This window comes from Macrotis lagotis, chromosome X (assembly GCF_037893015.1).
Source record: "Macrotis lagotis isolate mMagLag1 chromosome X, bilby.v1.9.chrom.fasta, whole genome shotgun sequence".
In the NCBI taxonomy this organism is placed as follows: Eukaryota; Metazoa; Chordata; class Mammalia; order Peramelemorphia; family Peramelidae; genus Macrotis; species Macrotis lagotis.
In genome coordinates, this window is record NC_133666.1 from 56982402 (window position 1) to 57054490 (window position 72089).

Consider the following 72089-nt stretch of genomic DNA (forward strand, 5'->3'; position numbering starts at 1 on the left):
ATTCTATCAGTCTGCTGATTGAGTTTCCCTCCTCAAATCTTTTTCCATATGAGTTCATCTTTCTTCCAGCTATCAAAGAACAATTTGATCACGCCACTATTTTTTGACAAATTTCAGTGACTCATTATTACCTGCAGGATCAAATATGGAAATATGCTTTTTGGATTTTCAGGTCCTTTTAAATATGACTCCTTCCTGCCTTTTACAGTCTTGTGTCTTTCTCCCCTGTTCTACAGTCTTGTAACATTGGACTGTTCTTATTACAATACTTTCCCTTCTCTGTGCATTTTCACTGACTCTCATCATCTCCACCCTGTGACTTTCTTCAAATTTCAGTTAAAATCCCACCATTTGAAAGAAACCTTTCCTGGTCCTAATATCTAAGACAGTCTGCAGTTTATTCTGTGTATATCTTGTTTGCACATAGAAACTTGGAATGCTTCCTGCCATTTCATTGTAATTCTTTTCCTCCCTCTCTGTATTGCCTTTTTTGAATCTTTGTATCTTTCTGTCTCCATAGCATATGGCCTGTCACACAGTAAGTGGCCAATAAATGGTCAGCAACTTGACTTAATATTCATCATGTGATATTGGATGACCATGAGTCATGGAACTGTACTCCTGTTGGTAAATTAAGGTTGTGGATCACTATAATAGCAATTAAGAGTAATACATACCAAACACAAGATTGAAGGATGGGTAATTTTAAAGGATGTCATAACATAAATGGATGATTGGAAAAGGAGAGGAAAGGAGGCTGATTTGCTAGGATAAAATGGAGTTATAGGAAGGACTGTCCCTTGCTCCATTAGCATACAAATTCGAGTTATGTTTGAAATGTTAAAAAAAAAAAACTCAAAGGAAGGCTCCCAGGATCATGGGAACCTTTTGATGTGAAGTTATGAGTGGGCATAGACAAGGGTTGTGAAAGGTGGACAGGCTTGAATCAGTTATGATGTGAATCATTCAAGGGAATAATTAACTGGTGAGATCACAGATCCATTGGTATATGGGGGCAATATTTTTTTTCTTTCATAGCTTAATCACATTGGTTTTCTTAAACAGTTGATTGTTCCATGCCACAGGGAGGTGATGTGAGACTATAGGATTCGCCTCTCCTAAAGAATAACATTGGAGACTCAAGATCAGTTTATATTCATGAGAGAAGGAAGAGGGAAAAAAAGGAACAGAAAAAGAAACCTTGCCCTTTGTTAGTTACAAGGTTTTGTTTGAGATGAGAAGAGGGAGAAAGAGTTGCTAAGCAGGGGGGAGGAAAAATGAAATAGGGAGAAAATGTATATCCTTCTTAATCCCATGTTGGCTCATGTGAACATGATTCTCAATAGTTTTGACCATTTTATAATGACACCTTTCCCATTCCAAGTCCTAAACAGAGATCCTACCTATTACCTGAGATAAAAGGAAAGGACTGAAATCTAACTCTGTGAAATATGATTGTGGATTCTTTCTATATCCCATAGGAGGAGGTACTCAAAGACTTGCTGAATCAAATTGATCAGATTAGATAATGAGCTATTTCGACCCCTGAAGGAATAAGACAGGATTCATACAGTATTCATACATGTTTTTGTGTCCTGGGAGAGGTGAGAAATCTGGTCAGTCTGGCATAACTAGGGAGTGGATGGGAACTCGGAAAGCAAAAGAGTCGGGTACCTTATTACTGAGACAAGAGAGGAAGACAGGAAAAAAAGATAGAAAGGTGCTGCAGGTCCATTTTCTGTTCTTCACAGTTTTGCCAGGGAACCTCCAATTTGGAGGCCCAGAAAAACATGCATATGTACATGAATTGTGATATAATCTAGACTGACTTTTCTAAAATACACAAGGTACACTGGGGTTTAATCAGTGAATTATGGGAAATTTGTAATATTATTTTACAGTGACCCCACCTTTATTCATTGTCTAATTACCAGATAAACAATATTCCAATGCTTTTATTTTGATTTCTTGATAATTTTGGTGCCTTATCTGCTGCAACCAGGATTTTCTTTTAGAGTGATTACTGAAACCACAGATGAAATCCTAGATAGGAGTACAAAATAAATATGAGTGAACCAGGCAATGGATTGTCCACATTAATAGAAGAGCATTATGAGAATGAAGATTATTATCTTTACTTTCCACATGTTAAAATTCTATATACAACATCAAAATTGTATACAAAATGTCATTGCAAATTAAAACACAATTTTATATTACACCTAATGTAATGTAATGCCAAATCCTAAATGACATATTCAAATCCTGATCATATAGGATGATATCTATTTTCTCCACCCTTTGTCCTTCACCTTTATCACAACTAGATTATCTTCTTTTGATCTAGTCAGCAAGGTAAGGTTATTTGGGGGGCATTCACTGGGGAGACTAGAAGTTGCTTTTTCTATGTAGCTATTTATGTGTGTGTGTGTGTGTGTGTGTGTGTGTGTGTGTAAAACAGTTTTTTTCATCCATTTTAAGAGCAAATCATTTCCTCCTTCTCAAACATGAACCAAATATTGCCCCTTAAATAGAAACATCTTATAATAGGTGATTAGCTTGATGGAATTAGGGAGATCATTTTATTCTTCCCATGATGACCATTAGGTGCACCATGAACATATAATGGACAGACCCATTTAGAAACAAAATTTGTGTTTAAAGCAGTAATGACTCGGTCCTTAAGTCTGGATGGTGGAAATAGAAAGCCTTCCTCTCGATTTGTGTGACCAATAACCTCCTTTTTATATCCAGACTAAAATACGTCAATTCCTCTCCTTGGAGCTAAAAGACAGCATTGGGGCCAAGTACAGTATAAAGACATGTATTTACTTAAGAATGTAAGGAAAATTGTTCCCTATTTGCTTCTGACTGCAATTCAAGATATTAAAGGTAATCTTTAAAACCCTAGAGGATTGTGGCTGGGATAGCCTTATTGATTATTTCTCCCAAAAGGCACTTCACTACAGGAAATGTGTGGCAAGTACTTCTGACTAATGATTCCCAAAATGGAAATGCAGTGGGCGGCAGGATGCTAGGTCATTCACATTTATCTTCATGAGGTCATTCCTGATTGAGAGTTCTTGTATTTTTTTTACCTTCTTGTTTCTATTGTCTAACTGTCAAGTCTGTATGACCTTGACAAGCTAAAGCAAAAGGTACTGACTTGACCTATGCCCCAATTTGGGCCACTATTTTGATTCAAATAATTCCAAATCTAGCCAATTCTATTTTGACAAAGAATTTTATTCACAAATTTTATCAATAATATACTTTGAGTCTTTTAAAAATACTTGAATAGTATGAGACTTTTAAATGTCTCTATGGCATCCATTCATTCGCAAAATAATGTCAACCGTGTGCAAGCTATCATGTGGAATGGTTGGTTCTTGTCCTTCATTACTGAAGAAGAATAAAATGACACCACTATGTTCAAGATAAATTACAGTGGGTACAACTATGATTGATCAAAATGCTCTACCACAGGTCTGGCACAAATAGGACATATGGATGCCTGGGGTGGTTACCCTAAACTTGTGTATCTCTTGTTTCCAATTATGTGGAATAGAAATTATACATATATGTATTATGTTAATGTGTGAATACACACAGAGCAAGAGTAATCAGTTAGGTGATACTGCAGTGGGTAGAGTGCTAAGCCTGGAGTGAAGATTCATTTTTCTGAGTTTGAATGTAGCCTCAGCAACTTGCTAACTCTGTGACCTAGTCAATTCACTTAGCTCTGTCTGCCTCAATTTCCTGGAGAAGAGAATGGCAAACCATTCCCGTTTCCTAGTCAAGAAACCCCAAATGGGCTCATGAAGACCTGGACACAACTGAAAAACAACATTTATAAAATGTTTCATATAAAGATAGAGTTTGAAAAACACTTTCTACACAGTAGGAGACTCGAGAAATCCAATGCATGCCTTATGATTTCAAATCCAGGGCATTTTCAAGACACAAGACTGAATCTAATACTAGAAGATTCTTCTGAAACTAGTGGGGAACCACCAAGGGAAGTTTCAGTTGTCTGTATTTTTAAGGCCAAATAGACACATAGCATTTTTCCCCACTTAGTCAAGGGTCAGTATTCTAGTGGAGCTTGCAGTGATGGATCCACATGACAGAAATCAGCCTGGTCTATGAACAATGCACCTAGAGACTTTCTTAGTCTTAGATATGTGCTACATTCTGAGTCAGCTTCTGAAACCAATCCACAACTGCTATAAAACTCAATAATAGCTGAAATAATTGCTGTATATCTGAACTCTTCTTTCTTTTCCTTAAATCTCCCATTACATGTGGCTAGCCACATTCCCATAATGCCCACATAACATGGTATGGCATAGTACAACTAAAGCCCATGTCCTGGCTCTGTCCTTAGCCTTGGCTAGGTAATTGAGTCGGAGAGATCTCAACCACCACTGACATAAATGAAAGCTGTAGTGCCTCCTAAATCCTCCATAGGAAGACTTCTATATTGTTCCCTAACTAGGGAAAGGGAATGAATGTCATCTTTTAAGTTCCATATAGAGTCTCTGGGCAGCTAAGGGCTACAGTGGGTAGAGCACAAATCCAATTTGCTTGTATTCTATGGCATTACCTCCCTGATGTCATGGTCCTCAAGAATGAAGGACAAATATCATCACACTTTCCTAGATAAATCAAATAAAACCATTGCCCCTAGTGTTGTAGACAACCAGAGATATTTCCTTCCTCATACTTGGCTCTTGAACCCACCCACAAATGAGCATCTTATTTTCCATTTACTATGGGAACTCAGGGGAACACACTGGCTTGATATATAACATAGAATAAATGAGATGTATTTTCCAGCTGGTAATAATCTTAGTTTATATTTTAATGGATTTGGTTGTGGAGTAATGGTGAAGAGTCTTTGATATCTGTCATCTAAAGCTCAAGAAGCACATGTGTATGTTCAAACTGGACTTTTCTGAGTTGTATAAATGGGTTGCTTGATCTCTCTTGGCCTCCAAGTTGTCTATCATGCCTACCATAATACCTTCTGGATGTTTCAATTAATCAATGAATTGTTAGTTGATGGTGGTGAAATGTGGACTCTTATCCAAAGCAATTTGTATGAAATTTGTGTATGTGAGTAAAAACACACACAGGCTAATGGGGGCCGGGGATGGAAGTTTGCTGAGTGGACCCAGATGGTATACCCGGATGGCAGTAGTTCAATCTCAAGGCCATTATCATGCAGAATGTGCTTCAGCAATGATCAATAGGATGCTTACTGGCCTGAGTCCCAACGAAGAAGCCCTCAATTTTGTCCGAGGGGAGATACTCAGCACTATGAAGCACATCAAAGGTGTGCCATTATAGATAGTGAGCTGGCCTTACAATTAGGAAGGTTTCTTTCAAGTTCCACTGGGCACTGTTAAGTGTGTGCCTTGGAGCAAATCTCTCTACTCTTTGGGAGTTCTGAAGCCTGTATTATTGCTGATCAGATGCTGACCCTCTTTGGTATAGGTAGTTTTTTCATTAATTATTTCTTATGGCAGTGAAATCACAGGTTGGGGGCCCCTACCAAAATATATCAAGCATGTGTTTTACTTGGAATGCTCATAAAGTAGTATAAACAAACATATGTATCAAAAAATGACTCCTCTACAGCAAAAATAAAATTCTTAACAATAATCCTAAAGATTCCACACAAACATTTCTGAAAGAAGAATGGTAATATATATTTCTCCTGGGCCAGGAAACTGGGCCATGCAGAATACAGAACTCTTGGCAGAGAAAAATCAATATTGTGTGTCTTTCATGAGAGTCAGTGTTCTGTGATAGATGGGACGCCAGATTTGGAGTCAGGAAGATCTGAGTTCAGTCCACAACCTTTGACATTTACTTGGTATATGACCTTAGGCAAGCTTCATAGCGTTTCTGTGAATTAGTTTCCTCATCTGCCAAAAACAAGAGGGTTGAATTTGGCTAGTAAGGTTCCATCCATATTTAAATCTATGGTCCTCTAAGCCTTTGACACACATGAAGTGACAGGTCCAGACAAAAACTTGCGTATGGAGAATAAGTAGAACTTGTGTTTTATTGTCCACGTCATCAATTGAGCATCCATAAGGCAACAGAAAATCATTGAGAGCCTAGAGCAGAGCTAAAAGGAACCCTAGAGGAGGTGAACTTAAATCAAAACTAATTTAAAAATTCTGCCCTGGCCTTGAAATCTTTTACTACCTCTCTCCCACCTTCAGGAGCAGTATATATGTTCTCCCAAAGGTCTCCTCATCAAATTTCAATTGGTTTCCAGGATAGTTATTCTAGGATAGTGACTTTTTGATAATTGTACACTCAGTGCAGTCTGTGAGGCTGAGATGAAACAAAGGATGGATCGATTCTCTACACTCTACAACTTGTGCTCATTTTGACCTAATGAACACCAAGAAAACCCAGGTGCTCCATCAGCCTGCACCACACCATCCATATATGGAACAAATGGAGAAGTTTTGAGTATTGTGGATAAGTTCACTTACTTTGGCATTGTCCTTTCCAGGGAGGTTCACATTGACAAGGAAGTTGACACACACACATTTCTGGAATTCATTCAATGTTTGGGAGACTCCAAAAAATTGTAGAAGAGAAGAGATACTAGACTGGCTACCAAAATTAAGGTCTTCAGAGCTATCGTACTAATCTCATTGTCATATGCCTGTGAAGCCTGGACAATCTACCAGCACCATACCAGGAAACTGAATCACTTCCATTTAAAATGTCTTAGGAAGAAAAATCATCTGGAAGAAGAAGATAGCAAACACTGAGGTCCTTTCTCAGCTAAACTGTCAAGTATTCAAACTTTACTGAATCATGGGAGACTGGCAGGGTCCACCCAACATGCCATGCCCACATCATCCACATCATAGAAGATGCTGAATCTAAATAGCTCAAAAGAAACATGAAATGCACAAATTCAGACATCTGTGTTCTAAATGTTTCGATGAACTATTTGTGTCCATTCTGTGGATTCTAAGTTCATATTTTATCCGAAAAGACATGATTGGACATGCTGTACCTTGATCCTGTTGTAGTGATGTCATTTTGGTCCTCTTTGAGAACAATGGAGAGCAACCAACAATGGACAGCAGCCAAGTGCAATGTTAGGCCTTGCAAAGGGTTTCATTAGAGTGAAGGTGTTTGCAAAATATACGTGAAAAGAAGGGTATGGGGGGTGTGGGTAACTTGTTATCCCTTACTCCTAAGTTGGTTGTCCAGGTTTAAAGTAAGATTTGGCAGGAGATAATGTGGAATTTTCTCCTGGAATCTAGCACAATTTTTCAACTTCTTTCTGTCCAAGAAGCCTTAATAATAGCATTGCCTCAAATGCTTGGAAAAGTCTATGACGCATGTTGACTATGACCAGATTCATTTGATGACAGATTTATATACATATACGTATATATATGTATGTATATACCATCAAGATTCATTCAAAATTCAGTTATTCCATATTTCCAAACAGTTATCCTGGAATTGAAGGTTTCTTCCAAGTTTATCCCGAAATTCTTTACCAATTTCAGGCCATCTGGTGACACTATCAAGTCAAATCTATATGGAACTCAACATTTGTGCAAGCTGAGTGATATTTTTTCTAAGCAATAGGGTAAGGTAAATATTTGCAAATTATATGGAATGGAGGAGGAAGAGAAATACAAAATATTTCAATTTCAGGCTTATTTATGGTGACTGTTAGTCCACTGAGTCTGTATACAGCCTCTCATTCTGCTACATTGAATACATTTTTTTTCCATGATAATTTTATTTTCTTCTCGTTCCAAAGAACATTATAAGGCAACTTATTTTCCCCCAGTGTAGATATTTTGTTATAGATTTGGAGATTATTTGAAAATGTTTCCTTTTCTTTGAAACAGTCAAATAAAACCTCACTAAATTTGAGGAGTTTCAGGTTGTTGATTTGTGGCTTGTTATTTCACATACTGTATATGTTAACAGAATTTGATTGGGGGAGATAGACAGGAGTGATGTGACATAAAGGAAGCAGGGAATTTCTTAAACGCTTTATGATATGATTCTTAAAAAGACACCCACAAGCCTCATTTATTTGACCAATTTAAGATTTAGAATCATTAGGATGAAAACAACAAATCAAAGAGTAAGAAATTTTCTGTGTCAGTGACAGATGGTATTCTCCATCACAGATCCCCTAAAACTGTCCGATTGTTGCACTGATGGAGTGTGTGAGTCCATCAAGGTAAATCATCGCCCCCATGTTGCTGTTAGGGTGTACAGTGTTTTTCTGGTTCTGCTAATCTCACTCAGCATTGGTTTATGCAAATCCCTCCAGGCTTCCCTGAATCTCAGCGCTTCTTGACCTTGTCTTTCCCTAAGTCCTCCACAAATGATCCACTTGATCCCCTGGGGCTCTTCTGATTATTTTAATGTATTAAATATATTACTTATTTATGATTTTATGTCAGAAATTATTCCATATTAAAATATCCCCCTCTCTGGCTTTTCATCTGTTATAACCCTTTCTTCCTATAGGACTGGTCTAATTTCTTTTCTAGGTATGTATGTTAGAAGTCAACAAGTCTAATCCTCTCACTTTGCAGGTCATAAACTGATGGGCCAAAGAATTCACAGAAGTAGTAAGTTTCACAGTTGAGCTCCAATTCCAGGACTTCTTACACTTAATAATGCCAGTTCCTTTAAAGCTTTTTACTCCACTCATCATTATTAACATGCTGCAGTTTATTTATACCCCTACAATGTGGCATTTATTGGATCTTTGAATTACTTGTAATTTTAATTCTTTGAGATCTTGATATTCAATGATAAGTGGCAACATAGCATCTTCAGGAGATCAATGATGGTTAAAAATAAAAAGACTTGTGAAAGTGAGCAATTTTGGATAATTGAATTCATTTTCCACTTGCAATCCAGTCAATATTCCATCATGTGATCATTATCCTTTTGTCCAGGTTAGAATTTCTATTGTGCTAACTTAATTGTCTACCCATTGAATAGCATGCCATTGTCTGGGCAATATCTCTATTTCTGTCCACCTTGGTTTTGAGTATGGATAAATTAAATTATCATTTTATGCATTAATGTAGACATCAGGATTCCATAAACTATCCTAGAGAATGATACTGTAAGTGCAGTATTGTCTGCTAATTGGGATATCTGGAGAAGCTTCCAACCAATAGTAGATGTTCCTTTGTTTGAACTCTGAACAGGAGATCTTTAAAAAAAATGCCAATCTTCATTTTTATCTTTCGCTTCATATCATTATTTAATGGAATTTTGTAAATGAATTACTGGGACTAAAAATGATCTAATTTCTAAATTCTTTTCCATCTTGGAGTCTACATTCTTCACACTACAGCTATCATAAATCTTGGCCTTTCATATATGATTCTGACTCCCTTTTTAAAAAAAATTATTGAACTTTTGCTTTTACATCTTTTAAGTTTTTCTCAGCATCCCTGTCCATATCCTATAACAAAGAATGTTTTCTAAAAGAAAAAAAAAGAAAAAGAAGAGGAAAAAACCTGCAAAACAATCAAAATATAAAAAACCCTGAAAATATATGCAATATTTCACATCTGAGAATATCTCATTTCTGAAATTCCTTTCTCGTTACAATTGTGCTTCTTCTTTATAATTCTGCGGCATTCATTTTTTGTTTATTTTTGCTTGTTCTTTCAATTTACATTGTTTTAGTCACTGTGTGCATCGTTTTCCTGGTTCTGCTTATTTCACTGTGTATCAGTCCATGTAGGTCTTTTTATGCTTCTCTGTTTTCTTACAACATAGTAAAACTCCATCACATTCAAAAAACCATGGTTTGTTCTGACACTGCTCAATCAATGGGCATCTACTTTGGTTCTTGTTCTTTGTGACTACAAAAAGCATTGCTATAAATATTTTGGCATTATGGAGATTTTCTTATTACAAGTAATCTCCTAGAGCATATGTGCTTAATAGAATCTCTGGGTCATAGAGTGTGAACATTTTAATCACTTTCTGTGCTTAATTACAACCTGCTTTACAGAATGTTGTACTAATTTAAAATTCTACCAGCAAGGGACGGTGATGTGTCTTTCCCACAATCCTTCCAAAATTGACTCTTTCCATATTTTATCTTCACAAGTTTGACAATTTTTTTATAACTGTTGACATATTTAAAATAAAATTTATTCTAATGACTGCCAACTCAGTATATACTTCATGGAACACAAGAAATCAAAGAACTAGACTTTACTTATCTGCTTAAGATATGTCCTCCTTTCTGTGTTTTTTTAGTGGTTTTCTTTTAGCGTTTTAAGAAACAGCATCTTGATCCTCAGAAAGTATATTTCTAAAAAGTCAAGTCCAGATCAGTTTATCTGAAGCTTCATTTTTCCTTATGTATTTACCCCCATTTTGATGTAATCATTATGAGGCTACACAATAGATGTGTATTGTCATTATAAGGAATTGCTGCTGTCCAGAGAGATCACAATCTATGACCTGGCAAATAAATCCTAGGAAGGGAATAGCCCACAGCATCAAGAATTTAAGTGACTTAGCATGTTATCTACCATCACTGTCAGAGGTAGAATTGGAACTTGGGTTTCGTAGACAACAAAGTCCAGTGCTTTCTCCTATAAACCTTGATGCCTCCATAGATAGTTATTAAGAAAGAATGATTTTTAATTTATCCCAAATTTAGTAACACTCCTTGCTTCACATAAAAGTGTAGGATATGGTATGAGGAAGAAAATGGACTCCTATCTGAGGACAAGATTTTTTTTTTTTCTGGTAAGAGTTTTTTTAATTTTAGCATAAATATTTTTCTAAAGGAAATATTTGCAATTTGAATAATCTTTTTATTTAGGCTAATCTCATAATTATTAAATTGTAGAAGATTAAAATACTTTTTCCCCAAGACTGACTTAACCTGAAATTGAAGAATTATGTTCTAAGTATTTTTAAAACTGAGGTTCAAACATAATTCTGAGAAATGCCTCAGTGATTCTCATTCTTGCTTAACTGTCCACTTATTATTTAGTTCTGGGAAAGATTTTGTTGTCATATCTTTTTTTTAGTGCACAAGATGCTTGACTTTAGTTAATCATAACAAAATAAGCAAGAATGAGGACACGATTTGAGCCATAGCAAAGACTGATCAGTATTAGGCTTAATTCCAAATTAAACTTATTATTTAAGGGTATATAAATTATAGATCAAATATGGCTTATAGATCAAACTCAATTTGTCCTAACTCAGTGTAAATACATACATACATATAGACATTTAAATATATGCACACATAAAAAAATACATATCCTAATAGACATTCTTCCCCAGCAATGTACCAGCAGATGTGTGTGTGTGTTTGTTTTTTACAAGTGTTCTAACTGCACAGCAGAAAATAAAAGACAACCTATAGGGAAGGAAAGATGGACAATTTTGAGTCCATTTTGTAGAAATTGTGTGGAAATTTGTTTCATATTTTTAATCTTCTCTTATAGTCTGCTGTGCACATAGCATGTTTTTCTCTTATTTCGTATTTGATTTTAAAATAAAAAAGAATTATTACAAATAATAAAAAAGAAATAAATAAGAAATTTCAGTGTTCTGGTATCACTAATTTAGGAGTATACAAGTATACATATTAAATGTATGGGCTAATATATATTATACATATGTATATGTATTGTATATAAACATTCACACATATACAAACACACACATCTATTTTATAAATGCATATATATCTTCCCTCTGAGAGAAACTCCATTCTCATCATGGCACTGAGTCTGGAGGAAGAGAAGGGATATTGTTTTGTATGATTGTAGACTATTGTAACTCTTTTATATGGTTTCTATATTTTGTTGCAGTCTTATATGAATCGTCTGCCCTTTTGTTCAAAACAATTTTTGAGGACTAAAATAAAGGTCATATGTGCTTGATATTTGTATTATTTCCTTTAGTTCTTTTTTTTGGTTTGCTTTGAAAGGCAATGAGGTTAAGTCACTTGCCCAAGGCCACACAGCTAGGTAATTATTAAGTGTCTGAAGTCAGATTTGAACTCCAGTCTTCCTGACTCCAGGGCCGGTGCTCTATGCTCTATCCACTCTGTTCTTTAGGTCTTCTATGGGATTTATGGGACCTTTTTCCCTATGTCTGAGGGAGACTTAGACATGAGTTTTATTATATTCTAAGAATAAACTCTGGATGGGGATGTGATTTTTTAAAGTGCTATTTTAATTTATTATTATTATCATTACTATTTTAGTATTTTATTATTATTATTTTGGTAAAGCAAATCAGGGTCACTCAGCTAGAAAGTGTCAAGTGTCTGAGGTGGGATTGGAACTTGGCTCCTCCTGACTGCAAGGCTGGTGCTTTATTCACTGTGCCATTTAATTGTTCCTTTATTGCCATTTTAACGCCTGAACTTGGAGTTTTAAAAATTAGAGTTCAGGAATTTAGGGCCACGGGTTATACCTAGATATCTATATATATCTATATATCAGGAAAGTAACTTTGAATAATGGATGGAACCCTGGATTGGGTTAAAATATGGTCTCAAATATTTCTTGACTTTGTAGCTCTGGGCTAGTTGCTTGACCTCTCTGCCTTCCTCAGTTTTCTTATCTGTAATAAGGCAATAATAATAGCATCTCCCTCACAGGAATGTCGTGGGGATCATACTGTATGTAGAACATTTTGTAAATCTGAAAACACTATAGAAATGTGTTACCTGTTACAATCCATTATAGGAAGGTAATCATTAAACATTTATTTTTAAAATGTTTTGATACTTTTTTTTGTTTTTATATTTACCTACATTTCTTATTGCCTAACTCCAACCTCCTCTTAGAAGAGGCTGCAATTTGAAAATATGTAAATAAATTGATTGAAATTTCCCTTATAGCAAGGAAGGAAAATTTCCCTTATAGCAAGGAAGGAAATAAGTTCCCCCAAGTTAATCTACATGTTGAAAAAGTGGGATGTCAAACACTGTGTTTTGTAACCACAGTTTCCTACTTAGGCAAAGAAGCACAAGGTGTTCCGTGCTTTCTTATATCTCTTTTTAGAGGTCAAAATTATGCAGTCCACAATCAGTTGTTTGTTGTTTCTGTCCATTTACATGGCATAGGTATTTGTGTAAATTGGTTTTTCAGTGCTATTTATTTTACATTGTATCAATTGACAGAGGTCATTGTATGATTCTCAGAATTCATCCTGTTCATCACTTCTTACCATATATCAATCTTCCTTTACATTTATGGATCATAACTTGTTTAACAATTCCTAAATTAATAGGTTTTGTTTCTGGTTCCCCTGCTATCACTATTTTCTTGTATATAGAGCCTGTAGTCTTTGTTATTGACATTCTCTGTACATACCTATCAAAAGGATCTCTGCCAGGTCAAAGGCTATGGATATCTTTGTCCCTATACTTGCAAATTCTACATTGCTTTCCAGAATAGTTGAAAGAATTCATAGCTTCATCAGTAGCATCTTCATGTGGCTACAACATTAACTATTTTCATATTTTGCTATCTAAGAATTTACTGCTTGTGAAGTGAAATCTCAGCCTTGTGATTTGTATTTCTGTCATTTTTCCAATTGGGCAAGTAGATAAAACTCCTCTTTGGGAGTTCAAATGAAGCTTCAGGCATTTGTCAACTTTGTGAACGTGGACAAGTCACTTAACTCTCTTTGCCTCAGTTTCTTCAATCACTCTAGTATCTTTGCCAAGAAAATCTCAAATGGGGTAACAGAGAGTTGGATGTGACTAAAAGCAACTGAACCACAAACAAGAGTATTTGAATTGATCTTTTATTTAATTGTTAATAATTTGGAATTTTGAGAGCTCTTCAGATCTCTTGACCAAGGCTTTTTAAGTCTTGTATATTTCGATGTATTTTGGATGTCAAGATGTAATCAGAAAGCTCTGACAATAAAGATATTTTTTCTAGTTGACTGTTTTCCTCCTTATCGTAGTTGAATTGAATTTGTTTCTGCCAAGCCTTTCAATTTAATATGATCAAAGTGTTACATTTTATCCCTTATTATCTTCTTTATCCCTTGTTTTATTAAGAATTAATTACTTATCCATAGTTGTGAAAGGTATATGGTCTATTTTTCTTCTAACTTTTTTATGGAATGACTTTTTATATGCTATGACTATATGTCTATTTTGAAATGTATTGTGCAATGTGGTATAATTTCTGCCAGAATCCTATCTAGTTTCTTCAACACTTCTAATCTAATAGGGTGTTCCCTGTTAGATTGGTTATATTTTTTGGTTTATTGAACACTGGGTTATTGAAATCTCTAATTTTTGATTCTTTTTTGTGTTCCTACATTTCTTTTACCCAAGACCAGATAATATTTTTTGAATTTAAAGATTTTATTTATTTTGTTTTACACTTTTCCCTCATGTTATTTTCCTTTCTCCACCCCCAACAGAAGGCAATTTGCCAGTGTTTGCATTGTTTCCATGGTATACAATGATTCAAATTGGTATAATGAGAGAAATTATATCATTAAGGAATAATAACCTTAAGAAATAAACATAAAGTATAAGAGATAGCAAGATCACACAATATTAGCTATTAGTTTTTTTTCCAGATTAAATGTTCATAGTCTATAGTTATTTGTCTGGATACAGATGGTATACTCCATTGCAGACAGCCCCAAATTGTCCCTGACTGTTGCACTGATGGAATGAGTGAGTCCATCAAGGTTGATCATCACCCCCATGTTGTTGTTAGGGTGTACAGTGTTTTTCTGGTTCTGCTCATCTCACTGAGCATCAGTCTATGCAAATTTCTCCAGGCTTCCCTGAATTCCCATCCTTCTTGGTTTGTAATATTACAATTGTGTTCCATGATATACATACACCACTGTGTGCTAAGCCATTCTGAAATTGAAGAAAATCTGCTTGATTTGTAATTCTTTGTCACCACAAACAGGGTGCTATGAATGTTTTTGTAGAAGTGATGTTTTTACCCTTTTGCCTATTCTCTTTAGGGTATAGAGGTGGTAGTGGTATTGCTTGATCAAAGGGGATGCACATTTTTGTTGCCTTTTGGGTGTTAAGGACCAGATAATATTTGAGAATTTTTGTTTTGTGTTATTGTTTGGGTTTTAAGTCTATCAAGTATCCTTTTGGTATGTATAACATGAAATATATAAATTAAATTTGATTGTATTGGCATTTTTATTATATTGTATCCCCAGCTGTCAGCACTGTTTCTTTAGCAATTCAGTTTTTTTAAATTAAGGATTATATTCAATTCTTTATGCAGTTTATTTTAAATGTACATGTATGTATGAGGACATAGTTGTACAAATAAAGGATTGTTATGCTATGGTAGATCAGCAAAGAATCCAGAGATTTTATGTATCTTGTTATTTTGGTTGGGACTTGGCTTTTAATTACTGCTTTCAGAATTTGTTATTACCATATAGAAATGCTGTTTGGTTTTTGTTTTCATTGTGTTCTGTGTTGTTTTTGAAGCTTTTTATTATCTCAATTTTTTTGATTCCCTGGAGATGTTTAAGAATAAAACAGGTTTTCATTAGGACATAGACATTATTTGGTCTCCTCTTGTGTTTTTGGTTTTAATGATTTTTCCTATATATTTTCTGAATTTTATTGTTTGATTTATGAAGTAATAGGAAGGCTAGAGGGCAGCTTTCTTTCATTCCTGTGATTTACTAGAAAAGATTCTAGTGCGTCATTTCGTTTTTGGCTAGCTTTTGATTTTTGATTGCTATTTTATATTCTCTTAAGGGAAGATCCCTTTATGTGTAGGGTTTGTGGAGGTTTGGGGCTCGTTTGGGGGGGGCATTGATGCATGCTCCACTTTGCCCAAAGTGGTTTTTGATGTCTTATAATGTGGTGTTTTTGATTTTTTTCTGTGATTCTTAGATTCCTCGTTTTCCCCGTGTTGATGGTTCCTAGTTTATATAAGGGTGGGGGAAGCCTCCTTCGATTCCAAGGAGTGATTTGGCGAGAGCATTTCGGGGGTGATGTTTTGGCCGGAATTTTCTTTGCCCATGGTGGCTGCGTGTTCCCTGCTGTTTGCGGTCGGCCTGGCTTGCTTTCTCCTTCCCCGCACTGGAGGTGGGCAGGCTGCTAGGTGGATGTGCCTCCCAGAGCCTGGGAGAATGCCTTCTTTGCTCACTCCTGAGCCTCCGTGTGCGCGGCTCTAAGAGATGATGTGTGCTAGACTTCGGCCCTGAGCAGCCCAGACCCTGGACTACAGCAGCTGCCGTTCGGCTTCCCCCTCCCTCCCTCTTCGGCCCTTTGTGAGGTGCCTTCTTCGAGCGGCCCTTCTAGGCGCTGGGATTGGCCGATCGCAGGTGGGCAGGCGGGGAAACAGAGGAAGGGAGACGCCGGGGAGCAGGTGCCCTGGGTTTTCTGCCCCCCTCGCCGTTCCCCCCTCCCTTGCAGCAAGAGTCCCCGGGAGGGAACGCATCCCCCTCCTCTCCGCCCCCCCCCCATCACGCCACTGCCCACAAATAAGGGATGCTGAGATTGGCGGAAAGTACCGCGAGATCAGCCTTGCACAGGGGGCGGGGGCTGGCTGGCAGCTCAGTCTCGGAGCTGGGGGCGGAGATTGTCTTTGCACGGTTGCGGGGGGCTGCGGCAGCACTTTCGGGGTGCCTCGGCAGAAGCCAAGGAGGAGGAAGGAGAGCGGCCGGGCGTGGCGGGGACCGGAGGCTGAGGCAGCGGAGGCGGATGCGGGCCGGCCGCCTTGTAAGAACCTGCAGATGCTCAGCCCCTGGAGGGATGCCGGGCGGTGGGGGGCAGGGGTGCCCGGGCCGGAGCGGGTGGGGGGCGGCCCCGCCCCGCGCCCCCTCTGCCTCTGCAGCTTTGTGCCTCTGGCCGCTGGGGCAGCCCCCCCCCCCGTGCCACCCCGGCTGGTGGCGGCCCGAGGGCACAATGGGAACCCCGGGGGGACGGGATGAGCAGATGCAGAGCCCCCCGCCCCCCAGAGGCGGCCTGGCGGGCTGGGCATACACGGGGAAGGCTCTCTTTACAAAGAAAAGCCTCCCCACCCGAGGAACCCACCCAAAAGCCCCCGAGAACTGGGAGAATCAGGCAGTGGCTGCGGGGAAGGGGGGCGGCCACCATTGTCTGAGGCCCGCCCGGGCCCGGGGGGCCAGAGAAGACCCGGATGCAGGGGGCAGAGCACCCCGAGGGGAGGAGATGAACCAACCACACCTGTGGAGGCCCCAGGGGGGCAGGCAAGGGGATGGAGGAACGCCTTTTTGTACGGTGCCAACTGGGGGGGCAGCGTGGGGGTGCCAGCCACTGGGCCAAGCTCGCAGGGTGGCAGAAGGATGGCAGGGTAGAAGTAGCTTCGAGAGCCTTTTGTGTGAAAGAAGACTGGGGGGCACCAGAGGGGGAGCTGGGCCCCACCTGTGGCGGCAGGGGGCGGGGCACAGCTCGGACTGATACAGCAAGCCTTTCTCTTGGGTACCAGCCCTCAGAGTCACCCAGCCCTGGGGAGGGGGGGTACGTGACAAAAGAAGGGCAGGGCAGAAGCAGTGCAGAGAGCCTACTGTGTGAAAACCATGGCTGCCGAGAGCGGCCACACCTGTGGAGGCAGCTGGGGGAGGGGCAGGCAGACACAAGCCTTTCTCTAGGATGCCAGCCCCTTAGCCATGGCAGCCGCAGGGCCCAGCCCTACAGTGACAAAAGAAGGGGAGCGCAGAAGCAGTGTAGACAGCTACTACATGAAAGACATGGCGGAAAAGAGGAGCCACACCTGTGGAAGGAGCTAGGAGAGGGGCAAACAGAGTAAAGGAAGGACAGAAGCCTTTTCCTAGGATACCAGCCAATGGGGCATGCCAGCCCAACAGGTCAACCCCGACGATACAAAGCAAAGGGAAAAGAAGAAGCATAGCCACAGAGCCTACTATCCAAAAAGGCATTATGCCAAGCTATTGGGTAAAAAAAAAAAATGAGCATTTCTAGGGAGCCAACTACAAGGCTGGCACTGTGCCAAGATCTGGGGACCAAAAATAAGGTAAGTTGGTAAGTATTTTGATGGAGCCTACTATGTGAAAGGCCCTAAGCCAAACTGAGGGGGATATAAAAAACTTAAAAAGCAAAAAACATTTTAAGCACTTTTTTTACAGGAACACTACTACATACAAGGCCTTGTGCCAAATGCTGAGCATATAAAAATAAAGTAAAGAAACACTTCCATAGAGCCTACTATGTGAAAAGTCCTGTGCCAAGCTCTGAGAAGACAAAACTACAGGAAGGACATAAACAAGTCCAAACATCCTACTATGTGAAAGACCCTGTGCCAAGCTCAAAGGATATAAAAAGAAGGGAAAGAGATAAACATTTCCATACAGGCCACTATGTGAAAGGCCCTGTGCCAGGCTCTGAGGATATAAAAATAGGAGAAGGAGATAAACATGTCCACAGAGCCTACTATGTGAAAGGCCCTGTGCCAGGCTCTGAAAATATAAAAACAGGGGAAGGAGATAAACATGTCCACAGAGCCTACTATGTGAAAGGCCCTGTGCCAGGCTCTGAAAATATAAAAACAGGGGAAGGAGATAAACATGTCCACAGAGCCTACTATGTGAAAGGCCCTGTGCCAGGCTCTGAAAATATAAAAACAGGGGAAGGAGATAAACATGTCCACAGAGCCTACTATGTGAAAGGCCCTGTGCCAGGCTCTGAAAATATAAAAACAGGGGAAGGAGATAAACATGTCCACAGAGCCTACTATGTGAAAGGCCCTGTGCCAGGCTCTGAAAATATAAAAACAAGGGAAGGAGATAAACATTTCCATACAGCCTACTATGTGAAAGGCCCCGTGCCAGGCTCTGAGGATATAAAAATAGGGGAAGGAGATAAACATTTCCATAGAGCCTACTATGTGAAAGGCCCTGTGCCAGGCTCTGAAAATATAAAAACAGGGTAAGGAGATAAACATGTCCACAGAGCCTACTATGTGAAAGGCCCTGTGCCAAGCTCTGAGGACATAAAAATAGGGGAAGGAAATAAACAGTTCCATAGAGCCTACTATGTAAAAGGCCCTCTGCCAGGCTCTGAGGATATAAAAACAGGAAAAAGAGATAAACATGTCCATAGAGCCTACTATGTAAATTACCCTGTGCCAAGCTCTGAGGACATAAAAATAAGGGAAATAGATAAACATATCTATAGAGCCTACTATGTGAAATGCCTTGTGCCAACCTCTGAGGATATAAAAATAGGGGAAAGAGATAAACATTTCCATAGAGCCTACGATGTGAAAGGCCCTGTGCCAGGCTCTGAGGATATAAAAATAGGGGAAGGAGATATACATGTCCACAGAGCCTACTATGTGAAAGGCCCTGTGCCAAGCTCTGAGGACATAAAAATAGGGGAAAAAGATAAACATCCGTAGAGCCTACTATGTGAAGGGCCCTGTGCCAAGCTCTCAGAAAATAAAAATAGGCAAAGGATAAACATTTTAAGCATTTCCATAGAGCCTACTATGTTAAAGGCACTGTGCCAAGCTATAAGAATATACAAATAGGGGAAGGAAATAACCATGTCCCTAGTCTACTGTGTGAAAGGCTCTGTGTAAATCTCTGAGTATATGAAAATGGGAGATAAACATGTCCATAGAGCCTACTATGTGAATGGCCCTGTGCCAAGCTCTGAGGACATAAAATTAGGGGAAGGAAATAAGCATGTTCATAGAGCGTACTATGTGAATTGCCCTGTGCTAGTCTCTGAGGACCTAAAAATAGGGGAAGGAGATAAACATGTCCATAGAGCCTACTATGGAAAGGCCTTGTGCCAAGCTCTGAGGATATAATAATAAGGGAAAGTGATAAACATTTCCATAGAGCCTGCTATGTAAATGACCCTGTGCCATGCTCTGAGGCCATAAAAATAGGGGAAAGAGATAAACATGTCCATAGAGCCTACTATGTGAAAGGCCTTATGCCAAGCTCTGAAGACACAACAAATAAAGGCAGGAAATAAACCTTTTAATCATTTTTATAGAGCCTACTATGTGAAGGGCCCTGTGCCAAGCTCTGAGGAAATAAAAATGGGGAAGGATAAACATTCTAAGCATTTCCATAGAGCCTCCTATTTCAAAAGCCTTGTGCCAAGCTCCAAAGATACAAAAATAAAGCAAGGAAATAACCCTTTTAATCATTTTTATAGAGCCTACTACGTGAAAGGCCCTGTGCCAAGCTCTGCACTTACGAAAATAGGGGTACAAGATAAACATTTTAAAAGTATTTATAGAGCCAGCCTACCTACTATGTGACAAACCCTGTGCCAAGCTCTGAGGATACCAAAATAGGGGAAGGAGACAAACATTTTAACCACTTTTACAGAGCCTACTTTACGAAAGGCCCTGTGCCTCTGAGGATGAGAATGAAATAAACCTTTTAATCATTTTTATAGAACCTACTCTGAAAGGCCCTGTGCCAAGCTCTGAGAATATAAAAATAGGAGAAGGAGGTAAGCATAGTACTACTCTATGAAAACCTCCTGTTCCAAGTTCTGAGGATATAAAAATAGAGGAAGGAGAAGTAATTTAAACATTTTTATACAACCTACTTTGTGAAAGCTTCTCTGCTAGGTTCTGGGGATACAAAAATAGGGAAAGGAGATAAAAATTTAAAGCATTTTCATAGAGCCTACTAAGTGAAAGTCCCTGTGCCAAGCTCTGAGGTTATAAAAATGGGGAGATAGCCTTCCATAGAGCCTAATGTATGAAAGACCCTGAGCCAAGTTCTGAGGATATGAAAATAGGGCAAGAAGATGAATACTTTAAACATTTTTATAGAGCCACCTACTATGTGAAAGGTCTTGTGCCAAACTATGAGAATATAAATATATTGGAGAGAGATAAAGATTTGAAACATTTCCATAGATCCGAGTAGACCATATGCCAAGCTCTGAGGATACAAAAATAAAGAAATAAACCATTTATCATATTTATAGACTCTGTTATGTGAAAGGTACTGTACCAAGCTCTGAGATTTTAAAAATAAGGGTAGGTGATAGACATTTTAAGTATTTCCATAAGTATTTCCATTTTAAGTATTTCCAGAATCTGCTATGTAAAACGGCCTGTGCCAAGCTCTGAGGATACAAAAATAGAGGAAGTAGCTAAACTTTTCCATAGAGCCTACTATGTGAAAGACCATGTGCCAACCTCTGAGAATACAAAAATAGTAGAGATAAACATTTTAAACATTTCCATAGAGTCTACTAGGTGACAGACACTGCCAAGCTCTGAAGATACAAAAACAGTGGAAGGAGATGATAAACATTATAAACATTTTTATAGAACCAGCCTATGTGCAAGACTCTGTCGCAACCTTTGAAGATACAAGAATAAAGGAAGGAAATAAATCTTTTAATTATTTTTATAGAGCCTGTTATATGAAAGGCCTATGTAAAACTTAGAGAATTTAAAAATAAGGGAAAGAGACAATTTAAACATTTCTATAGAATCTACTATGTGAAAGGCCCTGTACCAAGCTCTGTGGTTAAAAAAATGGGGGAATGAGATAAACGTTTTAAATATTTTTATAGAGCCAGCTTACTTTGTGAAAGGCCCTGTGCCAAGCTTTGAAGATATAAAAATAAGGGAAGGTAATAAAACTTTTAATCATTTTTATAGATCCTACTGTGTGAAAGGCCCTGTGCCAAGCTCTGAGAATATAAAAATAGGTGAAGGTGGTAAACATTTCCATAGATTCTAATATATGAATAGTCATATAACAAATTCTGAAGATATAAAAATAGAGGAAGGAGAAGTATTTTAAGCATTTTTATATAGCCTATTTTGTGAAAGCTTCTTTGCCAAGTAAAAAATCGGGAAAGGAGATAAAAATTTTAAGCATTTCCATAGAGCCTACTATGTGAAAGGCCCTGTGCCAAGCTCCGAGGATGCAAAAAGAGGGAATGGAGAGAAACTAAGCATTTTTATAAAATCTACTATGGAAAAGGTTCTGTGCCAAGTTCTGAGGATACAAAAATTTTGGAAGGAGAGAAGCATTTCCACAGAGCCTACTGTGTGAATTGATCTGTGCTAAATACTTTTCCAGAATTATGTCATTTCTTCATAATTATGTAGTCTATGACTGTGTCCCAAATAGATTCTTGCAAATAATAAATAAGCAAATAGATGCTTAATTTTTGAATAACGGAATACATTCCACATTGGCTGTGTTTGGGTATGTATGTATGTCTCTCCATTTAAAATTTTTCACCCCATGTTAAGGAAGTGAATGTTGTGTTTCTTCTTTCATTTTATTTTGGCTTGTGCTTTTCCATTGCAATGATCAAAATTCTACTCTTTCGTATTTGTTTTTCTTTATAATGTCTTATATGTGTAACTGTGTATTTTATATTTATGTTTGCATATGCACTTAGATATGTTTGTGTTTTATATATACTTACAGTTTTGTTCATTTGATCTGTATAGGTTCCTAGAAGTCTGTACCTAGTATGCATGATGAAGCATAGGGCAGTTAGGTGGTGCAGTGTTTAGAGCACTTCACCTGGAATCAGAGAGGCCTGAGTTTAATTTCAGCATTGGTGGTTTCCTAATTGACTCTGGGCAAGTTAGTTAACCCTTTTCTTTGTCGATTTCCTTCTGATAAAATAACATCCACCTCCTAGGGTTTTGGTGAGGATCTATTGAGATACTATTTGTAAAGTGCAGGGCATAGCTACTGGCACAGGTTGGTAGCTTAATAATGCTTCCTTTTCTTCCCAGTTGCCTTTGAAACTATCCATTTCATCATTGTTAGTGTTGTTTAGTTGTTTTTCATTGGTGTCCATCTCTTTGTGAATTTATTTGGGGTTTTCTTGGCGAAAATGGTGGAATGGTTTGCCATTATTATCTTCTCTAGCTCATTTTACAGATGAAGAAACTGAGACAAATAGGATTAGGTGACTTGCCCTGGATCACATAGTGAGTTTAGATTTGAACTCAGGAAGATTAGTTGTCTTGACTCCTGGCCTGGTGTTTATCTGCACTGCAGCGCCACCTAGCTACCATTATTATTTATTATTGTACAATAATATTCCATAAAATTTGTTTAGCAATTCCCCAATAGGAAGCTTTTTAATTTCCATTTTTTGCCTAATATGAAAAGCATTTGTATAAATATTTGTGTATATATATATATATATATATATATATATATATATATATATATATCCATTTCCTTTTTCTCTGATTTCTTTGAGAGTGGACCTAATAGTGAGTTAATTGTTCTTTCTTTGGTTTCTGTAGAGTTGTTGTCCTACTAGGAATAGAAATGCAGTTTCATAACTTTTGGGGTATAGTCCCAAAAAGTATGGTTTGTTTTTTAAATGTCTGTTGTCCAGTGTTTTAATAGATTGTTTTCATCCTATACTTTTTACCTCCCAGAACAGAAAATAGAGCTATAAATGAAAAATATTCTGTATTCTCATAATGAAAATTATTTTGATTCATATAATTATATTAACTAATTCCCCATAAGCACATATAGGTGATTTAGTTTTATAATAAAATAAGATTGTAAAATTATTGGCTGTGGTTCTTTTCAAAGGAACTTATTAGACATTGTAGGGGGAGCAACAAAGCCAATTCCATTTAATTTAACTGTAAAAGTTAAGTAGGTAGTTTATTGTTCTAGAGCTGTACTAAAAATCACTTCAAAATTACTACATTGAAATATGTAGAGTTTGATAGGACTGTTAAGTTTTCCAGTATATGGTCCATATACAGTAATGCACATTTAATCTACTTTTCTTATTAGAAAAGTATCCACCTTAAATTTCATTGTTTGCAAAGTAGCTCACTGATTGCAATCTCTGGCTATTAAAAAATGAAAGCTTGAAATAAGAGAAGTAATTATTTTAACAACAACCCTCGGTTATATGACATTTTAGAGTTTGCAAATCATTTTTCAGGATTGAGTAAAGCCCTGTAGGCGTATCATTGCCCCCTCTTATAGATGAAGAAGCTGACAAAGATAGGAAAAGGTACTGTAAGTTTTCAAAAAGGTGTTGATCAGTTTTCACACAACAGCTACTTTCCAACAAGACTCCAGATAATCTCTCCCCATAGACTCAAAGTAATTTTCCCAAAACATTCATTCATTAAAGTAAGCGATATGTTATTTAACTTTGATAGTGGTATCTTGACATTGACCATTGTAATTGAAAAGTTTGTTGTTTCTGCATCTTTATTTTTTGTTATTATAGTCAATCATATGTTCTTTTGATTTTGCTTTTTGTCTCCCTCTGCATAATTTTATACTTCTTTTTTTCTAATCATTTATATTTGTTCTTTCAAAGTTCCTTGTTTGCCTTTCCAATATATACATTGTATTGTGTTGTATACATTGTTCTTCTGGTTCTGCTCACTTCACTTGCTATCAGCTCATACAAAGCATCATTGATAATACCATATTTTGCTTAGCAATTTTGCAATTGGTGAATGTCCCCTTCACCCCCCCCCAACTAGTTTCCAATTCTTTGTTATTGCCAGAAGAGTTGCTGTAAATATTTTCTTTTTAGGTTTTTCAAGGCAATGGGGTTAAATGTCTTGCCCAAGTTCACACAGCTAAGTAATTATTAAGTGTCTGAGGTGGAATTTGAACTCAGGTCCTCCTGACTCCAGGCCAGTGTTCTATTCACTGCACCACCTAGCTGCCCCTGCTGTAAATATATTTTGACCATATAGAGTCTTAACCTCTTCATTCTCCTTGGGGGTCAGATTGATGTATTGTCATGTCAAAGGCTATACACAATTTATTGTTGTGGGTCATTAGAACTTGGAAGGTGTGAGTTGAACCCTGTTCTCTCTCATAACATTGGCTGAGACTATTGTAAACAAGGAAATAATAATGCCCATCTGAGGCAGTTACATGACCCAGATGGTAGGACAAAAAGCAAAAAGGCAGATTTTAAAATTTTGACAAGGAGTTTCTGAGCCTGCCTACAACCTTACTATTGACTGACTGCATCTTAGCCTTTTGTCTGTGACTGCTTTTTCCTCCTTTTTTTTGGGGGGGGGGTTGAAAGGCAGTGGGGTGAAGTGACTTGGCCAAGGTCACACGGCTAGGTAATTATTAAGTGTCTGAGGTCACATTTGAACTCAGATCCTCCTGACTCCAGGGCCAGTGCTCTATCTACTATGTCACCTAGTTGCCCCTGTGATTTCTCTTTGTTTTTTATTCTCTGGACTGCTCTTTATTTGTCTTAAGAACTGTTTCTACCTGAGATTATTGAAATATATATTTTAAGAGGACTCTTGTTTAAATCCTCAGGTTATCCACTGCATTGTGCTGTAGGAGGAATATCTACCTGGACAGTCCTGTTCTCTATTTGATTACATTTCAGATTAGTCCAGGTAGTTATCACGAGGTAGTGAATATGCATGGTTTAGTAACATTTTAGGCATAGTTTCAAATTAAAAATCTAGAATGACTGAATCATTTCACAAGTCCACTAGACTTCTGTTGCTATTCCTGTTTTCTCCTCCAGCATCTGCCATTATTCTTTTTTTGTTGTTCTTTTGCAAGGCAATGGGGTTAATTGATTAATTATTGTATGATCTTCAAATATCCATTGTCTCTTTTCCTCTTTGCCTATGCTTATTACTTTGATTTGTTTATTGCCTTATAGCTGTAACTAGCATTTCTAGCATTATACTACATAGAAGTGGTGACAATGGATATCCCTTATCTGACCCTTGATATTCTTGGAAAGTGCTCCAATCTTTCTACGTTAAATAGAATGTTTTTCATTTTTGTTACAGATTTGTTAAGGAAACATCCATTTATTTACACAATTGCCTTTGTTTTTGGTAGAGATTGATGGTGAACTTTTTCTTTTTTGGAGGCAGAGTTAAGTGACTTGCCCAGGGTCACACGGCTAGTAAATGTTGGAGGTCAGATTTGAATTCAGGTTCTCCTGATTTCAGGGCCAGTACTCTATCCATTGCATTTATCTAGTTGCCCTTGTGAATTTTCTTCAAAAGTCTTTTCGATATTCTTGTCTTTTTAAAATATAGTCTATTATATTTTATTTTCCTTATATTGAACTAAGCCTGCATTCATGGGATAATCTAACCTTGTCATAGTGTCTTTTAATAGGGGCAGTTAGGTGGCACAGTGGATAGAGCACCGGCCTTGGAGTCAGGAGTACTTGGGTTCAAATCCGACCTCAGACACTTAATAATTACCTAGCCGTGTGGCCTTGGGCAAGCCACTTAACCCCATTGTCTTGAAAAATCTAAATCTAAATATATATCCAGCCTATTTTCTAATATTCTGCTGAATATATTTGCATCAATGTTCATTAGGGGATATTGGTTTCAATTTTCTTTCAGTGCTATGTCTCTCCTTTAAGCATCAAGATCATGTTTGAATCACAGAAAGTTTAGAAGAATCTATTCCTCTCTGGTTTTTTTTAGGTTTTTGCAAGGCAAGCGGGGTTAAGTAGCTTGCCCAAGGCCACACGGCTAGGTAATTATTAAGTGTCTGAGACCGGATTTGAACTCAGGTACTCCTGACTCCAGGGCCGGTGCTTTATCCACTACGCCACCTAGCCACCCCACCTTCCTCTCTATTTTTACAAATAATTTATGTAATATTGGAATTAATTGATGGGAGTAGATGAGAATAAAAGCCCCTATTGCCTTATATACTGGGTGTTAATCTGGCATGGATTGAGCCTTTGGGTCACTCATTGCTGGATTTTGGTGCTAATCTGCCCTACCCTGAATTAGGGCTCTCATTTGCCCTGATCTAGATGCTGAATAAGCCTTGTCTATTATTACAGATGTGAGTGGGGTTTTGTTGTTGCCCTCACTGGATGTGATACTCTAGTTTTCTCCCTTTCTACCTAACCTAGCTGGTGATTACCATGTTCTGTGGTTCTGCAGAATTCTGCCCGTTTTTTGGTAGTGGTAGTGGTCTTGATCTGGATGGAGATTTTCTTTATCATGGTTTCTTCTAGTATTTTTTGAGTAATACTGCATTGTTTTGCAGGATTTGGGAATTTCTCAGTCCAAACTTGGAACCATCTTCGCACAATGTCCCATATACTGTCAATACTGTTCATGACAGCTATTCTGCCTGCCCTCTGCTCACCTTTAATCATTAACTACACACAGACTCCATGTCATCCCCTCCCTTTGACTCATACAATTCCTAAATGAATTGTGTGCTCTGAGTCTTCCTCCAACCTGGTAGCCTAGTGCTTCTTCAAATAGCCTTTTCTCCATCAAGAGGAAACCACACTGTCTATCCAAGACTATATCTCCCAGAAGTTTAGACAAGCAAATGCATGAGACCTTTTTCTGCTTACAGAAAATTTGTCTTCAATTCTTTGATACAAGAGGCTCATTGAGCAGGGTTATTTGTATTGTCCTATCTTCTGAGGAATAGTGAATGAATGACCTTGATGTCTGGGAAACACCTTGGTGTCAAAGTATCTGTAAGACGGTATTTTATTTTATTAAATCCGATATATTTTTGGTAATTAAAAATAGTAAGCACAATGGGGTTTTATGTTCTCAACTTTTTTCCAATTGACTGGTAAATGGTCAAAGTTCAGTCCATTTTGAATATCATTTGTGGTGGATAAAAGATGAAATAACTGAGGAAACAGGAGTTTGATCTTCTGAGCATATTTTCATGCCAGTTACCTAATTGATTGGGACCAGATCTTCTTAGCTTAGAGATGGACCTCAAATGTAGGTGTAGATGGACTTTTATACATTAAAAACAATTAAACGAGTAAGGCCCAGTTAGTTAAAAGGAAGCAATATAACATTAGGGGATCTGATTTCTAATTTAAGGAAAGATTAGGAGGAATAGGTGCAGTTCTCTGAATTGCAGAAAAAGTGGTGTTTCACTACCCTCAAGTATCTGTAAATAATCAAAGGAACGTGGAAATGATCTCTAAGTGATCACTAAGGGTCAAGTTTTCAGATGAGTCATATGGGTTGCTTGAGATGTACAACTGTCAAAAAACTCCTTGAATCAATCCTTGGATCTGACTGAGTTTCTAGTCAGCATAATTGAGGTCCTTGGTTAAAGGTCTGTAAGCAGCAGAAGAGGTGGTTCAGTTTCTTAGCCACGCTGGACTAGTTTCAAAGAATGCAGTAAGGTTTTCTCCCAGTTCCCAGAATTGAATAAACTTTTCTTACAAGATTTGGACTAGACCCATAATTCAAAAGAAAGAAAACCGAGTTAGCTCCAGAATTGAGTCACAAGATGGAGTCAGTATAGTTGATTCACTTCCCATACTGAACCATTTGCTATTCTAATCCCTTTAATTTTCTCACGCTTATGAATGCCTGCTTGTTCTCTACCAAGACCGTCTTCAAGGAGGTCTTCATTATTTGAATGGATGACTCATTAAGATTTTGTATAGATGAGAGAGTGGGTTTCTAGATCAATATTCATTCATAGTAACCATTTTTGGAGATATTTCCCATATCTTTTGGATTTCTCATAACTATATATCCCCCAATATCCTCACAATTGTATTCCTTCTAGCATGGAATGCCTATATCTTTACTTAGTCTACTCCTGTCCTTTACCTGCCTTGTTTTTTTTTTTTTTGTCCTCTTTCTACTTCCTCCATAAACACCTCTAGGATTGTGATGGAACAAGCATAGTATTTCCATTCTTCTTTATAGGGAAAAAATCTTTTTTAAAATGTCTTCTGCCATCCTTTTCCATTTTTCCTCTGTTTAGAGTCTTTCATTTTCATCTTTTTGTTGTAACTGCTACCTTTGGTAATCATTGTTAGTCAACTTTGTGGCAAAAAAAGGTCATATATTTGCTAAATAAGGTCCTTGTTTTTCCCATTAACCTATTTTGGTTATATTTCTGGATGAAATTATAAGTATCTAAGTAATTTTTGTGGGGTCTTTTGGCTTTTTCCAATTACTTTATTAAGAAATTCAGATTAAGGTTTTATTGGTATATCATATATTTTCTTATTATCAGTCTTTATTCCTACTTCTAATTTTCTTTTTTACTAATTCCACTTTTGGCTCAGACTAATCAGTGGTCTCAATTATATAGTCAGGCAGCAAATTCAGAGGTAACTGCTCCAACCATAACTATCTTTTTCTGTTTACTCAAATATATGTTGTTTTTATAGTATTATTTGATGCTTGTGATGTCTAGTTTGCCAATTTATTTTTACAAATTATTCAGATGTACAGATGTGAGGTTTCCATTTAATTTACATGTTACTGACCTATCTCATTTCTTTTTCTAGAATCCTATTGCCCCATGGATTTCTCTCTCTTCTTTCATCTTTTCCCACTTTTGCATTGAATTCATTAAATACCATAGTTTGACATTACCTGGAACAAATTCTTTGTAGGATATCTTAACATCCTCAGAAACCTGTGTTTGTGTATAAACTAATTATTGTCATGGTTTGGGGTCTTTTGACAAATACTTAAAATTGAAATATAGAATAGAAAGATCTCCCTTGAAGTAACTCTGTCTCTCAGTTTGTAATAAAATGTACTCTACAGACTCTTGCTTTTTTTCTAATTTTTTTGCAGTAAGCCTAATCACTAAGCTCTAATCACTAAGCCATTTTTTCCATTTGACTGCAAATTTTGGCTAGAATGCCAAGATTGATATTATTAATCTTTTTCAGGTATATGTCTGTTCTTCAGTCATCAGAACAGTATGTCATATTAAGAGAATGATCAAACTGAAATGCTTTGATGATCAAAAAACTGTGACACTTGCTATCTTTTTCTTCCATTCTATCACTAGTCCTGGAGGGGATTGCATAGGACTGAGGTGCTGTTAAATTTTTATTTATTTCATAGATTTCTTTGGCCAAAAAATAGTCATTACCAGCACTGCCAGCCTTCTGGAAGAAGCTAGACCTGTCCTTGGAAAGCAGAGGCTTTGTTACAGGTGCCTTGCTAGAAGCCTCTTTTGTTCTGCTGGCAAAGTGTTTGACCCTAATTCTCCACCCCAGTGATAACCCTTACCCCCAAGTTAGAGATCATTTTATTTAGCTTCTGCTAATACTTATAAGGATATATATTATCACCTCTATTAGAAAATGTAAGGCCCTTGAAAGTCCAAAATGAGCCTCTTTTACTCTTTACTTGTATTCCCAATCCAGTGCAGTCCTTGGCACATAAATGTAGTAAGGGCAACTAGGTAGCACTACAGTGAATAGAATTCTGGGTCTGGAGTTAGGAAAAGCTGAGTTCAAATTTGGCCTCAGACTCTGTGTGACTTTGGGCAAGTCACTTTATTCTGTTTGCCTCACTTCATCTATAAAATGAGGTAGAGAATGAAAAAAGAAAACAATACAAACTGTATTCAGGGGAGCTTGAGAGACTAGTATGGAAAAGTTATTTCACTAGAGAGAATCTTGTTAATAAAAGAATTAAAAAATAGAAGCCTTTTTGAAGCTTTTTAGATTTTTAGATCCAGGAAGGAACATGAAAAGAAAATATTAGTTCTGGTGGAATTTAAAGGATGCACAAAAAACTCCTCGATAGACCTGATGCACCTTTACTCCCTAAAATCTTCATTTACTATTCATGTATTTTCCTAGGTTTGTCAAAATTGGGAAATAAACTGTAACTCTGACAACAAATTATATGGAATTATTTTTGTTGACTCTTTAGGGATTTCTAGATTGATCACCATATCATCTTTTAAAAAAACACTAATTTTATTTCCTCTTTGCTGGTGTTTTTTTCCTAGATTTTTCCATCACTTCTGGGTCAAACTTGGAGTCGCTAGAAGAGGAGAGAGGCAAAGCTAGAAGTGCAGAGTTTGAAGTAGGTTTCTTGTTTAAAAAATGTGTGTCAGAAATTTGGACTGGATGAAAAAATGGAATGACCAGCATTAGCCCCCTTTTTTCTGTCTTTCCCCACATTGTGCATCTGTTAGGTTGGCTGTTATGGATTTGACAGCAAATGATAAGTCAGCCTGGAATAATAAAGGCATTTTTAATCCATTTTTTCTCCATCCTCATACCTTTTGACCTTTCTTTAGCTTTTGATATTGTCGTCTAAGCCCTAAATGTGTGTGCCTCTCAAGAATCTGTCTTGTGCTCTTTTCTCTCTCTGCTTCTTTCTCTTGGTGATCTTATTAGCTCTCACAGGGTTAATGATCACCTCTTTGTAGATCACTTCCAAATATATGAAGAGCCATTGACTGAACTAGAGTGATAGTGAAGGGAAAGAATGTTTGGATTGCCTTAGGAAACTTGGTCATTCCATGTGATTATTCTGTAAAATAGCAGATGAGTACAAAACTGGAAGAAATTCAATCCAGACACATTCTTACCTCAAGTACCAGGGCACAGCATTTTAACTCTTACTTTTGGTGATCTGATTGTTTACTTTGTCAACCCTACCCTTATAATTGTATATGAAAGAGCAAGTAAGATTCTAAGTGGAGAATGAGAAGAGAACCATTCAAGCCCCCAGGGACAGAGCTGCTTGGAAGTGGCAAGAAGGTGAAGAGAACCCTTTAGCTTTGACCTTGGTCTTCTCTACCCCCACCCCCGCATCCCTTCATCAAGCCCCCTTGTCTGGAGAAGGACTTTGTAAGCTTCAAAGTGTTTACAAGTTTTGGGGTTTCTCATTTTACCAACAGCATCATCCTCTGGTTGGTGGTTGTTTGTAGCAGTATCTGCTTTAGGAGTCAAGGAAACATTGGATGTTGATGCTCTACAGAATCAAAAGGAACTTCTTGAATACTTTGTGAAGCGGCCTTCCAGCATCCAGGAGCTGTAAGTCCCTTTTTTCCATGTCTTCTCTCTAAGCTTGATCCCACTTTCCCCTGTACTCTCTATGTTTATATAGTACTGTATGTACTAAGGGGGAGTATTTCACAGATTTTTGCAGGAATGTTTGTATGTTACTGTCAGTAAATCACTTTCTAGAAGTCAGACTGAATAAATGTTTTTCAATCAGTAACCATGATGGAAAGTACACAGTTGGGGGCTTAAGAGCTATATGGCATTAGAAAAAAACACTCTCCTCTAGTACTCTTAGGCCTAGCCTTGTGTCTACTCTTTGAGAAGCTATAGCTAGCTATTTTCCAATGACCCAACTAGTCAGGGCAAATGAGAATTGGGATAATTGCTTCAGTGCTGCATGTGTCACCAAATTTTTATGAGAATAGACTATACAAGTATAGAAAATATACTTGAAATTTTAAGAAGAAAACAAGTAGCGGATCACATCTTTACAGTTAATATAATTGACTATGTTTAAAAATGAGAGTGAAATTCAGCCTTAAAGATTCCAGTAAGGTATGTTTCATGCATATGTTAATCTCGTAAAAGATTCTTTGATAGATATGATCCTAGAAACAGTTTATTCTTTTATCTTGGAATTATAGATGTCAATCAAGATAATAACAAAGAGATGTACATTTATCAAAGACTTGTTGGAGATAATGTCAAAAATCTAAACTGAAGAGCTATTTCCCCATACTTGGGCAGTCATTCAGATGCTCTTGGTTACATAGGACAGTATGCATATGGCATCAGTTCTCACTGAGATCCCCAACCATTCAAGAGGGAATGGCCTACTGTTCTCCACAAGAAAACCAAAAACCAAGTAGATGAGGAAATGAGGAAATGTATATTGTTTGAGGAAATTAAATGTCACTTTGAATAATTCCAAATTGTGGTCTGCTGCAGATACTCATGTTTTTACCATGACTAGTCTCCCAGATACAATGTAATAGCTTGGAATAATGGAACACCCCAGTTTTAACAGGATAAAAATGGAGGTGATGCTGTGGGAAGATGGCGAGTGTAAATCAGTTGCAGCATACTACCAAAAGTGCACTTCTGTGGAGGAAAGATCTGAACCAGAATTGAGACAATATGAGAAGACATGAATAGGGTACAAGCTATACTTGTGAAGTGTGTAGCCATGCAGATGAGATCACAAATCCTGTGGTTAAAATAATTTTCTTTTTCACCTGAATATTTGCATTTTAGTGCAAATTCATGAATTATGTTTCTCAAGGAATATTTTTGAGAGATTAGTAGTTCCTTTAAAAAACCCAACTAAGCACTAAGACTTGGTTACACTCTATGATTATTCTATTACCTTATTACCAGAACTTCATATTAGAATGTATCTTTAGTAGAAAGTGACAAGTATATATGCAAATGATATGCATAATTACTGATAATTATTAGAAACAGGTGATAAAACTGTCACATTGAATATGATTAAGGGTAATAGGAAACTTTAGACATAATTATCATCTATAATTATGAATTTTAATTTAAATAAAACCTACAGTTAGACTCAGAACAATAAAGCAGAAAAATGCATTTTATGGAACATGTAAAAATTAAACCAATCATAGAACAGAGCTGTACTCTGTGGTACCAAAAGGATGGAGATTTTCATGTACTAAAGTATCATAAGAGATATTTTTTAGTTAATCTCAAAAGCAGAAATTTGACTTCATGGATACTAGTAAAAGGGTTTGGAGTTAAATGTCTAGGATCTGTCATACTTCAGTCTGAAGAAATGAAAGTTTTGACATCTTTAAGAATTCATTTAAAAATAGATTATTGTTTTAAAGTGAAACACATGCATATTTGCCTATTTTTAATGCGAATGAGCAAATGAGCACAAATTGCTCTAAAAGTCAGAGCTGTACAAAAACTCCAGCTAACACATTTGGATCTCATTGTGCACCAAAATAGACAATATCATTTTCATCATGTTTTAATAAATAAATTGGGCGGCCATCATTTGTTCATATGGAGTGGCAGTGACATGTTCTCTTCAGTGCTTCAGATCACAGCTCCTTGATCACTTCATGAATGGTCTCTGAAATTTGCTGTGACCTAAACATGCCTCCCTTTACAATTCAACTGGTTATAGGCATGTCCAGAATGAGCAAAGTTGACTATCAGAGAAAGGGTGTTCATTTTTATCTCTGATGTCATTCAGAAAGCCTCTCCAGCTTCCTGGTCAGTAGTGCTAGGCCTTCAGTGATCCACAGGGACACCCCCACCCCCACCCCGCAAGCTGTAGTTCACTATGCCATCTGTGATAGTGATTTGCATAGTATGATATTTACTTTAGTGAGTCTATTCATTGTTGGCCACCATGGGTGATACAAGGATGCAAATAAAAATTAAATTCTGAAGTAAATGCATTTAAATAGGATGGGTAACACAGTGTAGTTTAATGTATATTGAGTTTAGAGTCCCAAGGACATGGGTTCAAATCCTGTCTCTGCCACTTAATAGCTGTGCATCGAGCCTCAGGTTCATATTTGTGACATGGAGCTAGCATTTGCACTTCTAGTCAAGAGGGTTGATAAGGAAAAAAGTGTTTTGTAAAGCCAAAAGTGCTAGAGAAGTGGAATTTCTTATTATCTTGTTCTCTGTCTGGGCTATCCTGTTCAGTTCTGGGCATCACAATTTACAAAGGTCATTGCTAAGTTTAAAGATGATCAGGAAAAGGATAACATGAAGGGGATGAGGACACTCACAAGGATCAGCTGAAGGTGCTGTATATGTTCAAATCAGAGGGTGGGGTGAGCAGTTTTATGTCTGTCTTCAAGTATGTGAAGGGCTGAAGAAGTGTTAGAATTAGCCTGTTTGGCTTTGGGGGAGGTAGACCTTGGAGCCATGGAGAAAGATTACAAAGAGGCAACTCTAGTCATTAGGTTAGGGAAAAAAATCTTCCTTACCGTTAAAGCATTTACAGAGTAGAATGAGTTGCCTTCAGAAGAGGCAAATCTTCCCTCACCGTAGGTTTTTTGTTAACAATTTTGTGAGAGATGTCATAAAGAAGATTATTTCAGATTGTACTAGATGGCCGCTGACATCTTTTCCAACAAGGAGAATTTGTATTTATCTGAAATTTGACAAAATCATTTATTTCAATCTATGAAAAATTGTATTCATATGTAGTGATGGTTTTGTTGTCAACCAATTGCTCTCAACTAGCAGAAAAGTCCAAGAGACTTGGGCCTATCAGTATCCCTCCAAGTCAGATGTCTCTGAGCTTAGACCCTCTTCAGTCAACAAATGAAAAGAGGCATTAAATGTCAGGCAGAGGAGCTCATATTTTATTCTAGAGGCAACAGGGAGCCAATGCAGATTCTTTAAAGAAATTATAGAGAGGGGAGAACCTGGTTAAACTTTAGGGCCCATGGTTGGAGCATAGGATATGCATAATGATCCAAGGTGGTAAGTATGCAGTAGTAGAGAGCCAGAGAGAGAGTCACAGAGACCTACGCTCATTTTTTTTTAGGTTTTTGCAAGGCAAATGGGGTTAAGTGGCTTGCCCAAGGCCACACAGCTAGGTAATTATTAAGTGTCTGAGTCCAGATTTGAACTCAGGTACTCCTGACTCCAGGGGACCGATGCTTTATCCACTGTGACACCTAGCCGCCCCCCTAGGCTCACTTTCACACTTCATGCACTACTTATGTGACCTTAGGCAAGTCACTTTAAAGCTCAGAGAGTCAGTTTTCTCATCTGTAAAATGTGAACTTGCCTCACAGGATTCTTTTGATGACCAAATGAAGTTATGTGTGTAAAGGTTTTGCAAATCTAAAAGTAAGTATAAATGTAGGTTATTATTATTATTATTATTATTATTATTATTATCACTACCTCTACCACCAATGTCATCCAGTGATGGAAAGGAGGAGTCATATATGTAGGAAGAACGACTGGAGAGATCATTGTCTTGAAAGCAGAGAGATCATTGTCTTGAAAGCACAGAGATTTTTAGGAGGGGACTTCTGGACCCATAATAGCAGGGTGAGTGGTGAAGTCCAATGGCCTGGGAATTCTGTGCTAGGTGAGATGGATAGTAATAAGATTACCCAGAGGAGCACATTAATCATGGCTGGGGTCAGTCAGTGGCTAAAGTCACCAGATAGTATGGACATTCCATAGCTGAGCAGGTTATTTCTCTCAAGAGGGATTGGTGGCAGGGCTAATGGCAGAGCCTAGTGGTTCACTGGTAGAATAGTAGCAAGCAGGACCTGAGGTATTTCCAGTTGGGGTTGGGTAGTCAGGAAAGGTCCCTCCAATGGGAGGTAGCACTTGAGTTGATCTGTGAAGGAAGGCTAGAGTGAGTAGGTGGTACGTTCCAGGAGTGGGGAGGGCACAATTAGAAATGTGATTTTATGTGTGAGGACAGCAAGAAGCTAAATTTGGCTGAACTTGTAGTATATGAAAGGCAGCTAGATGACACAGCATGCTGAACTCAGAGTTAAGATGACCTGAGTTCAAATTAAGCATCAGACACTTACTAGTTGTATGATCTTGGGCAAATCACTTAATTTGTTTGCCTCAATTTTCTCATCTGTAAAATAAGCTGAAGAAAGAAATGACCAACCATATCTTTGCTAAGAAAAACAAATTGTTGTTTAGTAAGGAGAGTAATGTATGTAATAAGGTGATTATGAAAGGCTTTAAATTCCTAATACAGGAAGTTTCCCATTTCTGGAACTATCCCTCAAAGCAGGTATGGAGGTACTTGGGATGAGAATCAAACCTTTAAAAGGATCTTGTTAAGCTTCTTAATCAGATTTTTAGTGAGGAATTCCCCTCTGGCTTCCATATTACATAAATGGGTTTTATTTATTGATCAATACACAGAAGATTTATTTAACCCCAGCTAATGGCCATCTGATTTTTTTTCATGAATGTTTTACTTCTCAAAGGCCCATAGCCCCTTCGTTTTTATTTTTTTAAGTCAGATTAGGCTTCTCATGATTACTCTTAGATGGATGAGATCATTTTTCTAATCTGCTTTGAGCAACTGTTTTGGAAGGATTGCCAAGCTGGACAGTTGTGCTTACTAAAGATTTCCATACCTGTGTATTTGATATGGGAAGTTCACTCCTTACTATGCTTGTACTTTGTATGCATAATGGCAAAGTAAGCATTAGCATAAAATGAAGCACCAATGGCCAAATTACTAGTATAAAAGTTGGATTTTCTGAAAAATGTTCATGACTCTGGCATTCCTAAGCTATAGCCTCAGAAAATTGGCTTTATTATGATATAATAAGCTATAATATAACATTAGCCCTTGCTAGGGGAATCTAACATTAATTATTCTGTATTGTTTTTCAGTGTTGTGTTTACTTGAGAAGAATAGTAAAGTCAGCATCTAATGCATGGTAACTTCTCGCTCTTTGTTGTCTTAAATATTTCTTTATCATTTTCTTTTTATTTATGTAATTCTTCCACTCCTCTTCCTCCCAAAGCTTTCAGAAGCCACTCTACTGACCATTTTCCACATTTCCTTTCTTCATTCAGAATTATGGAGATGGGAAGCATTCAGACACTGAATGTGATAATATTCAGGTTTACTCATGATGACATGTTAAAATTGGAATGTCATCCCCTGAGCCACCTAGCTGGCCCTTAAGGCAAGCTTATATAGCTGTTATATAGCTAGGATTCATACTGGAAAGTCATTTATTTGTTTGTCAAAAGCTAAAAGGGAAAAGTTTCTTCACTGTTTCATTTTGATTGCCCACATACAGTAATTAATTACATGTTCCCCAAACAGATAATAAACATGGACTGTGAAACATGACTTTCCTTATATTTTAGAGCATGCACACGATCCATGCAAACTTTGGAGGATGCTAGGGAGCCTGCTTCTGGGAGAATAGAATCATGTGCCAGGGAAATGCTTTGGAGACCCATCAGGGAGCCTGTATCATTCGATAAATGGGTCCATTTGGTTAATCATGTATTGAAGGGGAGACTTTCAGATGGATTTTAAAGCTATTCAGAAAGAGCTATCCCCATTAGCCACTGCCTCTTTTGCCTTATTTGCTCTTGGGGGAATCAGAGGACTTTTTTATTTACAACATTTGGCCACAGACCATCCTGTAAAGAAAAAGGCCTTAAGGACCAGCTAGGTTGCTCTGTGGATAGAGCACAGGCCCTGGAGTGAGGAGTACCTGAGTTCAGATCCTGCCTCAGATACTTAATCATTACTTATCTGTGTGGCTTTGGGCAAGCCACTTAAAACCATTTGCCTTGCAAAATCCTAAAAAAAAGGCCTTAGGGTGCTCTTTCCTTTGAAATGCCATAACTCCCAAAAGAGACTCTGTCCTTGAGCTTTGGGTCTAGTCTTTCCTGTTCTAGAAGGCAATAGAGTCTTTAAACTTCTGACTTTTGAAGGTCAAGAAGATAAGGGATCCATGACTTGTAATCTAGGTTAGATTCTGCTCAGCTTTGAGGCTGGAAGGAACAAGGGATGATCTTCAGATGTGACCTTTAGAATTCCTACCCAGGTAGTCAGTCCACATTTAGACAAGAACTTGGTGTTACCAGTACTTTGGAAAGAACCAAGCTAAGTTTTGAGCTTACTGCCTCAGAGACTGATGTAGGGGAGGGAAGATTATGCTTCTAAAATGATTGAGGGGAGGATACTTTTATATATATATATATATATATATACATATATATATATATATAAAATTTTTGCTCTATCTTTGAAGTAGATACCCTTTGTAAAAGCTAGCTGATGTTAAGTTGTTAAATGGAGCTGTATTAGTCACAGCCCCTAGCAATGGGAGGGGGCAAACATAGCTGGTGGGGGCTCAAGTTCATAGTTGTAGAGGAAAAAAAAAACTGCACATCTTTTGGGTTACCCCTTTAGAGCCCTGAGATATGTAGGTAGCTTTGGGGCACATTGGATAGTGGATAGAGCACCAGCCTTGGAGTCAGGAGTACCTGGGTTCAAATTTGACTTCAGACACTTAATAATTACCTAGCTGTGTGGCCTTCAGCAAGTCACTTAACCCCATTTGCCTTGCAAAACCTAAAAAAATAAAGAAATGTAGGTAGCTTGGCTCTAGAAAAGCGGCTCAAAGTATACATGCTTTGTAGGAATTCACTAATTTCTTGAATCATTGATTCAGACCTACTGACAGGGTACTGGCAAACAAACAGATGTCTTATAGATGTGACTAATGAAACAATGTATTGGGGAGCTTTCTTAGAGCTCTAACCTAGGTTGCAATGGATAGAATACTGGGTCTGAAGAAAGGAAGACTCATCTTCCTGAGTTCAAATCTGATCTCAGACATTTACTAGCTGTGTGATCCTGGGCAAGTCACTTCATCCTTTTTGCCTCAGTATCCTTATCCGTAAAATGAGCTGGAGAAAGAAATGGCAAACTACTACAGTACCCCACAAATGGGGTTATGAAGAGTTGGACACAACTAAAATGACTGAACAATCTGTTTACTCTGATTTCAAAGTAAATCTTTTGTAGTACAAGTCCTTGACTAGAGTAGAAGCAGAGTGTTAAGCTAGGCCCCAAGGTACTTTAGGATCACTGATTTAGAACTGTGAGGGGCCTTAAAGATTATTTAGACCAGTACCCTCAATCTCTCTGTAGAAAAGAAAATTAGAACCAGAGAGGGGAAATGACTTGCCTAAAGTCACAAAGATAGTAAGTATCAGGGCCTTTATTTGAAGGCAGGTGAGTCCTCAGACTCCAGACCTGCTGCTCTTTCTACTGTACCTATTGCCTTCCTATTGAAGCAAATAATGCTAGGGCTGCCCAGAAGTAAGCCAGGTGTCTCCTTCCCCTGCCTAAGGCATAAGGAAACTCTTTTCATAAAATTCTAAAGGACATACAAAGAGAAAGTCTGCAAGATGAGTTTTTGGCCTGGGTGACCCCCTTGATTCCCCTTGAGAAAATGGCAGATGGATATGCAGCAAGGAGAAATGTGTATGTAGTAAATATCCCTGAAGCTGATGAAGTCAAAACAGTTGTACCTGGAAGCCAAGAAAATTGTTCTTCACATTTTCCCCAGGGCCCATCACAACTTCTGTCATCTAGCAGATAAGGATTTGTAGGATAAACATGTCAACATGGTGAATTTGGAGGGTGACCAGGAAAATTCTTTACAACCAAACTTGCAGCTCCTAGTGTGGGGTCTGAAATGCCCCAACATGAGATTCATTGCTTGAATGAATTCTTGGATTATGGGATTTTGATTTGGAAGGTGTTTTAGAGATAATCTAGCTCAGTCCCCACATTTCATAGGGAAAGGAACAGAATCCTAGAGAACATAGTCTTGGAGCTAGAACAGACCTTTGAGAAAGGGTTCTTAACTTTGGGTCCACAGAGTATCAAGGGGTCTCTGAATATATTACAGGGGGTCCATGAATGTGGATAGGAAAAAGTGATATCTTTCTTTGTATTAATCTTTGATTTTCATAATATTCTTATGTTTTTATGCCTTTAAAAACATTCAAAGAAAGGGTCCACAGCCTTCACCAGATTGCCAGAGAGCTCTCTCCTAGACATAAAGAAGGTTAAAACCTGTTGACATAAGTATAACTGATCCAACCCATATATTTTATGAATAAGGAAACCATGCCTGCAAAGGTTAGGAGACTCTTAGCTAAAGTCACTTGTGTAGTAGGTGGTCATGTATTCCAAGCTAGGGCCTCTGACTCTTTTCCTCTTCACTGGATTGACATTGAAATTTCCATTAATTAAGAAGTCAGAATTTGAATCATGGTCTCTGATGTGAGATACTGTGGGCTTGTCATTGTACTCTCATGGGCCTGAACAAGAATCCCCTTCACACTATGTGTTCATCTAGCTTTTCCATGGATTTTAAAGCAGAGGAAGGGCCACCCTCTGACTTCCCGCTGATATTGTGTACTTTTCACATAAATTTTACTGCGAAACCTTTCCTTAGTTCAGTACCAAAATATGGTAATATACCTGGGAACTGAGGTCTCTAACTCACTTTCAGTTGTTGTTTAGCTCAAAAACCATATCCTATGTACTTCCCCAGCTTCTATTACTTCTATTACTTCTTACTTGCCCCAAATACTTCCTTTTCTCCTGGAGGGCAAGAAGTGCCTAGGACTGTAGGACTGTCTTTGTCCTCCTGAGACTTGGACAATAAGGCAATAAGGAAGGCCTTTTAAGCCTATACAGTGCATGTGGACAAAGCTGTGGTCCCAATTCAAGGGATTCTCATTTACCCTGGAAGATAGGTGATGGAGAAAAAGAGCAATTGGTGGAATAGGTAGGGAAAGCTAGGCAAGATGAGTCACGTTGGTAGAGCTGTGCATTTGTCTAACCATTCTGGAAGCAGAGGTATCATTTGGAACTCTAGCCTCCAATTCACTCAACTAACCCTCTGTATATACTGGTTTATCCAGAGCAGCCAGAAACGTGGAGTGACTGAGATCTCACAGAGCTACTCATGAAAAGTCAGTCAATGTAGGCAATGACCCTCACAGTCCTGTCGGTCATTAGGTGGGAAGGAGAAGGGAGGGGAGAGGACTTTTCAGGGTGGGACACCCCTGCATGCACCCCTTTCCCTTACCTAGCTCCCAGAAGCTCAAACTCTTGCTTCCTGCTCATGCTCTCTGCTCACCTACCAGGTTCCCCAAGTCTTAAGTCAGAGTCCCCAATGCTGACTGCCTCCCCTCTTGGATTACAATCTATGTCAATCTCTTCTTCTATTTCCCTAATGCTTGGCTTTCATTTGACCTAGATATTTGTCTGCTGCCCATCTGAATAGGACGTGACTTGGTGGTCTGCAAACCTTCCAGTTTCCACACTTGGCTGTGTGATCACTGGTAAGTCGTGAAACTTGTTTTTTCACCTCTCAAGTAACTGCTTTTCTTGGGAGGTAGGATGGAAACATCATGATCCACAGTAAAGGAATATAGTCTGGTAAGGTCAATAGTCAGGAGTCTGTCCTGGGAGCATAATGGAAGATAGTGCAGAATGAGATTTGGGGTTCTGGTGCAGGAGGAGGATGGACTTGTATGAAATATGGAGCAGGGAGTGTGACCAGGGAAGGCAATTTTTAGCTGGACTGTTCTTGAATCCAATGTCCCAGGTGTTCAGAATCAAGGGTCAAGTGTAATGATTGATACTCCCTTCAGTGAAGCAGCAGCTTCTATCCAAAGGTAGGGAGAGGCAGAGAGAAGGGGTGGCAGGGTTGATGCTTCCTTTTTTTCTCTCAGAAGTGACTTTATCATCATCATCTTCATCTCTAAGGAGAAGGCTTTCTCTCAAGAGCAATAGGTTAATTTTTTAATTTTTTTTTTTGGCTTTTTGCAAGGCAATAGGGTTAAGTGACTTGCCAAGGTCATTATTAAGTATCTGAGTCTGGCTTTGAAGAGCTTCCTGACTGCAGGGCCAGTGCCTTATCTACTGCACCACCTAGTTGGCCCAGGGGCAGTCTGTTAAAGAGATAGTAAATCTCTCAAAATTGAATGTCCCTTTGTCTGCATAGAAAAATCTATCTTAAGTGAGAGAAGGATTTATGGCAAGTAGTTTATAACTTTGCAACTACTGAGAAAATGTGACAAACAAGGAGGAACTCAAAGCTGTGGCCTAAGAAAGTTCAATAATTTGTACTACTTTGATGGGGGCAGAGAGACTCCCTCCTTTCAGCCTGCCGCCCCCCCCCCAGTCTTTATCTGTTTCTGCCTTTCTCCTTCCCTCTGGCTTACACTTTGTTTGTCTGTCTCATTCCCCATCTGTCTGTTTCTATCTCTGTTTCTGCCTGTTTTCTCTCTATCTCTCTTTGTCTCTCTGTGTTTCTGTCTCTGCTTGTCTTTCTGTTTGTTTCTTACACTCTCTCTCTCTGTCCATGTTTTATCTTCCTCAGTGTATCCACTTGTCTCTTTGAGCCTCCTTCCATCTGTATCTATTTTTTCTTTTTTCCAGACTCCCTGCTGTGACTTTTTCTCTATCTCATGGTTCCTCTCCATATGTCTGTCTGTCTGTCATTGTCTCTTTATTTGTCTCTTCTTCTCCATGTCTACTTGTCTTCTTTCTGCCTTCCTCTGTGTGTGTGTTGGTTTCTATATCTCTCTCTGTCTGTATCTTTCTCTTTGTCTTTCCCACTCGATGTCTGTCTGTCTGTCTGTCTCTCCCCCCTCCCTCCCTCTCTCTCTCTGTCTATCTCCGTCTCTCTGTTTCTGCCTCTGACATACCCACAGCACATCAATTCACCAGTAAGGTGAGCTCTACACCAGCTTCCACTCAATGCTAGGGAAGTTCTGCCCAGCCCAGCAGGGCCCAGCCTGGGATCTGTACTGGGGGCTTATGGGAGAGATTGGAGTGACAGGGGAAGTTACCTGTTTCAAGGATGTGCTCAAGGGCCAGGATGAATGAACACCAGACCTTATACTAGTTACTTCGCAGGATAATGTAAGGAGAATAGAAACTTGAGTTTTGCTGCTAGTAAGAAGAGCATGCCGAGGGGCGGCTAGGTGGCACAGTGGATGGAGAACCAGACCTGGAGTCAGGAGTACCTGAGTTCAAATCCGGCCTCAGACACTTAACAATTACCTAGCTGTGTGGCCTTGGGCAAGCCACTTAACCCCATTTGCCTAGCAAAAACCTAAAAAAAAAAAGAGCATGCCCTGTTCCTCTGGGCCTGCCTTGTTGGGCTCATCTCTACTCTGGTTCTTTCTGCTGCTGCCTGAGCCTCTGTTCTTACAAAAAAAAAGGATCCAGGGGAATATTGAGTCTAAGTGCTACTTTTCTGATGTCTTCAAGACATTGCATTGTGAAAATGGAGATTGCTGGGATCCTGAACTACTGATTGGGACTATGGTCACCCTGCTTCCTTGTTCTGACAAATGGGAATCCAAAGTGACTGTCTCTGCTCTCCCTCCTCCCATCCGAATGCCAGACAATAGCCTTTGCCTATAAAAAGTGGCATATGTTGCCATGATGCCCAGTTTACCAACCTCCCAAAAGTTTTATTGGCTTCACCATTTTGTAACCTTATTCACATAATAGGATGACAAAGTAAAACTAGCTATTAGTATCTTTTCCTCTTTTCCCTAGCTTGCTCTTTTGATTACTTTGTTTTATATGGTTTTTTGGGGGGCAAGGCAGTAGGGTTAAGTGACTTGCGCAAGGTCACACAAGTAGGTAATTATTATGTGTCTGAGGCCGAATTTGAACTCAGGTCCTCCTGACTCCAGGGCTAGTACTTTATCCACTGTGCCACCTAGCCACCCGTTTTATATGTTAAAAGTAAAAAAAGGCAAATATAAAAATAGAGTCAAATGTTGCAGGTTTGCAATCCCCATTGATGAATAGCCAAAGGGCATATATCATTTGGAACTCTAGCCCCCAGTTTACTCAGCTAAACCTAAAATACCATTTCTGGAAAGGTGGCCAACCAAATTGAGGGCAAAGGCCCATATAGATTAGAACATTTCTATGAGTCCTTTTTTAATTGCAGCAGAAAACTGGAAGCAAATCTGCTGTCCATACATTGTGGAATGTTTGAATAGGATAGGAATTTAATGCAATTTTATTGTGCCATAAGGAATGATAAATAAGGCAGATATAGAGAAACAGAGATCTGTATTAAATACTGCAAAGTGAAATGAGCACGAGCAGAACCATGTAAGTGCTGACTAATAATATTAGGAGAAAGAACCAGAAAAACCTTGCAACTGACCAAGTCAAGAGGTCACATGTTGACCAAGAAGAAGCAAAGTAATCAGCCATTCTCAGACATGTGTAGACATTATATAGATTTGTTTTGCTTGACTGTATCTCTTCACTATGATGGAGATCTTATGTTTGGGCATAGTGGGGTGGTACTGAGTTGGTAGTGATAGAAATGACTTGGAATCAGGAAAACTCCAGTTTAGAGTCTCTCTGACACTAGGTATGTTAACAATGGCAAGTCACTTAAATCTCTTTGTGCCTCAGTTTCTTCATTTGTGAAATGGAGCTAATAATAGTGCCTACCTAACAAGGTTGTTGGGAGGATCAAATGAGATAACAGGTAAAATATTTTGCAAACCTTAAGGCATTTTATAAATACTATTATTATTCTTGTTATATGAAAAATTAAACCCTAAAAGCACAGTTTTCAAAATTTACAGGAGAGGATACAATTTTTTTTTTGTTGCTACCTGGCAAACCTAAGCTTCTTTTTAAAGAAAAGTATATAACAGAAATCCAGTTTCTTTCATATTCCTCTTATTCTCTGGATCTTCAAACATTTGTGTTCAATGATTAGCAAGATTAAAAAAAAACCCTCTAATTTTAGAAATTATTGACTTAAAAGTGGAAAAACTATTGGACAGTATACATTTTTATTATATTTTTAAAAATTGCTTTTAAAATCCCTCCTTCTTGCCCTCCCCCACCCATTGAGAAACTAACAACAAAATCCATTACAAATATGAACAGTCATACAAAACAAACTCCTTATTCTTGAGTACATCAGCTATTTCAAGGGGAACGGCCTGCTTCATCATGAGTCCTTTGAAATTGTGGTTAGTTATTTTAATCACTTCTCTCCTAAGTCTTTCAAATTGATTATCTTTACAGTTTTGTTCCTATCGCAGAACTTGGTCTTCTGGTTCTGCTCTCTTCACTTTGTGTAAGTTCATAGGAGTTTTCCCAGGTTTTTCTGAAACCATCTTTTTCATTATTTCTTAGGTTCTTATGAAACACAATAGTATCCCCATTGCATTAATATACCATACCTTGTTTAGCTATTCCTCAATTGATGAGTATCACTTCACTTTCCAATTCATTGCTACTACAAAAAAGAGCTACTATAAATATGCAAATACATTTTTTACATATGGCTATTTGTTTTTGTTTCTTTGAGCTCTTTCACATTCAGACAGAGTAGAAAATTGCAGTAAAAGGGTATCACAGCTTAATAGCTATTTGATCTTCCTTTCAAATCATTATCCATAATGGTTGGATCACTTCACAGCTCTACTCATGGTTCATTACCCAGAGTTCATTCAAGTTTTCCCACAGCCTACCACATATTTCCTTTTTCCCTCAACTTTGCCAATCTGATGAGAGTAATATGGTGGTACTTCAGTTATTTTAATTGATAAGAGCATTTTTTTTTCATATGGATATTGTTAACTTGGATTTCTTCCTCTGAAAACTACCTATTGCTATCCTTTGACCATTTATCGGTTGAGGAATGGCTCTTATTCCTAAAAATTTGACACAGTTCTCTATCTCAGAAATAAGATTATCAGAGAAATTTGTTGTAGATTTTTTCCATTTGCCCAATTCTCTGATTTTAATGGAATTGGTTTTAGTAGAGCAAAAACCTCTTAGTGTTTTGCAATCAAAATCATCCATTTTATCTCCTTTGAGCCGTTCTATCTCTTGTTTGTTGATGAACTCTCCCCCTACCATATATCTGAAAGGTAATTCATTTCACATTCCTTGAATTTACTTATGATTTCTTTCTAAATCACATACCCAGTTTGAGCTTCTCTTGGCAAATGGTCTTAACTGCTGTTCTATATGTCATTTGTGCCAGATTATTTTTCTGTTTTCTCAGCAGTTTTTGTTGATTAATAAGTTCATGTCCAAATAGCTAGAATCATTTGGTTTAACAGCCATAAGCTACTATAATTGCTTGCTTTCTGTATATTGTGTGCCTGACCTTTTCAACTGGTTAGTCTCTCAATTTCTTATTCAGTACCAGATTATTTTGGCAAAAGACAGCTTTTTAGTATAGTTTCACATCTGGTACTGCTCAGTTCTCTTTTTTTACATTTTTTTTCATTGATTCCCTTGTGATTCTTGACCTTTTTTTGTTGACCAGATGAGTGTCTAAAATGATCCTTTGATGGTTGGTATAGTACTGAATGAGGGAATCTAAGTAGTATTGCCATTTATATGAGTTTGATCTATTCATGAATAGTTAAAGTTTCTCCAGTTATTTAGCTATGCTTTTATTTGCATGGCATTTTGTGGTAGTGTGCATAAAGTTCTTATGTGTATCTTGGCAGGTAGACAGACTCCCAAGTATTTATAATTGTGTGTGGTTTATTGTATGTATTTATATTTATATTGAGTTTAGTTATTTTAAATATTTTAAATTTCTGCATTTACTGGCAACATATAGAAAACTGATGATTTCTGTGGGTTCATTTCATATCCTTTTGCTGAAATTGATGTTTGGTTATTTTAGTTGACTCTCTAGGGTTCTCTAAGGTATCACCTACACAAAGAGATATAACAATTTTTCCTCTTTACTTATGCTTATTCCTTCAATTTTGTTCTTGTCTACAGGCAGCACTTCAAGCACAATATTGAATGTTAATAATAGATATTTTGCTTCACTTCTGATGTTATTGGAAAGGCTTCTAGCTTGTTCCCATTAAACTTAATGCTGGTCTTGGTTTTTAGATTGGTACTACTTAAAAGTTTTAGGGAAAGCTCCATTTATTTCCATAATTTCTAGCATTATTTAAAAAATAGAAATGGATGTTATATTTTTTCAAAAGCTTTCTTATCCATCTATTGAAATAGTCATGATTGTTGTTGATTTGTTATTAATATAGTCAGTTATAGATTTCCCAGTATTGAATCAGTTTTGAGTTAATGGTATAAATCCATCTTGTTCTTTTTGATCTAGTGCTATAGTTTCTATGCTAGTATCTTATTCAAAATTTTTGCATCAAAATTCATTAAGGAAATGAATCCATAGTTCTCTGTTTTGTGTCTCTTTGCCTTAGGTATCAAGACTATATCTCTATAATATTTGGTAAGACTGCTTTTTCTATATTTTTTGAAGAATCTATGACATATTGGACACACACACAGTGTTAAAATAAAGGACTGGAATCGAAATCTAATTACTTCAACTGTAAAAAGACAGGGATTGCGATCATAATCTCAGACAAACAAAAGCAAAAATAGACTGAATTAAAAGAGACAATCAGGGAAACTACATTATGCTAAAAGGTGCCATAGACCAGGACTGTCCAACCTTACTTTTAAAAGTTTTTGTTGAAGCAAGGGACAATACATTTTGATTTGCCATTTTGATTTTGACATTTTTGGCTCTGTGGTAGATCGGCTTCATTTAGTAAAGCATTTAGTAAACTCACAGAAGGCTGCATGAAATAGCCCTGTGGGCCTGCATGCAGTCACATTTTGGACAGCACTGCCATAGATGATGAAATAACATCACAAATTTTTGCAGCAAGTTTCTCTGATAAAGGCCTTATTTCTCAAACATATACTTAGAATAGTACAGAGTCAAATTTGTAAAAATAAACCATTCCCCAGTTACTAGATGGGTTAAAGGGTATGAATAATTTTCAGAAGACAAAATCAAATTTATCAATAGTCATGTGAAAAAATGCTCTAAAACCATTATTGATTAGAGAATTGCAAATTAAAACAATTCTGAGGAACCACATCATACTTCATCAGAAATGAGAAATGCTAGAGGGGATGAGGAGAAAGTAGATATACTAATGTAGTGGAATAAAGAACAGGTCCAAACATTTTGGAGAACAATTTGGTACTATGCCCAAAAGGTTGTAAAATTGAATACCCATTGACCCTGCAATACCACTACTTCCTGTATCCCAGAGATGGAAGGAAAAAGGATATGAACAAAACTATTGACAAACTCTTACTGTGATGGAATGGGAAAGGATGCTCATCAGTTGGGGAATGGCTGAAGAAGTTATAGCATATCATTATGATGGAGTACTATTGTGCTATAAGAAAGGGCAAGGGAGATGGTTTCAGATGAACCTGGAAAACTGAATGCAACCATGATGCAAAGTGAAGTGAGAACTGAGAGATCCTTGTGCACAGTAACAGCAGGGTTGTGATGATGATCATCTGTGAAAGATTTGGCTATTCTGATCAATAATAATGGACAATTCCAAAGGACTCATGATGAAAAAATGCTATCCACCTCCAGAGAAAGAGAGAAATGATTGAATTGTGAGTGAATATTGTATAATTTTCTCACTTTATTTTTCTTGTTCGTTTTTGTAATATGGATATGTGTTGTTTTGCATGATTTCACATGTGTAATTAATATCAGTGTTGCTTGCCTTCTCAATGGGTGGGAAAAGGAGGGAAAGGGAGGGAAGGGTGGGGTAAGGGGAGGAAGGGGAGGGGGGAAGGGGGAAGGGAGGGAAATTTGGAACTTAAAATTTAAAAAGAAAAGAATGTTAAAAGTAAATAAATAAAATAAATTAAAATGTTAAAGAAGAAAACCACAAAAGTAAAATAAATAAAAGATATACATTAAAAAGAACCAATCACTCTTGGTTGATGAGTTTGATGTGTATGGTTGATTAATTTTGCTGAATACATTTATATCCTCTCACTTCAGTGAGAAGGGAGTAAAGTATACATTTTTAAATGAAGATATAGAAACAAAAGAGATAAAGAATACTTTTGAAAAGGGTTATATTCCCACCTTTCCTGTCTCTGTAGAGGTGGTACACAATGTTTGTAACAAAGTCGAAAGCAAAATTGGTGTGTTTTTCCTTCTATCTTCTTTCCCTTCTTATAAGGGAAGGGGCTTCACTGGGTATGGAAACGTGGCAATATTGAAAATAGAATATATTAAAAAATTGAATCAATTTAAAAATCCACTGAATGGCAGGGGGTGGGAGGGATTTAAATCCATCTGGATCTTCCTGAGCCTCAGTTCTGTAAGGGGTTGAAACCATCTTTCAACTCAAATCTCTATACTATACTATGAAACTGAATATTTCCAAAGCAACAATGATAGCTCCTAAATTGCTTGGTGATAAGAATGAGACTCATAACTGTTGCCAAAAGGTCTGTTGAATGTCCCTCTGCTATATGTTGAAAAGCCCCTCATCTAACACTGTCCCTACCCTGGTTGTAGACCTCATCAACTCATGCTTGGGTTATTATTGTAGCAGCATACTGATGGGTCTTAGGTCAAACCTGCCTCAATTCTTTCCCTACTCCAATTCATTTATTTTCCATTCAGTTATCAAAGGGATTCCTAAAGCCTGAAGCCCAAGTCCCTCTCCTGTTGCTGCCAGGATCAAAAACAAAAATACTCTGATATTCAAAGCTCCTCGTAATCAACCTTCTCCTGGTCCCCCTCTATTCTTCAAACAAGATAATACATCTCTTACTAGTCTTACAGGAAGCCTTTCCCACTCCCTCTTAATTATAGTGCTTTCCTCCATTTATTTCCTATTTTTCTTGAATATAGTTTGATGATATATATATATGTGTGTGTGTGTGTGTGTGTGTGTGTGTGTGTGTGTGTGTGAATACACACACACATATTTGCTTGCTTCTTGTCTCTTCCATTAATTATGACCATACTGAGAATCAGTACTGAGATTTCTCTATATTTGTGAATCCATGAAATCCAAGTTAAGAACAAGAGTCAGATCCTAGATGGAGGGATTCTGTTGTGGGTCAGGGTAGCAATAGGAGCTAAATTGCACAGATCCATCAAATGCTGAATTGAAAATGTATCTTAAGAGATTCAGAGAGACCCTGTTTCAAATCCTTGCTCTGCTGTAATATGAAAATTCCCAAACTATGTAGAGAATTGAGAAGATAAAACTGTTCTTAATTACTCCCCATTAAAGATCACACCAAAAATGGCAGTTTGGATTATTTTCCCTGTTTCCTCATCAGTAAAACAGGCCCAAGTTAGTGATCTCAGAAGTCCTTGAATGTATTTTGAATACACTAGAAATATGATTCTTGCTTTCAAAAGAAAATATGTTTATTTCAAAAAATCCTAATGATTGGTAGAGAAATGTTTTAAATTATTTTTGTAAATTCATTTGTCTCATCTTTGTAGGAGTAAATATGTTCTATTTTCATACCTTAGAATGGTTAATAATAACAATAGTGTTTGTCCTTCATTCTTGAAGAAGACCACCATGATATCAGGGAGGTGATGCCATGACAAGCACATGAATTGGATTTGGGGGGGGTCAGTTTCTACTCCAGAGTCATCTGGATCCAGTGGCCCAAATAATCAGGATGACTGGAAATGGCCCAGGATATGAGGCAATCAGGATGAAGTGACCTGTCCAAGGTCATACAGCTAGTAAGTGACAAGAGTCTGAGGCTGGACTCAAATTCCTAACTAGAGTGCTCTATCTACTGTTGGCCTGTTGTCTTCCTCCTTTGTTATAATCTTTTATATTTGAAATCATACATATACATAAGTCTATCATACACATATTGGCAATGTACATATATCTATATATTTATTTCTTGCTCTTTCTAGGGTTCTGCATATTAGGCTCAAGATATCACAAAAACCCCAAACTGTCCATACAGAAAAGCAGTAAACTAATCTATGAAAAGAAAAATTGTACTGGGAAATCATAAACTGATAAAATTCTTAAGGAATTAACATTTTAAAAATCACTTACCATCTTTATGGTAAAACAAATTATTTTGATTTGTTATTTTAGCTAAATTTGCCAGTTCTTTGACTACTAAATATTTTAAGCCACCTCTACTTTCCTGTTGCTTCCCCCCTAGGCTTTAACAAATCCAATGATTTGAAAAAATTCAGTCTCACTAAATAATCAAATGGAAAATTAAAATAACAAGGGTGAACCAGCCATTAATGGCTAAGAAAAGCTTCAAATGATTAAAAGGAAGCTAAACCCTAGATGTCATCTGCATCCATGCTCCAGAAGGGATCCTATGGCATGATGGGCAGAGTGCCAAAGGTGGCATGCTTCAGAAATAGCCAAAAAGTAGCAATTATTTCAATGTGCAAAAAATGATGCTATCTAGAAAGATGGAAAAAAATAATGTACCGAGATTGAATAGAGTGGTACCACTAGCCTTTTTACACATCTCACTGTGTGTGTGTGTGTATGTATATATATATATATATATATATATATATATATATATATATATATATATATATATATAGTTATATATATATATCATCTCTACCTTGCTTTCTACCATGTATATGATTTACCTTTTCACTGTCTATGATTTAATTTGCTGTCCAACACCCAGAACCTTGATTTTCTTTCACACCTTTTGCTTTCTTGTTTGCTAATCTAATCTATCAAAACATCTCTCTAGGATATAAAAGATTCTATGCATCTTTCTCTTTGCTGCTATAACTGCATCTCTATGGAGCCTTCTGTACCCCTCATTTGTCTCTAATAATCACGACATCTCTCCATAAGATACTTTTTTTCCCTCTCTTGCATTCCTGTCTATTCTCTTTTCTCTCATCATCTAGGTATTAACAACCTTAAGACACAAGGGGCCAAAGGGAACCAAATCCTTCTTTGTGAGCCTATTATCACACAGTTTAAAATCCTAACACCACAGTTGTTTTGTCTAACTATCATTAAATGATTTTAGAAAGTGCTGACTCTTGCTGATGGTAAATAAAGACACTAGAACTCTCTGATCTATTTCCCACTCAATCGTGTTATTTTATGATACAAAGAGGAGCAGTTATAGATTTCTATTTCTCCGAGAAAAAAAGTTGGACTGTTCCTTTACTTGAAGAACTAGGGCCTGCCCAAGGTGACAGATGAGATATTCCTCTTCCCATTTGTGCTCTGGGGGAATCTCAGTTTCAATACATTCATATGGCCCTAAAATGAGAGTAATCTTCTGGACCCATGCTTTTGAATAGTGATAAAAAAAGTTGCAGCCATGATAGATCCCACTCAGGATGCATGTGTCTAGACCTAGGAGATATTGACTGGAGATTCTAGGGCCAAACAGGACAGATGTTAAGACTTTAAAAGATTTTTGTGGAGCTAGTATTTCTCACAAAAACTACACTTTTCATGACTTTTTCCATGACTCCATCCTAGGGAGGAGATGTCTGGAGAACTGATGGCACAGGATGACCCATTGGGCAGCTTTGTAAGTGTTTTGATATCAGATCTGGTCACATCAGGAAACCAATGACTCTAATCAGTGGTCTTGACTGGTAGAGGAATTTGGGCCTTCATGATTTTACTCCTGGATTTTCCAAGGACCAGACCGATCTCCAACAGGAGGCCACCCTTTTTATAAATTTTCCCCAACCATGATCCACCTACTGAACTAATAACGTATAAGACTGCTCAACAATCAGTGAAACCACAGAAGACCAGGACATGACATGGTGAAGAAGGAGGCATTTTTAAATGACAAATTATCATGCACAATGTTGATTCTAAGGTTCTACCTGGCTTTATATTGCCAGATTTGGGGCAAGTCACATAAATGAGGGGCTAGATATTTAAGATTCTATATACAAAACTATAGGAAACACAGCTAACACAGAAAAACCACACGTTGATTTAACATTTCAAAGACACAAATTATACCTATAACTGTAGGAATGAGTTAATTAATCACCCTGTCTCACTTATCAGGTTGGAATATTTCCATGGAGTCTGTCAAAGAACGAGATAAAAGCAAGGCCTAAACATGTCTACTGAATTAATCAAAGGTTAAATTAAGCATGAAAAGTTACTGGTCAATTTAGAAGTTTTTAAATGCCAAAAGAATGAACTAGTTCTATTTTACAATAAACATGCTCAGACTGGTTAAGGAAACTGAGTCAGTCCCTCTGGATTTTGTACAAAATGGCAAGCTAACAGGGAGCCAAGTATTTGAACACTGCACAGATTAGTAGTTCCACCCAAACATCTGAGTAGGAATCACTGCTATGTGTTTGTTGGGGGTGAGGGTGGGGATGGTGGACATTGAAGAGAAGGAGAATAGTCTCAGTCCAAGCCTGGTCTCCTCCTCTGCCTCTTGGCCAGAAGAGGACCTCATGAACTACAAAGGGTCACAAGATTTTGGATTTCCCATTGCTGTCCTAGTGCTAAAAGACTCCTTGGAAAATCTGATGTACTACCCTGAGGAGGGGCTAAATATGATGAGAAAAGGCAACCTCAGTCTCTATGGGGAGTCTAGCATAAAATGCTACCAAACCTAAATAGAAGGAAATGTAGGTTATATTAAAACAATGTCAGTGAAAAAAATACATTTGAATGGCAAATGGGAGAAATGAAAGACAAAGATTATTTCTAGAAGAGAGAATTTCAGAACTGTTTAGAAGGTCATATAGGTGGGACAGTTAGAAGAGATGTGAGACTGAAGGCATGAGTATCCCTGAGAAATACATTGCTTTATTTGAGTGGAAGTATAGGTCATAGGAGTTAAGCAGGAAGTCAGGATGATTTAAAAAGATCTCATGATATATTTATTGTCTCCAAGTAATACAACAATAAGTAGATTCAGTGGAAGAGAGAAGGTTTTCAGAGGGAGGAATACTATGATCCAGGTACTAGATTTTTCTAAGAAAGGTAGAAGAGGAAATTTGTGAGTAGTAAATTTCAGTAACCAGGTTCTGGACGGAGTGTTAAAGATGGATGCACTTGATCTCAGAAGATGGTGTCAGAAGGAGGAATTGGAAATAGCTGGCGTGAGAAATAAGCCAACTTTCATGTGTCAGTGGATGAGAACTGGCAAAATTCATTATGAGGGGCCTTTAGGGTCAGGGCAGAGTGACTTATTAATGCCACAATTGGGTCACACAACATGGGGTCTTGTAGTTCCACCTTGCTTTTGATCCCAGGGACTAACTTCTAGGCATTTTTGCAAAGGGTCTGGGTAAATGACTTCAGCTTAGGAGCAGGTACCACCAGTCTCTGCTCTCTATTCCTTAGGGAACAAGGAAGCGGGAACCAATGTACCTAGAGAAGTCAATTTCAGGTGTGTGCAAATATGGAGAGACTGGAAAGGACATGATGAGATTGAGAATAGGTTAGAGGTAGACTGGGGAAGGTCTTTAATGCCAAGTTAAAGTCTGTATTTTACTTAGTAGACAATAGGAAGCCATTGAAAGATTTTAACCAGTTTTGTACAGTAGGAAGATTATTCTAACAACAGGAAAAATGAATTGGAGATTGTAAAAACTAGAATCAGATACCTCTTAGAGTATTGAAGTGAAAGCATAAGGATGTGACTTAGGGTAATAGTCAATAAGCAAATATTAAATTCCTTCTTTGTTTTAAGCACTAAAGATACCTTGGGGTGATAAGAGTTAGAATGTTAAAACTACATCACCTACTTTCACAGACTTGATTCTAGAAGGTATCTCAGAGGTTTCTCATTTCACACATGAAGGAAGTGAGGAGCAGTGCAATGAAGTGACCCTTCTGAAGGTCATATAAATTACAGCAAATGGTGGAGCAGAGACTGAAGTCTTCTGATTGTTTCCATGCCTGAGAAATCATTCCAGTCAGCCCTAGCAGGAGATTACAAAACAGAAACATAGTATTAGGAAAGGAAACTTTGGGAGGGTAAATATTAATTTGTCATTAAGATAAAAAGCTTTATTTACAAAATAAAATTTAAAAATGAATTTGTGAGCTGTACTGCACACTGCATCCTAATGGTTTTAATTGTCAAAACAAAGGAAAAAGAGATCAATGGGTTTGTGATGTGGCCTTCTAGACTTTTTTGTAGACTTAATATAAATAATTGATAATGTAGATGTATTCGAATCATTTAAATCACATGGTATAAGGAATTTCTGATAATGTCTAGAAATGTGTTTATAAAAATTTAGGTAGTTTAGGAAAATATTTAGGAAGAATTTAAGTGGTGTTACAGTAGATAGAGTTGTGGACCTGGATTCTGGAAAAGTTTAAATCTAGCCTCAGACACTTACTAGCTGTGACCTTGAGCAAGTCACTTGACCTTCATTTGCCTTATTCCACAGAAGAAGGAAATGACAAACCACACCAGTATCTTTGTCAAGAAAACCCCATGGACTGTGTGGTCCAAAGAGTCACAAGGAATTGAACCTAACTGAACAGCAATAGTTTGGGAAGATAGCTTTAAAACACTAAATTTAGGTGGTGAATATTTGTATATTCAGTTAGGCTTAATAAAGAACATTCTTTTCTTCTTTGGGTTAGTCATAGGACACATCTGAAACCACCCTCTTGCATGTCCATTTAATTCAGGATTTAAATTTTAATCTAATGGCAAATAGCTATATTGTTAATATCATGGCTATTCTAAAGACCACTTATTTTGTGAATATCTCAGACCAATGGAAGTCAAGGGAGTGCTATTGCTTAGTGAACCTAAAACGTTTAGACTGATAGGCTTCTGACTTCTATGGAATATCTGTTTCCCTTTAATCCAATGTTTTTTGACCTTCATCGACAGAACATTTTTATAGCTAGCTTGGCCTTCCTCTTATTGACAGAGTGGGAGGATATATAATATTTTCTTCTTTTCTGTCTCTCTCTGTTTGACATCTCTATATGTCTGCCCAAAGGCAAGTGCGATGTATACATTTTTGTTATAAGTGAAGGGGGGGGGGACAACCCAGGAGCCCTTAAACTGAGTGGTATGACCTTTCTGGAGCTTCTCATCCTTTCAATAAGATTTGAGTCATCAGTGCCTTGTGACAGAATGAATTATTTGGACTAAGGTTAGATTCATTTTTGTGGTCTTAGTAAAGGAAATCAGGGGGAAAGTATTTCTACGAAAAGGTTCCTACCCCTTCACCCCCCTTCCTTAATATAAAAAATTCTGGAAATATCCATCTAAACTGAGTATATTTTCATGATGGGAATATATTTAATTTTCACTCCTGATCTATAGAGAAAACACAGTGACAATCAGGAAGAAGGCTGTATTTCTAGAAAACACGATTCAGAGGAATCAGGAGGGTGGGGGGATGGGACACATTGATCTAGACCTGCCCCCTTAGACATGCAAAGTACTAGAGAAATGGAATGAATAGTGCTGAATGACTGGGTAGGAACACAAGTTGGCTGGAAGAAAAAAAACCACAATTTTATATTAATGTTTCTGATAAGTGTGTTTTAGTCAAAGCAACTAATGGAAGGTTCTTATAGCTTTGGGTAACTAATGGAAATATAGAAGACTAATGATAATTTCCCAATTAATCTACAGTCAAAGTAAATGAACAAACAGTTCGCAAAGGAAGACTTGTAAATCTTTTACAATTATATGAATGGATGCTCCAAATAATTAGTGATAAGACACCTACAAATCGGTGTAAAATCTAAGCGTCCATCTGGTGAAATTGGGAAGGAGGCTGATGTGAAGAAGCTTGATAAAATGGAAGGAATTCTTGACTATTCACATCAAATACCGTCTAAGACACTAGCCATTGAGCTTGCACTAGTCACCTGTTATTTCTGAATTGAATTGTCTTGTAAGATATGGAGAATAGGATCATCTACTTCACAGGGCTGGTGTAGGAATCAAATGTAATCAGTATGCTTAGGCCCCACTTTTTCTTGGCCAAGTGGGTACCTTTTTCAGGTTTCTAGGTTACTCCAATAGGTAAAGCTCTGAGGCTTTTCTGAATTACCATTACTGAATCTTCTAGGTACTGTATCTTTACCTTTACCTGTAATCTTTACCTTCAGGTCATGGGATTAGCCAGCTAGGTTAGGATAAGTAAGCAGGGAACACATTCTAATATCTTTTATATTTATATATTTTATATAAAAGATATATCTTATATCTTACCCTTGTAAGAAGCATCAAGGTTAAGATATGGAGCAAGAAGATAGGGATGTAGAAGTAGGGAGAGAGAAAAATGGTCACTCTGGTCACAGAGGCTATAGCTCTCATAGGGTCACCTTTAGGTGCCAACTCACCTAGGTAGCCATTCCTCTTTGTACCTGTATTCCTGCACCAGATCTAAACTTTAGCACTTCTATCTCTCATATCTCATCCTACCAGTATGTCCCAGCCGGCCATGGATCCTGAAAGTGCTCACAGATGAAAGCTTCTAGAAAACAGTTCAGAGAAAACAGGAGGGAAGGGGGAATGGGACACATATTGATTTAGACCTGCTCCCTTAGACATGCAAGATTTTAGAAACATGTAAGCAATTATTATTCAACAACCTAATCATTGTTCTATGAAATGGAATCAAAACATTTCCATTGTCTCACTCTGCCCAACATGGTTCACTGGTGTAGTAAGAAGGGAGTGAAGATATAGTAGGACTTTAACCTCACCTGGAAGGGGCATCTCTTGGTTTGGGAAGCAAATGATGCTCCCGAGCAAAGAGATGAAGGTAGGGATTTATGCATGAAATCCTATAAGGCAGTGTTTGTTCAGTGGTAGGCAAAACGACAGTTGACAAGGGATTACAAATATCTTGGGATAAATCCTCCATAAATTTGGAAGATTGATTCATCACTGAAAGGCTAGAAGAGTAAAGATGCAGTTGCTAAATTATCCTACTACTGTGAAGGTTCTAGGGAGTATTCATTAATTCAAACCATAGGTTTAAGCCTTCAAACCGAAATAAAGAATGTAATTGACTTCTGGGCTACATATGATTCTATTAAGTGAAACCTGAAGTTCACTGTGTAAATTTAACTTAATACCTCTGCTAATTGTTTCCCATATCCCTGAGGTAAAATGCCATTTGCCATATTTCTGTTAGTTTATTAGAGAATGATTTTAGACATTTTAATCAAACTGCCATACATTGCCACATTAACACACTCCATTTGTCACAAATGAATTATAAGTGTGCTTTACATGTAAAATGTATTGCAATATAATCCCGCTTAAAAATATTCTACTGCAAGTTATTGGGCAACTAGAAGCTTAATGGTTAGCTGCAATCTTTGTTCACAAACAACCCCAGACATTACAATTTGGTTGTATGAAGTTGGAATAATAACAAGGACAACTAATTAAGTAATAGAAGGGAAAGGACTTTGGAAAGTCAGTCAAAATTATAACATGTAAATCCATTATATCCATGCAAGGAATTATTATCATTCCTCTTGAAAAGCCACATTCATGGGACTAATTCCCTAAAAGAGAAAATTATGTTCAATTTATTAGACAGTGGATACTGAAGGAAAAAAGGAAGTTTTCTGGTTTCAGACTCTTACTAACTGTGTGACCCTATTTGCCTCAGTTTCTTCATCTATAAAATGAGCTGGAGAAGTAAATGGTAAAGTTTCTTTAACAAGAAGACCTCCAAATGGGGTCACAAAGAGCCAGGGCATGACTGAAATGACTCAGCAACAACAACAGAAACATTGGGCTTGTAGGTCAGTTCTCATTTTCATGATTGGGAAGGATAATACTTTGTTGAAGGTATTTCAATCATATTCTTTAATCAGAGGCAGCAGGATTGACTAGTTCTCATTCTCCTGTAGACCCAAGACTCTAGGATTCTTATATTTTTACAGCTTGAATAGTTATCCAAGTTATGTTTTGTGTTAAAGAGCACTTTATGAATGCAAATTACAATAATTATGACAATGTGCCTGAATAATGCAGCGTTCTTTCAATGACAAAAAGGTATTTTAATCTTTCAATCAAATCATCTTTCCCTCAAAATTGTATAGTTGCTGGGTGAAATGTGTTTTCTGAATAAACTGGCTTCCTGATGGGTATATTTAAAGCATGCATATTAAAATTATCTCATAACATTTACAAAGAGCAAATTATAGAAAAATCAGCCAGAGAAATCTTCCAAATATGCTCATGTCTTTGATTTATGTCCCAACCTGATTCCTTTACCTTCCTAGCAAGATTTTGTTTTCCTTGACCCTTCACCCAATACCTTTTAAATAATACTCACGGTTTCTTAACCTCCTTTTATTTGAGTCTTTCTTTTCTTTTTTCTCTCCTCCCAAGAATTAATTAGGGCGCCAAAAGAAAAGACAGAAGAGAGCAACAGTTGACAATGAACCCACCACCAAACAGTTCATTTTTCAGACACAGGAGCTGGTCTGGTTTCAGGGCAAGGGGGTCTCATCAAACTCAAATCTGAAAGTCCAGCTCTAGACTAAAGTAACCCTGGAACAATTCCCCTAGAGCCAGAATCACGCTGAGAAATGCTCTAGAAGTATAAGGAATTCAGCCATAAATGCTTACTTCCCACTAGAATGTTGTGGAATTCGTGTGTGTGTGTGTGTGTGTGTGTGTGTGTGAGAGAGAGAGAGAGAGAGAGAGAGAGAGAGAGAGAGAGAGAGAGAGAGAGAGAGAGAAGTACCACATTATACATTCTGTTCCTGTGGAAAGTGGTAAAATATTAACACAAGACATTCCAATGAGACCATTAAGCAGATGGTCAAGACGACCAAAATGTAGCCTTCAAACACATGCTGCAGATGCTACCTTTTTTTTGCCCAGGGTCTCTATCCTTATCAATCAAGTATAGCAACACATAATTGCTCTGTTAGGACATCTACATTTGTCTCCATGGTGATGGTAATTCAGCCCAGATACTGAAGCAATCATGAGAGATTAAAGTGCTAAAATGCCTGCAAGCATGCCTACATATGTGTACAGACCATCAGAAGAGCTCAGCTCAGCTCTCCACAATAAAAGGCATCTCTGACTCTGGAATAGCCTTCATCATCTCACACCTTAATGACTGAAGGAGATGTTTATGGGTGGGCCTGTCTCAAGTGTTTCTCCATTGCTCCATTCAGACAATCCATCCTCCATTCAGACAATAATGTGATTTTCCTAAAGCATAGGTCTGAACGCAACATGCCTCTACTCAATAAACTCCTATTGCCCCCAGGAGCAAATACCAAATGCTCTGCTTCCCATTCAAAGTCCTTCATCTGTTTGTCCACTCTTACCTTTCCAGTCTTCTTATAATGTATTCCCCAATATATATTCTTGGATTAAGTGACACTGACCTCCTGACTATTTCATGAACAAGACCCTCTATCTCTCTCCTCCCAGCATTCTCTCTGGCCATTCTCTAGAGAAAGTTCTTCCTTCACCTCAAATACTGACCCCCTTGGCTTCCTTTAATTCTCAACTGAAATCTCACCCCCTAGAGAAAGCCTTTTTCAACTCCTTAATTCTAATGCCTTCCCTCTTTTAATTATTTCCTATTTATCCTGTATATAATTTGCTATGTGTATGTTGATGTGCATGCTATCACCCCTCCCCCCCAATTAGACTAAATGTCTTGAGGGCAGGGACTGTCTTTTGCCTCTTTTTGTATCCCCAGTGTTTATCACAGTGCATGGCCAAAAGTAAGTGCTTAATCAAACTGAACTGAAACAGAATCTAGGTAAGATGGAGGATTTGAGTGTTCATTTAGCTCAAGCTTATCATTTAAAAATGGAAGACACTGAGGCTCACACATACAGAAAGAGCTTCTGAAATTTCTGTGCATTTAGGTCCTTTTCATTTTCCTTAAATTGATTTGGGGTATAACCTAGTGATTGTATTGAGAGATCAAAGCGTAGGCAACTTTATAGTCCTTCGAGCATAGTTCCAGATTGTTTTCCAGAATGGTTGGACTAGTTCACTACTCTACCAACCTTTCATTAATGTACCTATTTTCACTTATCCTCTCTAGCATTCATCATTTGATAGGGATGAGTTGTTTTGATTTTTCTTTCTTAATCAATGCTGCTTTAGAGCATTTTTTTTCATATAATTATAGATAGCCCTGATTTCTTCTTCTGAAAATTAACTATTCATATCCTATGACTATCTGTCAACTGGGAAATAGTTCCTATTGTTATTAATCTGACTCATTTATCTATATATTTGAGAAATGAGAAATTTATCAGAAAAACTTACTATATTTTTTTTTGATATTTTGCCTGTAGTGCTTTTCAGCAAAATAGTTTCTCTTATTATCTCTTTCAATTAATCTACTTTTGTATTCTTTGGGATTATGATTGCTATCCCTACCCTCTTTACTTCAGCTGAAGCATAATATTCTCTGTTACAGTCTTTCATATCAACTCTACATGTATCTTTCTGTCCCAAGTATGTCTCTTATACACAACAAATTGAATCATCAGGTTTCTAATCCATTCAGCTATCTATCTCTACTTTAGGTTGACTCATCCCATTCACATTCACAATTAGGATCACTAACTTTATATTTCTCTCCATCCCGTTTTTCTCTCAATCCTTCTAGCTCTCTATCTTATCCATCCTAAAAAGTTTGTCTTGTTTCTGACTATTGCCTCCCCCAATCTGGCCTTCCCCTTATAGCTCTTGTCCTCTTCTATTTCTATCTCCCTATTATGTAAGATCATTTTTTATACCCAACTGAGAGAGGGTGTGTATATGTGTGTTTGTAAGTGTGTCTGTTCTTCCCTCCTTAAACCAATTCCAATGAGAATGAGATTCAAACATTGTCTACCCTTCCCATTACCCCTTTCACTAAAAAAACTGTTCCTGTATGCCCCATTCTCTATCTTCCTTTGCCCTTCCTCTAGTGTATCCCTCTTTCTCACCCTTAAATTCTTTTTTGGAGACCATCCCAACATAATTGACCCATAGCCAACATGCTTGCTGTCTATGCAGACTCCTTTTAACTGCCCTAAAAATGGTAAAGTTTTTAAGAGTTGCATGTATCTTCTTCCCATATAGGAATGGAAACACTTTAACTCCATTGACTCCTTTATTATTATTCTTTTATGCTTACTATTTTATGCTAATATGTTTATGATTAAAGAACATTCTGCCAAAGGTTCTTATGGGTGTAGCTGAAATTCTTAACTATACTGAAAGATGACTGAGATTTCTGTTTTATATCATCTGTTGTATCTACAGTCACTTAGTCTTCTCTTCCAGTTTTGCAAACCTTTTGATGTTAGTTTTATTTCTAATTGGTTTCCTCAGAATATATGTAAACATACACATACTCATATACATACATATATTACATATAGGAAATATAGAAATATATACATGACATAAAAGCATATGTATTGCATATAATTTTTATATTTCCTTAGTACATATATTTCCTTTATATATTACATAATTCTATAGATAACTATAAAGACTGTACATTCTATTCCATATATTCCATGTGCTCTATAATGTCAGATGTCTTATTTTATGCCTATAAAAATTTATTTTAAACAAGAGGTCTATAAATTTTATCAGATTGTCAAAGAAGTCCAGGACCAAGAAAACAGTAAGACTCTTGCTTTGGGGGGGTGGGTAGAGCCAAGATGGCTGCATGAAGGCAGGAATTCCCAGAAATTCATTCCCCCCAAAACTCCAAAAGCCATAAAATTATGACTCTAGCCAAAATTTAGAGGGGCAAAACCCACAGAAAAACTGAGTGATACAATTTCCCAGTCCAAGACAACTTAGAAGTTCTACAGGAAAGGTCTGTTCCAACAGACTGGGGATTGGAAAAAACTGCAGCCAAAGTGCAGCACAGCAGGCCAGGGCCTGGGTCCATGGTAGAGGGGGTGGTTTAATCATCAGGGTCAGCTGAGAGGGGTGGTGAGAGAGTTCTGTTGCATCAAAGTGAGTGTGGAGCAGAGCTCCAGCCTCAGAGCAGCCCTGCAGCAGTAGTCCGCAGAACCACCCAGAACATCCAGCGCTCTCAGTCCATAGATGGTAAGAGGGTTGGGGGAGACTGCAGAGGTCTCTCTGCTCTCTCTGGGGCAGGACTCAGCTGTATGCCCATATTCAGATCCAGGTGGCAGTCTGGAACCCCACAATACCATAGCTGAGCAAGGATGCTCCTCACAGCTCCAGGGCAGAGGGGAGGGCCTGAACAATGGCAAGAGAGAAATCAGAGCCTCTCATAAGACCTTGGAGGAATAAAGGTCCCAGTGGGGTGCCACCAAAGCCTTAGAAGTGTGGTAAATCAATCATAGACTGAAGAAATCAGCAACCAACAGAAAAAGAAGAATCTGACCACTGAAAATTACTTTGGTCTCATGGAGGATTCAAGATGATGACAAAATTGAAGCTTCCATATCGAAAACCTCCAAGAGAAATAGAAAATGGGCTCAGGCTATGGATGAGCTCAAAAAAGACTTTGGAAAGCAATTAAGAGAGGCACAGGAAAACTTGGGAGAAGAAACAAGAGTGATACAGATCAATCATGAACACCAAAGTCAGCAACTTGGTGAAAGTAATACAAAAAATACTGAAGAAAATAATATGTTAAAAACCAGTTTAAGTCAAATGGAAAAAAGCAACACAAAAGGCAAATGAGAAGAAAAATGCCTTAAAAAACAGATCTAGTCAGCTGGAAACAGAGATAAAAAAGCTCTCTGAAGAAAACAACTCCTTCAAATACAGAATGGAATTAAAGGAAGAACTCAGGAAGAAATAAAACTATATCAGCCCCTCCACCAAATTAGAAGAAAATGTGAAATACCTCATTGGAAAAACAAGTGACCTTGAAAACAGATCCAGAAGAGATAATTTTAAAAAGTATTGGGCTAGCTAAAAGTCATGACCAGGAAAAGAGCCTAGATTTCATTTTTCTTTTTTTTTTTAGTTTTTTTTGCAAGGCAGATGGGGTTCAGTAGCTTGCCCAAGGCCACACAGCTAGGTAATTATTATGTGTCTGAGGCCAGATTTGAACTCAGGTACTCCTGACTCCAGGGCTGGTATTCTATCCACTGTACCACCCAGCTGCCTCCTAGACTTCATTTTTCAAGAAATAATACAGCAAAATTGCCCTGAGATCCTAGAAGCTGAGGGTAAAATAGAAATGGAAGGAATTTATCAGTCACCTCCTGAAAGGGATCCCAAAAGAAAAACTTCCAAGAATATTATAGCCAAACTCTAAAATTCCTAAGTCAAAGAGAAATTACTAAAAGCTGCCAGAAACAAATAATTCAACTACCATGGTTCTATAGTCAGGATCACACAGGATCTCGCAGCATCTACATTAGGGGCTCATAGGGATTGGAATATGATATTCCGGAAGGCAAAAGATCTTGGTTTACAGCTGAGAATCAACTACCAAGCAAAACTGAACATCCTCTTTCAGGGGAAAAGATGAACTTTCAATGACACAAGGGACTTTCAAACTTTCCTATTGAAACAACCAGAGCTGAACAGAAAATTTGATCTCCAAGTACATGACTTGGGTGAACCACAGAAGGGGTGGACTAAAAGGACTAATTATGAGGAACTTAATGATGTTGATATGTTTGTATTCCTGCACGGGAAGAAGATACTGATAACTCATGAACTTTCTCATTTATAAGAGTTGTTAGAAGGAGCATATATAGACAGGTCATAGGAAGGAGTTCAATATAATGGCATAATATAGTAAAAAATTGGAATCAATGGGTGATAAAGGAAAGTGCTGGGAGGAAAAGAAAAGAGAGGAAGAAGGGGCTAAGGTATTTTGCATAAGAGTCAAGAAAAAGCTTTTTTCAATGGAGTGGAAGGGGAGGAAGGGGAGGGGGGATGAGTTAGCCTTCATTCTCATCAGAAATGGCTCAGAAAGGAAATAACATACACACTTAATAGTGTACAGAAATCTATCTTACCCTAGAGAAAAATGAGAGGAAAGGGAAGGGATAAAGGGGGAATGGGAGAGTAGGCCATAAAGGAGAGGGAAGATTGTGGGAGAGGATACTTAGATACAACACACTTTTTGGAAAGGGCCAGGACGAAAGGAGAGAGAGATTAGAATAAATGAGAGTCGGGAGGAATAGAGTGGGGAGAAATACAGCTAGTAATAGCAACTGTGGGAAAAATACTGAAGCAACTTCTCTGGTGGACGTATGATAAAAAAGGCAATTCACACCAGAAACAGAGCCATTGGAATCTGAATACAGACTGAAGTACACTTTCTCTCTCTCTCTCTCTCTCTCTCTCTCTCTCTCTCTCTCTCTCACTATTCTTGAGGTTTCTCATTTTCTTTTGGGGGGTGGGGGGTTTATGATTACTCTCACAACAAGATTATTGTAATAATATAAAAGAAATGAACAAACAAAAAAGGGGAAAAAAAGACCCTCATTTTAAGGCTATAGAGAGTTTGCAATTGCCTTCTTATGCCAGTATTATATCAGGGATGTTTTTTCTCCCTCTGTCGTAACTTTTTTTTGAAGTCAAGAGTTTCATACATACTTCATTAATAATGAGAATAGACAAACACATGGGATCAGAAATTAGTTATTTTGGACAATCTAAAAAATTTTGAACCTAAAAGCTTCAAGGTCAAAAGAAGACTTGGAACACTTAAAAATTCACAAGAATGTTAAGTAGACTCAAATGAATTATGTCAGCTCAATTCCAGAGTCATAACCATTACTTATATAATGGGACAGAAAGGCATTTCACATGCAGATTTATTAATCGCAAGAAGAAATAGGTACTTATTTGCCCATCTCTCTGAATATACATGAGATTACACAATTTTCATGCACAACTGCATATGTGTGTGTGTGTTTTCAGAAAGAAAAGCAATTTGAGAACCAATGTGCTCATAATTATAGAGACATATTCAGAATGCCTATTAAATGCCCCTGAATCACAGTGAATCTCAGGATTCTTTCACCATAGGGTGTTTTCTATCTTGCTGTCTAATAGTAATCAGCTGGAGTGCTGGATCCAAATGAAAGGTGGTTGGTTGGCCCTCTCTACAAGGGAGATCTGGTGGATTTGCTAAGGGATCATTGGTCTGCTTGCTCAGGCAATGACATGGATGTGATTTTCCTTATGGTAGCCCATTTTCTTCTTTCCAATAAGAAAGGCAGTCAGTCATGTGGCAGCTAAGTGGATTGCAGAGGTTCAAAAAGAATCAGTAGAGTCCCAGTTTAGGTACGAAATAAGCAGAGCCCCATCCTAATTGGGAAATCATATAGGACAATGTAAAAGCCTGGCAGGTCATGAATAAGGGCAAAGCAAATTTGCAAAAGTTCTCCTCCCCTACACTTCCTACCTACAAAATCAAATTCTGACTCTTTTTTTTAGGTTTTTTTTTTTTTTTTTTGCAAGGCAATGGGGTTACATGGCTTGCCCGAGGCCACACAGCTAGGTAATTATTAAGAGTCTGAGGATGGATTTGAACTCAGGTACTCTTGACTTCAGGGCTTGTGCTCTATCCACTGCACCACCTAGCTGCCCCTAAATTCTGACTCTTAAAATCCTTTCTATTCAAACTCCAACGCTTCCAATCTAATCCTTGATATTATCTTTTCCTTTTCTACCTCAAATGTGAAATGTAATTCAAATTCAGCAATACGGAGCATAATAGTAGAAGGTCGCAGATTAGAGAGAGGGAAACTAGCATCGAAGTATGTATAGTGATAACATATTGGAAGTGATTATCACTGCTGGAATACAAAAGAGATATTAGATTTTAGGACACAAAGATCTATAAAGGGCAAAGTATATCACTAAGGGAGGTCAATGCTTAAAAACAAGACAAATTATTTTATATCCAACTAAAATAGATTGATTCAGTTAGTTGGTTAGGGAATATCTATAATTTTGTTTAAAATTGTGTTTAGAATCTTAAGCATCTTTATTGATGGCATTCAATGAAGAACAATGAAAAGACTTACCCCTCTATTCCTTTGTAGAGAGAGGGGTAGACAGTTGTGAAACATCGGATTTTTTTTTCAGTTCATTGCTCAATTTTGCCAATGTCTCCCCTTTTTTCTTATTAAAATCATTTTTTTAAATAAGGGATGGATTTCCAGGAGGGGGGATAGTAATATAAGAAGGATCTAGGTGATTAAAAAAAGCCAAAAGAAATAAAGAAAAATCTATTTAAAAACAAAGGCTAGATTTCAGAAAATTGTTGATGTTTCATGATTAGTTTCATAAACATAACTGACCTAGTTTACATACCAGAGGGGGACAAATAATGAAGGGAAAATCCTTGATAGAGAATATTAGAGTGTCCTTGTAAGAACCATGTGAGATCAAAGAAGCAAGACTTTATTTTCTGAAACTTATTTTCTCATCTTTCTGTGGTAAGGTCAAGAGATGGGAGTGAACAATATCATCCTGCCAGAGAGTGAAGAATCATTATATGGTATACCTACAGACACTTGAAATCCAATATAAATATAATATTACAAATGACCTATTGGATATTTCAAGATGAATAAACTTGACACTGTACTCCCTTCACTGATCATATCCAATCAGCTGTTCAATCTTATCATTTCTACCTACATTCCCTTATCACCTTTCACATAGGTTACAGCAACAGACTTCTGTTTCAAAGTACCCGGCTTCAATGTTCTCACCTTCTTCAGTGCATTTACCAAACAGCTATCAAAGGAATTTCCCTTAAGGAGGAATCTGATCAAGTGACCCAACTCCAGTAGCATCCTATGGCTTCTAGAAAAAAAAAATATAATCTCCTCTATTTTGCTTTTAAAGCTTCATACAATCTATCTGTCCAGACTCATAGGAAATTGTCTTCCTTCTCACACTCCTCATTCAGCCAAACTGGTCTTCTCTTCCTCACTCCCAATCCTTCATTTTCCATTCATTTTCCATCCCTGGACTTTCACACTGGTCAGCCCACAATACCTGAAATGTACTTTCTTTACTCTTGAAAAAGCCACACAGTCATCATCTTTCACATAAAGCCTTTCCTAGTCCCCCTACTGCTATTGCCCATCCTCCCTAACTATGTCACACTTATACACACACACACACACAAATTAAGTTTGTATTTAAGTATTTCATGTATATAGCTAGAGGTAGCTAGTTGGCATAGTAGCCAGAGCCCTGGGCCAGAGTCAGGAAGACTTGAATTCAAATATATTTTCAAATACTATGTGACCCTGGGAAAATCATTTCACCCGTCTGCCTCCGCTTCTTCATCTGTAAAACCTGGATAATAATATTACCAGCCTCCCAGGTTGGCAATATTCATTCATTTCTTTGCAAAGTTTAAATTACTTTATAAATGTGAGTAATAAGGATAATAAAATTAATAATCATAAGACTTATTATTATGTGTTTCCTCTAGTAGAGTATAAACTCCTAGTGGGTAGACATTTTTTTCATTCTTTGTACTTGTACTGTGACCATTAGTAGCTGCTTCATACTTGGGGATTGATTGGTTGAAAACTTATCCTGAAACAAATGACATTCAAGAGTCTTCAACAAAATTATGCAGCTGAGGGGACAAAGTTTGGCTAAAGACCTACAAGCTTTAGCTGGTCTAACCAAGCAGGAAGGCGGAGAGTGAATATCCAGAGATGGATAATTAATTGAACAGTTAAACTGAGAAAGGCACGCCTCAACAGGATGCTGGCCACCAGGTCTCTTGTCACAGCAATTTCTGCAAACCTGACTGGCCAGGTGAGGAGGGACTGTCACCTGCAGGCAGTTGTGGAGTGAGTGTGCTGATAAAATAAATCTTTGGAAGTATTAAGTTTTAGGCTCACTTTTTGCAGTTCATCTAAGTTTCACACTAAGGGGGAATGGAAATGCATATTGCTACCTAACATTTCTAACTTTTATAGGATTTCTAGTCATCAATTAAATATAAATTCTTTATTAGTGACAAAATAAAAGTTAAGTAAAGGCCATTCTATAACCAGAGTCAGCTGCAGTCAAGAAGCTAATGATCACATAATTGTATCATTAAGTCAGTAAACTCTATAGGTAATTGAATCTTTCTCTAGTCAAATTAATTACCACACAAATATGGTTCACTTGTACTAATTTCACTAACGTCCAGGAGACATCTTATAAATCACTAAATGTTGATAAATGATGATGTGAACAAATATTGGACTGGGGAAAAGCCTTTCTTGTGTTAATTGAGGACAGAAGCAGATTTTAAGCATCCCTGGAGTTGGTGGCAGTGAGGGGGTAGAGAAATGCCTGGAAGCCAGAGTCATCACAGTAGACTTCATGGAAGAGGCAGGACTTGATTGGAGCTTTGAAGACTGGTAGGAATTTAGATCAGACAAATGAGTAAAAGGAGAGTTATCCTTAAAATGGCAATGAGGCTTCCTAAGATGTGGAGATCACTGATGTGCTTAGAAATCAATTAAATAGTTTTTTTTTTATTAAGCACTCATTATATGCTAAGAGGGAAACTATGTAGTTCTGCAGTGGGTAGAATTCAAATCTGACCTCAAAATCTTGCATCACAACCCTGGACAAGTCACTTCACCCTGTCTGCCTCAGTTTCTTCATCTGTAAAATAAGCTGGAGAAGGAAATGACAAACCAGTCCAGTATATTTACCAGAACCTCAAATGGGGTCATGAAGAGTCAGACAGGACTGAAAAACAATAGATGCTAAGCAGTGGTGACATAAACAAAAGCAAGATAGACTATAAGCATCTTCAGGTTAGAGCCTATTAAACATATTATGGACAATCATGACAATGACAAGGCTCCCAATTCTTTTTGTTATATTAATGATGATTATTATTAATGTCTAGAAAAAAAATCACCCTGTCTTCCCTGAATTGCCTCCTAATTTGCATCACTGTACAGAGAGCCACATAAAGCACAACTTTGGAGATGAGGAAAGACTATTAGCTGGAACTTCAACTTGGGGCTGTCTGGCTTCTTTACTTCTCACCTCATCAATGTCCTGGGCTCTGTAAGGAGAAGCACTTCGAAACTTCCATATATTTGGATCCCAAACACTGATTAGTTGGTCCTAAAGAGCTAGAGAGGGAAACTGATGTTATGGAAAGAAAGGGAACTTGGCCTTTCTCCAGAAATATGTCTTAACAAAAGAGCTTTAAGGAAAGAACTGCTGGAAAATGACAAAGCCACAAACCACATATGTCAGGACAGCCATTTGCAAAACCCAACAGTGCAATGTAGGAACTGGCTATATTATCCTTCCCAGGGAAAAGGCATTCCTAGAGGACCCCAGAGAGGCAATGAAAATTAGCTCAAAGGAACAGAACCCTAATGGCAGACTCTCAGGCATGAATGGGAGACAAATTTGGGGTTGGGGAGGAGTATAGCTTCTCAGCACTCCTTAAATCATCCAACACATAGTAGGTGCTTAATAATTGCTGTACATCTGTCTGTACAATAATCATTTATTATGTGCTAGGTACTGTGATTGTCACTTGTGAAATAAATAAGAAAGTGAGACACTTCCTGCCCTCAAGAAGCTTACAATCGGAGGCAGCTAGGTGGCACAGTGGATAAAGCACCAGGTCTGGAGTCAGGAGTACCTGGGTTCAAATCCGGCCTCAGACACTTAATAATTACCTAGGTGTGTGGCCTTGGGCAAGCTGCCTAACCCCGTTTGCCTTGCAAAAACCTAAAATAAATGTAATAAAAAAAGAAGAAGCTTACAATCTACTGGAGGTAACATGGACATAAATTATCACCATGTCAAAAACGACTCATGTCAAGTCTGCTGTCCACTAAGGTCCCTAAGCTGATGTAAGTCACTTAGAAATAGGAGTGCTCCTACTTTCATTGCTAATCACCATCCAGCCACACCTTTGCATCATATACCACCCTTGTCCTAGGCCCTCCTGTAAATACTCCAGAGGAGATACATACATGTTGGTGACCTGTTTCTAGCTAACACACTGAATGGCAGGCCCATCACAGACCTACCTCCTTTTCTAATAACATATCTCAAATATTTTAATTCAATAGGCAGCATACACAAGAAAGCAAAAAAAATATTTTAAACAAGAATTATTTGAAAATAATATCACTGTAAAGGAAAGTACTGGGTGGAAGAGAAAGGAGAGGAAGAAGGGGCTAAAATATTTCATATAAGAGTCAAGAAAAAGCTTTTTCAATGGAGTGGAAAGGGGGAAGGCAAGGGGGAATGAGTGAGCCTTCATTCTCATCAGAAATGGCTCAGAGAGGAAATAGCATACACACTTAATAGGGTATAAAAATCTATGTTACCCTAGAGAAAAATGAAAGGAAAGGGATGGGCTAAGGGGGAATAGGGGGAGGGAAGGGGGAATAGGTGATAGAAGAGAGGGAGGATCGAGGGAGAGGGTACTCAGATACAACACACTATTGGACAGGATGGAAGGAGAGAGAGAATGGAATAGATGAGAGTGGGGAGGAATCAAATGGAGGGAAATACAGCTAGTAATAGCAACGGTGGGAAAATATTGAAGCAACTTCTCTGGTGGACTTATGATAAAGAAGGTAACCCAACCCAGAGACAGAGCCATTGGAATTTGAACACAGACTGAAGTACAATTTTTTCTCTCTCACTATTCTTGAGATTTCTCATCTTCTTGGGAGGGAAAGGGGGTTTATGTTTACACTCATAAAAAGATTATTGCAATAATATAAAATATAAAAAAGTAAGAAAAAAGAAAATGATAATCACTGCAAATTCAAAGACAGAGCTTTTAAAAAATCTATTAAGCCACAATCAGAAGACTAGAGAAGTCGTTAGAGAGTAATATCTTCACTCCCATTTTTCTTCTCATTCCTGCATTTAGGCCAAATAACAGATTCTTGTTCCCAGTCCCAAACTTATAAGACTATGTGGTTCAGAAAGAGGTAG

At 37.8% G+C, this 72089-nt stretch overlaps 1 long non-coding RNA gene across 2 annotated transcripts; it reads left to right on the forward strand.

Annotated features, from left to right (window-relative positions):
• Window positions 1-16629: 16629 nt before the first annotated feature.
• Window positions 16630-47624, forward strand: LOC141498559 (uncharacterized). Of its 2 annotated transcripts, XR_012471686.1 has the most exons (5): window positions 16630-16768; window positions 30766-30842; window positions 31666-31801; window positions 41572-41656; window positions 47570-47624. It is a non-coding gene; the product is annotated as an uncharacterized LOC141498559 (long non-coding RNA). The 2 variants fall into 2 exon arrangements; XR_012471685.1 differs by lacking the exon at window positions 47570-47624 and having other exon boundaries at window positions 16631-16768; window positions 41572-42010.
• Window positions 47625-72089: the final 24465 nt, after the last annotated feature.